At 34.9% G+C, this 72,089-nt stretch overlaps 3 protein-coding genes and 1 pseudogene across 3 annotated transcripts; all 4 read right to left on the bottom strand.

Annotated features, from left to right (window-relative positions):
• Positions 1–23,628: 23,628 nt before the first annotated feature.
• LOC116106599 lies at positions 23,629–25,121 on the bottom strand (annotated as a pseudogene).
• A 1,348-nt stretch (positions 25,122–26,469) lies between these two features.
• On the bottom strand, positions 26,470–27,078 carry LOC116106598 (rust resistance kinase Lr10-like). Its single transcript, XM_031392969.1, has one exon. It carries the CDS (start codon positions 27,076–27,078, stop codon positions 26,470–26,472), a length of 609 nt encoding a protein of 202 aa, XP_031248829.1.
• A 12,735-nt stretch (positions 27,079–39,813) lies between these two features.
• LOC116106575 (uncharacterized PKHD-type hydroxylase At1g22950-like) lies at positions 39,814–46,161 on the bottom strand. Its single transcript, XM_031392948.1, has 9 exons — positions 45,758–46,161; positions 44,853–44,900; positions 44,378–44,554; positions 44,141–44,291; positions 43,962–44,048; positions 43,689–43,813; positions 41,451–41,569; positions 40,231–40,342; positions 39,814–40,142 (listed from the first exon to the last, which is right to left on the bottom strand). Exons 1-9 carry the CDS (start codon positions 46,058–46,060, stop codon positions 40,107–40,109), a joined length of 1,158 nt encoding a protein of 385 aa, XP_031248808.1. The 5' UTR covers positions 46,061–46,161; the 3' UTR covers positions 39,814–40,106.
• A 1,102-nt stretch (positions 46,162–47,263) lies between these two features.
• On the bottom strand, positions 47,264–54,635 carry LOC116106597 (protein PHYTOCHROME-DEPENDENT LATE-FLOWERING-like). Its single transcript, XM_031392967.1, has 11 exons — positions 54,522–54,635; positions 52,643–52,724; positions 52,504–52,568; positions 52,316–52,378; positions 51,949–52,029; positions 51,170–51,325; positions 50,990–51,088; positions 49,503–50,620; positions 49,203–49,405; positions 48,970–49,118; positions 47,264–48,412 (listed from the first exon to the last, which is right to left on the bottom strand). Exons 1-11 carry the CDS (start codon positions 54,633–54,635, stop codon positions 47,264–47,266), a joined length of 3,279 nt encoding a protein of 1,092 aa, XP_031248827.1.
• Between the last annotated feature and the right edge of the window lie 17,454 nt (positions 54,636–72,089).

Here is a 72,089-nt window from a genome sequence, read left to right as displayed (position 1 = left end):
TGAAGCCAAACACTCATGCTTGGATACACAGTTTTCTTGTCTCTCGGGCTTGTATTTCAGTAAGAACTCGAAAGATCACCCAAGAAAAACGATAGTTGAGAAAGTTGATGAATTCTTTTCCCTTTTCATGTTTCCTTCGGGCCTAATGAGTGCACTTTTTAATTTTCAATAGAATGGTGCTAAAGGGCGACTACATCCATTTTGCGACCAGTGTTCCGCAGATGCACAGCAATACCGAACATGAATGCTATTTCATAAGGTACAATGGATGACACAGAGTTAGGCTGAGACTTTGACAAGATGTTGGAGGCTTGCAGGAAAACATAAGTAAATGACTACAGACGCCACTGCCTCTACTGAGGGGGGGTCCTTTCCACGATGGAAATTAACAGAAGTGTCCCTGTATCATACTTTCTGCGACGCAGCATCCTGCTGACCACAAGCAGGTGTTGTTTACTATGTCTCCTGAGAGGGTGCGCATCACTCGCGGGGTGTCACGCCAGCAGAATGCCACCCAACTAAGATGATTACTACGATTGACTCTACGTGCGTCAGTTTTAAAGGCTTTGCTGCAATTTGAATGTTGAATGAAGCTTTCTCCCATGCTTTAATGGATCATTAGCATATTTTTCTGTATTTCTCATGGATCTTTTCCAGTCCTGACATAAGCGCCCATACATCGGAATTGCGTCGCCCCTTCAAAACCCTGGTATCATATAACAAAGGTTTTTGCATTGGCAGTGTCTAGATGAGATTTCTCTAATGGCCCCCCTTAAGTTTTTGCGGTGAGGGATGAAATTGGTTTCTGACTCTTGAACTCCGACTTTATAGATAAGGGCCGTGCCCGATGACGTAAGTATAGCTGCCCAACTGATTATTAATGTGTACCGCTATGCAATTTTTTCCGTTTAGACCAACTCTCATGGAATTAACTATCTCGATCTATTAACTCCGAGAGAAAAATATATACATATAAAATTCTATTATATCCAAAAAAATAATATATGATTTCACTAAAAAAAATGAGGGATTAAAATCCGGTCCAACCATTATACTCCCAGTAGCCTCCCCAAAAAGGGCCTATTATCATTGACATACAGATAACCCCTCATCAGATATCGAAAACCCAAGATAGGTGAAGCGACTGGCTAATCTCTCTTTGGTTCGTTATGAAAAATGACAATGGTTTAGCGTTTAAGTTTTTCTCACTCTAAGACAATCGACTCCCTATATTATGACAGCCGTCAATCAAACGCGATTCGATCGTTGGAGTTCACGCCAAAAAACCCCCACTCGCCCTTTTCCTTCTATCGTGTCAATTCTCTCCTATTATACATAGGAGCCATGTGAGGACTAGTGTAGACAACCAAATACATTGGCCCGTTATCTCATATTTATAGCCTCATCATAACCAACTTTCTTCTTTCCTCATGTAACCACTGCTATCTAAGCGTCACCAACAACCAACTTTTATATTCAACTATACGTGAAAGACCTGCTTGAGACGCCAATACATCTACAAACATGGTGGCGCTAAATCTCAGAAATGAAAGCTTCGATATCCAAATGAGAATAAATTAAAAAAAAACAAATCTGATAATGGTCCGTTACTCACATTTATGTTATGTGGTACCATTGTGCCATGATTACTAATACATATTCTATACTACAGAATATGATATGAACAGCTATTATATTTAAATTGCTAAATGTGAGCTTTGATGTTATTATTTTGCTGACAGAATATAGAGATCACCTGCGGGCTATACAAGCTATGAAGCAGTATGGCCTTATTGCCTTCTTGGTGCTCCTCTATGTTTGCTGGGTGAACACTTAATGACCTTGTCCTGTCTTGAACAATCCTGGTACTAATTCTAACTGACTCATTTTCATGTCCAACTTAAATTTTTCGTTAAATCATCTCCTGTCATATTTGATCATGCATTTCCACAAAGCAAGGCCCGTATGCTTGAGAGAGAGCATTTATAGTTTCCGAGATGAACCATTCAAAGTGGCTTGGAAAAATATAAATTAGCAAGTTGGGTTCAGCCTTACGATGTAGGCTCTGGACTCGCACCTTTGACCAAGTCTGGGTTCTGGTATATTCGGGCTGTGAGGGCCCCATTTTTGTTCTAACTACTAGAGCTCATCTCCATGGAATGCCCCGGAAAGAAAACATAGTGTGGATGCTTTAATGTTCATACCCTATTGCTTCGCGCCATATGTAACACAAATAATAACCTCACTTGGAGCAAAGTTCGATTAAATCTCCCCATCTAACGAACTCTTTCTTCCATTTCGGCATATCCTATGGACTTATTTGGTAGTTGACACCATGGTGACCCGCCATGGTCACGGGGTTAATTAGTCTTCGTCGATCGTTGTAACGAATGAGTTATGGGGATATTTTTAAAAAAAATTCACAATAGTTGTAGGCGGGCCGTTACAATAGTCCATGGTCGTGTACACTTGATCTACATTCTAATTTCTTTCATCTCCATTTGGCGCATAACGCCGGATGCTTAGAAAATGCTTCATCTTAAATCGGTGTTCAATCAGGCGTAGCTTATACACTAGAAGATGAATACAAGGCTTGTGGGGTTAATGTCAAACCATTCCGTTATCCCGATGTCACTTTCAAATTAATCCTACTAGTCACATTAGTTACGGTAGACAAAACTTTTTTTAGCGTCCGATCCACAAGACTTGACAAGACTCAACATTCTAATGGAATATCTTTGCGTTCCCGAAAGAGAAATTGTCAAATTGAACTTGATTAAAACGAGTAGACACTATTCATTCCGAAATTAAAAGGCATGGCAAACTACAAGTGCTCTAAACTAAAGCACCATAGATCCTTCAAAGAGCACGTTCCACTACGGTTGCTTTATTGTGGACTCAAACCAACTCTAACTCTGGCAAACAGACAGGTAACAAGTGTCCGTTACAGCTCTCCTTTCGCGCTTTCATGTGTGCCTAGAGACGAAGAGCAAGGCTGACGGAAAATCAATAAAAAGGCAGTCCGATCGGACCGGCAATCTAGGGTAGCATCTATGTCGACGGTCTCTTTCTCTTTCCGCAGGTTTCTTTTTTCACCTGATCCTTGTCTTATAGGAATTACTCTGATTGCGCTTAGGTTAAAGTACCATCGCGATTGTCACGTACCCGACAAAATTTAAACCCGAGTTAATACCCACCACTATTTGGTTCAAACCCATTACGTTTCATTACAAATGTACTAACGCGATCACTTTTATCTATCCAACCAATTCTAATTACAACCAAGAACAAACAAATGCATTCCTATGGATCAGCAATGGAACTCGAAAGTATTACAAATGTCTCCTATTCTACATTAAACTTTGATTGCAACTCATTCTACCGATATGAGAGAACAGATAGGACGGTACCGTTTAAAGTAGTGAGCCTATTCAGAGACTGTCCTCACTAAGCTATCTCAATACCGCCTTCAATTATGCAAAAGTTATAAATCTAACCAAAAATTCTCAATTGGACCATTATCAATTTTTAACACGGCGATATTGTCCGCACATCGAATGATATAAAGCATCGCAAACAAACGAACGAAACAATATATCTGAATACAGAAACTTAACAAAATTATCCAAACATTTCGGAATGCCCATCACTAGTCGAGACCTACGAAAAAATCCATGACTGTTCGATGCTGATCTCCTTACAACCGTAACAGCAAACTGCAGCTCGAGCACTCCTGGAGGGGTGGGGCGGGGGTGGTGTCGACGAACTGCTCAACGTCGAGAACAGTAGCCTCTGGCCAAAGGACGTAACCGCCAATGAGATGATGAAAAGAAGACGAAAATGACCAACGTTGATAGGCTCGGAATACTAACAGTCGCACTGTCGGAATATGTTATTTTTCTGACGAGCTTCCCGGCAAAATGGTGGCAGAAATAGATCCAAAGGTCCGATGGAAAGCTCCCGCGTGATGGGGTAGTATTCGATAGACCCGGCTGACTCCTTGGATGAGTGAAAGACCGCAGAAGTGATGTCGAATATTTGTGCCAGGGTAATTTTGCAACAGAGGTCGCGACGGCTATCTGCGACTGAACGACGGGAACTGATTTGGTAAGATGGAGTAAGTCACATCGAGACATCGCTGTTGGAAGGGTGGCCTGTCCACCAAGATGAATCTCATGACAGGGAAATCGACGCCGAAGAAAGCTCAAAAGGATCATCGAAAAGAGAGAGGTAATGAGTGGGAGGCGTACCGACGGCCCCTCGAATTGGTCTTGGGTGGTCTCCTTGTTGCGACCATTAGGGTCCGCATTTCACTTTTATAAAAATGTGTTGGGCACATTCCCATTTTGGCTTGTCTTCACCTTACATTTCTGAAAAACTGCACCGAACATTCAGGATTTCACCACCCTAAAAAAAAAAAAGTTCTTATCGAACATAGTTTGAAACCCCTGAACTGGCCATAAATGATGAAACAACAGGTCCAAAAACCAACCTATAAAATAATCACTAACCCCTAGGATACCATCCTAATCAACTTACACATCCTCAATTTCAACGCCCAAACACTGTCAACATTATTAAGAAACACTCAAAATAGGAGTTTTAACATAAAGTTATAACTTTCCGAACTCTTACTTATCGAACATCAACTAATGAATTCATTTTAACACTTAGCAGTAGGATGCCGTTGTTTATCACCAAAATAGCGTCACTTTTATTCCTTTAACAGTAATAGGGTTTTGCAGAACTTAAGTACAAATAGACAGAGACAAAAAAAAAAAAAAAAAGTTACTTGCTTATTATCTATCCGTTTAAGCATGACGTTCAAATAGTAACTAAACCCCACTATGAATATCTGTAGGTTATACAAGAAAGGCTTCCGTATTGATCATGAAAGATTTGATATTTTTCTTTTGATCACAGATAACTCTACCTGCGGATTATCGGAAATAGGATACTTACTTTGGAAGATAAGGAAAGCACAAAATTTGTCAGGTCATAATCAAACAATGACAAAACGAGATGGGCGTATTATCTAGCTCGGTGAGGTGAACAATAAAATAAGTTGTATATCTAAATCCATTGAGTGTATGCCCCATTGGGAATCTACCATTGAAGGTAGAATGTCTACATCGTTTCATAGCAATATGGATGATGGTCAAAAAGTGTCAAAGTCCTAAGAAGGGACAACATATTTATTTGGTACAAGACTGAAAGTACTTGGTTACAATATTAAGCAAAGTTCTTATAAACTTAAGCCTGCATCAAACTTCGTCCTGAAAGCAACGACAGCAACACTCCTAAACCATAACCCATTTGTGTTTAGACTACACATTGGGCCAATGAAAATACACCTTTCTATTTCTTGGGTCACCCAAAAAAAAAAAAAAAAAAAATTTATTGACTAATCAAATTTTTTAAATAAAATAAGATTTGGAAATTACATATTTTCATGGTGCATCTAATGTACTACTTAACATGATTATAACTTTTTGCCACTGGTTTGCAGTTCTTAGGAAGGTCCAATTTTGGTAGAGCGGTTGGATAAACCCCCAAGAATGATTTATTGAGATAAGAAGGATCATTTAAACCTTTTTTTGCACTTTTTAACAAATATATATGATTTTATATTTCATCATTTTGGCACTTTTTAGGCTAAATATGGTATTTTGTAAGAAATAATAACAATAATAATTTAATTTCTCTTCTTCTAATTTAAAGTTTTTTACAACCTAAAAAAAGCATATATTATAATAACAAGAGTGTTTATACAAGAGAACCCCACTTATTATAAACACTAAAAAAGTGATAAATTTACAACAAAAACAAAAAAAAACAAAAAAAAAAACCAAAAGTACACAACTAAATTCCTAAAAAAGAAAGAAAAAAATACCCTCTAACAATTAAATTAAAATAGAAAGTTTTTATGGTCCAAACCGCCAGGCGGCCAGCAAACGCCTCTAACCAATTCGTTACTAAAAATTACGGAAAAGTCATTTTTCTTGGTAGGGCATTCATCATCCCCCATCAGCATCATTCCACCATGGATTCACTATGGGCACTTCTTTACCACAAAATCAATGCTAAGACGTCCCAAACCAGACGCACCATAGGGGGAAAGGGAGCCCACCTTTATACACGCACAAAAATTACCTCCACGTCACTTCTCCCCTGATGTCTTTGTAATGAAGGATTGTGGCGCTGGTCTCTTTGGTCCCCCACGAGCCGCATCCATCAAAATCGTACTTTTTACAGCCGCAGTATGCCGTCCATGAAACTTTAGCAAGCTCCGTCCCCAAGTTGCATCCACTGAGCTGGTACCAGATCAATGGTTCGAGGGATGCTGCAACCGACGCGGTTTGCACGATCTGCACTCTGCATAGACGGCAATTGAAATTTCGTCCGCAGCGGGGGAAGACCTTCTTTAGGCTCGTGTCGCTCACAAGTTTTTCAGACACCATTGGTCTTTTGAATGTTTTCTTGTAATATGGTTTGAAACGACGTCGGAAAACCCTTATGTCTCGCGCGGGTCTTGAAGTCGACGCAGGTTTGTTCCGGCATCCATATTACAACAAATTGCATCTCCACACCATTTTAGCGGCTGGATAGTCTTTCCTTTGCAGATCAAATTTCACTTTCGAAACATAATTTATATCAAATGAGACGACCCAAGGAACCAGGTTGGGTCCATCCCGATTTATGCCAGAAATCTACTTAACATAAACATAAAGTTTTCCACGAACTTACACACTCTAATCGTCCATAGCCGACTCAAAAAGGGAAGGCAAATTAGACGGTCGTAAATTAAGTGCCCTAAATGTTGCATCTAAAATTATAGTATACAAAACTGCACGGATTTAGAGTGAGTTCCTTTTCAAAGCCTTGGTTAAGACATAAATAAAGATCTCAATTAAGTCTTTTGTCGTTCATATATTCAATTCCTTTGTTTGTACTCATAAAACCTCCAACACACACCCATTTCTCCCATTTAGAATCTTTCTTAGACTACTAAATTAGTAACAGAGTTAAATAGTGAACTCTATTTTTTATTGTCTTCCTTCATAAAGGAGCGAAGTAAGGAATGGCAAAAAATTCTAAGTCTAACTGCACCCAAGTCGTGACCATCCCACCAAGGCCTATTCCTAAAGAATTTTCATGGATCGTTTCACCTGGCTAAAAAATTCTTCGACTTTCTTTCAAATGGATCTATCAGAGACCATTAACATATACTTCCAGATAACAGTGTATGCATGTTTAATCACTTACTCACAGAATTTATCACATCCCATTATCATTAGGAATCATCTGGATCAGTTAATAAGGCTTGAGTCCCTCTTTAACCACGTTTCTCTGGCGAACTAATGGTACATGTAAATAATTTCATTTCTTTCTTTTTGAGGCGTTCGACTTTTGGTTATGGTGAATCGATTACTCTTAAAGTAATACCTCTAAGTGACAGCTCTCCAAATTTCAGCAATTCATAAAAGATGAAGCCTATCAAATGGGAACTTGCAAAAATCATGACATACGACATGTTCACGCGTCTGATAACACCGACCATATCTCCGTTTGTACCTGTAATTAGATCACATTTGATCACCTAGAGTATACCACAACAGACATGCCTACGTATAGCTAACGTAACAAAAACAAAAGCTACTTTTATTTTACTTACACATTTCCATTGGCAAAATAAACATCGATGTTTTCCCCTCTCATATAATGAGCATCCCTCCCCGCCCCCCTCGGAAGCTTGTATATCCTCCAGTATTGATTTTCATCAGTTCCTATGCAGCCATTCTGTTGAAGCATGGTCCTTGTATTGAAGGGATAACCACTCCTAAATGTTAGATGTTTAGCTGAGAGATGAAATACTAAAGACTCTAGGCGGCATCTTGCAATTTTTAATGGTCCCCTCTAGACACATTTCCATAACGTTTGATCAGTGAGGCGATCTGAAACGCTTCTTCACGTGTATGTCACCATAATCCAATAGATGGCATAGTTTTTTCTTGCTATAAACACCTTGGCTTCAATTTCGTTCACACCTCCAAGCTCTAATCTCCTCCCTTTATTGATTTGGTCATATGCCCTGATGGGAAGTAGGCTTTGGCTTGAACGATCAGCAGATATTCAGAATTCCCTCCTTCCTCCAACCATTCCAACAACAACTCCCGAAACTATAAACATCTGACTTGTTAGAATGGCTCCCAAAACTCCTTGTGAAATCAACTCTCAGGAGCTATGTAACCTATTGTCCCTCTTGCCAACACTAATGGTTACAAATCTGTTCTTTGGGGTATACCGTTGCAAGACCTAAATCTCGATTTTTTGGGAGTGCAGTTGTGGTCTAGAGATATTGTGCTGCTTGATGTCAATGAAGATGCACACATCCATCATCCCCCATGAGATATTCTACCCACGACTATTCCTAATCTGCTATTTCATAAATTTTTTCTCCAAACTAATGATTCAGTTTTCATCTCCCTTTGAGAAGATATTTTTATCAAGTGATCATAGGCAATACTCAGTGACAAGTGCCCCGTTTAGAATCCTCAAAACCAAAAATCCCAGCCAACTGCACTACATTGCCATGTGAAATCTACCGATTGTAGGACTTCGTTAATGACTTCTTCAACACGTGAAACTTGGAATTTCAAGCAGTTGAACAGCACATTAAGAAACCATATAAAGTTGTCCTTTATACACTGATGGCCAAAACCCCCTTTTGGCTAGTTTGTCTTTGATAGTTGTGTTTGTCTCTTTCGCATTCCAGCTGCAGCATATAAGTTTACCCTTTTGGCAATCCAGGATTGTGTTTGATTTCTCTTCGCTGTCAGGCGTTTTTTTTCCAATTTAAGTCTTTCTTTTTTCTTCCACTTTGTCCTCTTCATCTTGTGAAGTAAAGTATCGATCCAATAACACTACAGCAGGATTCAATCTAGGTTATCATAATCGCTGTGCAAAGCTCAGGACGAAAAAGTTATTTCAAAATTTATTTACTCATATCAGAGTTAGATTCAAAACTATCGAATTCCACTATCGTAGAAACCACACAAGATAGAAAGATTTTGCAAGATATCTAAGTATTGTTCAATTTTAAAACTTGAAATTTTTGTTCTCTATTGTTTTTATTTTGATTCCCCTTCAAAAGATGGGTTGAAATGTATTCGTTTTTTTATCAGCTAAATTTCCAATAGTTCTTCGGCAACACCAATATTTGATGTGTCTGAGCAATTAGGAATAGAAGAGTCACCCAAAAAGCGGATTTGAAAATCTAAAACATTTATCAATTTTTTAGCAATCTTTAGTCAAAACGGGCCTGTTTGATTTCAATAGGTTAAGTTTCTGTTAATCTTATAAGGTTTTTTGTAAAGTTATCGTTCAAAGTGCAGATTACGGAAGATATATGGAAAGGGGCCTGCTTGATCTGAAATGCTCGACGCACCGCTGGAAGTAACGTACACCAGTGTCCAAGTATTACAATGTTCATTATGTTAAGTGAATGCGAAGCGTCGACATAATTAATAAAACTTTATTAACACATTCTATCTCAAGACATAGGTGAAAATAGACCGAGAATGTCCAGCTATGATAATGTTATAACCTACCGGATATGATCATCCCCAAGTATATTCCGCAACTGACAACTTAGCAATCAACACCAAATTATATCTGCGAAAAGGGTGAAAGGATAAAAATTATGATGTAGAGTTATATCAGTGTCCCTATGGAGAGCAGATTAAATCTTACATCAATCAAGAAGCTCATCACCAGGCATGGATCGGTCTCTGGCGCTATCCCCATGGCTTGTCATGTGATTGCCCCATCCAAATCATGTTGTAGAAAATATGAAAAAAGCTTCAATTACCAATAATTGTAGCAGTATTACCATCACTCGGAATCGCAAAAATTCCAGCTGCAATGCAATCCTGCGGCCACTTAACTGACCATGCTGAGATTTAAAGCCTGCCTTTCAGCAGCAACGTTGCAGGATGGCGTTCAGAAAGAAGGATTTTTCCGCCATCTCTTGCTTTCCCTTTTCAGTTATAGGCACCTTTGAAATGGGCGAGTTCATCCCTAGAAGACTTGGAAGATCAGAAATTCTTTAAAGTAACCACCATATTGACATAAAACATTATAAGACTTGATCACTAAAACAAGAAGTCTTCTATAGCCTGATCACTGATATCTGTATTATGCCAATTTTAAAGAATCTACATATATGACTGCTTATACGAAAAGGATTGAGAAAATAAAAGCTGTTACGATGGAATGCATACGTTTGACTCACATCCCGAGTTGTAAGGGATGCTGCAGCTGCCATTGGCGAAAGTTAATATCCCGACACTGATTTATACTTGGTATCATGATGAGAAATTCTCATCACATGGTCGCTTTACATAGTGTCTTTTCCTGAATGAAAATTCTACAGAGATAGTTTGTTGCTCTGGCAATAAAGTTCTCGAAGTCACGATCACCACATCCACTGGGACTCGGCGATCTTTAGCGAAAAGTGGGTAGCTTTGCTGACGGTATCTGTGACTTCAATCCACATGAAGAAAGCAGCATGCCTTGTGGGAAGTTTATCTGCTTGTATTCCCTATGAAGGAAAGATCAACACAGAAACGGAAGGTGAATAGAGCTGATGGTTCTTGTTCTGACCCTCCTCATGAGTCCCTCCTCTCTGAGATTTGAAAAAACCAAACATTATTGGAACTTGCGTGGCATTATGAGTTATACAAAACTAGATGGATTCCGACTCTAAAGACTTAGAATTATCTTTTCTATCCATTAGGTTTTCAAACGTTTAGTCATATCGGATAAGAAATTTTCTTCCCACAAAGACTTACTAAAATAATCGACCACAGATCACGGGGGGTCAGCCAATATACACAGTTAACTTTACCAAAAATAAATAAAAAAAAAAAAGGAATTTGATAATAATAAAGCTTAAATTAAACCATCACAAACGTCATGTGTATAATAAGTCATGTATCACAGATCCATCAACATCTTATTAAGTCAAGTCCAGCGTGCGCTGCGGTATGGAGTGAGGTTTAGCGAACGCTGATTTGGACATTAAATTATAGCTATGAGTCTTGGCGTCTATTCTTACTACTAGAGTCTATCAAAAGGCCATATGTGGGTCCTGAATACTAATCAAAAAGAATATTATTCCGCGTCAAGCTGGTGCCCCCTATGAAACGTTCCTCTCAAGCACACCAGATTGAACCTTACTTTAATTTGATAGGACCCCCCGATTCTTACTAGAAGTTAGCTTAGATTTCCAAAACCAAAACCCAAGACAGATGAAAAAACTTCTATACATTGTAATTGATCTAAGTCTTAGATGGAAATATCAATAGGTTCATCGAACAAGCAAGTAAATACTTAAATTTAAAGAACAAACTGATAACACTTTGAGCATTTCCGAGGTGCTAAGGAGCCTTTACCACATACAAATCTTCACTAGATATATCGAACAATGTATCCATTTCCAGCATCGGAAGAAAACAAAGGGCTTTTGTGGAGGCAGATTTTCTAAGCTTTCGTATATCACACCTTCAGGCATTTCGTCTACCATTAAGGCATTGAAGGCCGTTGATTCCTGTTGGATTCCATTGACTCGCATTGACCACAGTGCCAGGACAATTGAAAGCTTTCTTTGAGGTCAATGTGTCGTTATTCAGCTCATCCCTCCATTTTCTAAGCAAATTCTTTACCCTGACACACTTTTTCTATATCCCTCCTCGCGGGCAAATTAAATTGGCTTTGATTCTCCAACTTGAAAACAGATCAATATTTTTTCCAAGACAGTCCAAAAATCACCCTAACAACTCATATTCATAGCTAAATACTCTGACCTCCTTAGTTAAGTAACATATCTCCTTCTCCAGAAGTTCCTGGAATACAACTCGTGCTGTATATCCTGGAGTTCCTCGAGCCCGTCATTGGTGATATCGATACACTTTTGATCTTATGCATAGCTTCGAGTCCAAGTCCCAAAATCTGAAATTTCGCGTGCTCAAGAAACACTTATGGTCCTAGTAAATATTGTGGGCTTAAGTCAAAGTGAAGGATCCTCGTGGTTGCAGCCTTGGTGAAGGTATCTGCTTTCACTGCAACCAACACCGCAATCGGGTGAGCTTTTGTAGCTTCTCGGGAGCTATCAGTACAATAGACTGATGAGTTGATTGTGCACTTTAATCTTTTGTCAGAAGATCAACACTTTCTCAGAGATCCATTTGGCAAGAAACTCATAAATAAGCGCACGACGTGTCCCTTCTGAGGAGCAAAATCCCAAAAGACGAACCATGTTAAAATGGTGTATCTACCGATGGACCCTTCATTGATCAATTCTTCAACCATTTTCCTGTTGAAGTTATTCTAGAATGAGCAGGTCTTAACTAGCCAACTCGGGAATCTCCATTAGAAAGTTTTCCTCTACCAAAGATCACGAACTATCCTACCACCTTCGACCCACATTCATGTGCTTTAAATACACTTTACGTAGTTATTCTTCTTAAGCTGGCACTGTAGATATAATGAGGCTCGAGTTAGGATTGAGGGGCCTGATAGATCCCTCCAGGAACGCTGTCAAGTGGCCGGATCATCCTACCGTTCACGTGATTTTCCCTTTTCTTGCTCAGATTCTCTCGCGAGATCATAAAACAGAGAACTAATCACCAATGCAAAACAACAATCGCCCTTCCAATACACCGTGACTGTTGGATTACCTTACTGCAATTTTAACTCAGACCCCGGGTACCTGCAATTCAAAAGAAAAAAAATAAAAATAAAAAAAGAGTCGGTACTGCAGATTGAAACAATGATATCTAGGAAGGGGACCGCTCGTCTGTCGCCAAAACTATACAAATAAATGAATTCAAAGCACCTTTTTTCAGAGTGCCCTTTCCTTTTACAGTGGGAACAAGGTGGATATTCTTTCATCCCACCTGGTTTTCCCCATTGGCCATTACTCCTTTCTTTCCCTTTCTTTTCACCGACATACCTCCTGTTATTCCCTTGAACTGGTTTGGTTTTGTGAGTTGCCATCATTGCACCCTCACCAACATCTTCTTGCCTCAAGAGCCTTCTTTGCTCTTGTGCTTGCAATGCATGAACCAGCTCTGTGAGTGTAACCTGTCCCATGTCTCTTGAGTCCTCTAAAGATGAGATTTTGGACTCAAATCTTTCGGGTAGGCTGACCAGGACTTTCTCCACCACTCTCCTATCAGTCAACTCCACTCCCAGCAACCTTATCTTGTTTACAACACCCATTAACCTGTCAACATAGTCCTTGACCTTCTCTGATTCTTGCATCCTCTGCATCTCAAATTCTCTTCTTAAATTTAGCACCTGCATGTTCCTTATTGTGGTGCTGCCCATGTACTCCTCTCTTAGCTTATCCCATGCCTCTTTTGGAGTCTCATATGTCATGATCCTTGTGAATACAAGGTCTGTCACAGCAGCATGAATGTGGGAGAGAGCTCTTGGTGCTTTGGTTGTTTCTTCCTCATGCAATCTCATTTGGTTCAGGGTAGGATTCTATCCTAAAGGAGGTGGCTGCCTATTTTCTTCCACATACTGCCACAGCCCCTGACCCCGGAGGAAAGCCTTCATCTTAACAGCCCATATGTGGTAGTACTCCCCATTGAATACTGGAGGTGACATCAGGGTTGATTGAGCAGCCATTGTTTCAAGTTTTGTGTCTGACGCAGGGTAAACAAAGGTGCAGATGCAGGTTGTCTTGGGCTGAAAATGGGAGGTGTTCTTGAGTAGAGATTGATGACTGAGTGTAAGAGAGATTTCAGGTTGTTTTGGTGTTAAGCTCTGATACCATTTGATGGTATTTGGCCGGAGAACTCTAAGAAAGAAAAGGAGAAAAAAATGCAGAAAGTGAACTACTATTTTTTATTAGTGAACTTGCAATATATATACACAACAAGGCTTACTGTTTTACCAACTACAACAACCATTCAGACTTTTAAATTTCAAAAACAAAGTTGGTAACTTAATACATCCTTAGTCTAAGCTGATTATACCTAATCATGTCACAAAAAAATAACAACTACAACACAACTCCAGCAGCTTCAATTTCGGCAGAAGAGAGGGAATGTATCTGCTGCTTGTCACCAACCACTCATTCAAAAAAAACAAACTGACTTAACTGAATTTTCCAGCAAATTATCAATGCTTCAACAAAAATATAAATCAGTTTTACAAAGTCATCAAAAAAATTACCTTAATCAGGTTCATTGTTGCAAAGAAAAGTATATGGTGGATTTGATTTTTGATCACTATAGCATGCACCAAAATCGTCAAGACAATCCCCCATCTAAGATTGAAACCCGACTGTAGAATCTTGTGGATGGTTTCATAAGAAGGCATAGATGTAGTTGGTAATGGCATAGGAACAACTGAAATGACCGAGCAAGAAAATGTAAACATAAACATGAGACGTATTTCTACTCAAACAAGGAACCTCACTATTCAAAAATCTGGAAAGTTGAGCATCGACAAGATTAAATCGATTATAAGAATCAGGGTAAGCATTTCCTCTCGTCAGAGATTTGTATGGAAGGCTACAGCTCCCATTGGCTAAGTTAATATCAACGACATTGATGATATTTTAAGAAAATTTCCTTCACAATGTATTTTCCTGAATCGAATTCTAGGATTGTTTTGTTGGTCTCGCATGAAAGTTCAAAGCCAGAATCAACGCAATTTGCTGGATCGCCCCATAAGCCAAAAGGGTATTGAATGTTATTGATGTCTCCACATGAAGAAGAACATTGTTGAAGTTTTCTTGCTTGTATTTCACTGATGAAGAGAAAGAACAACAGAGAAATCAGAAATTTTGAAAAAGTTGATGATTCTTCCCTTCTCATTATTTTTCCTCTCCAGAGACGCCGTGAATTTGGAAAAACAATTTGATAAATGTTGGAAATATGCTCCATGGCCAGTAAAAATATATTTCATTCCAAAATCAATTATAAAATTACAAAAAAATAATAATAATAATTTTATTCCAAAATTACCCTTTTTCTAATCTTTTTTAACTTCTCCATTTCCCAACTTCTTTTTCTTTCTTAAAAACTCATGATTTACAAACAGTTATGGAAATCGCATAAATACAAACCAAAACAAGATTGGAAAGAATATTTCATGTCATGATTTTGCAAAATTATGACTGAAAATATTTTTTTCCAACCTTTGTTTTGTTTGTTTTTATGGGTTTCATTACTTTTTCTAAATCACAGTATATTGGATCAAAATTTCATTCACTTCCAAAAAAATTATTAATAAATTAAAAGGAAAAAAAAAATATTCAAGAAGGATTTGTGTTGTCTATTTTGTTGTTTATTAATCATGATTATATAACGGAGAAATTAAAAGGAGTAAGAAAGAAATTTAATTTAAAAAAAAAAAAATAGGAAAGTAAAAAAGCTAAACAGGATAAGGATAAGGTTAATTTTGGAATAAAAAAAAGTATTTAAATTTAATTGATTTTGAGACTTAAAAAGAGTTTAAGTGAGAAATAAAAGCATTCTAAATAATTTTTCCATCATGAGATAGGGTGAAATGGCCCTTTAATTTCTGGGGAAAAGCCTTCAAATCTAGAGGGTCTTCGGTGCCGGAGGATACCATGGGTATAATAAACCAATGCATTCATATGAAAACAATTATATACCAAAGAGTAAACTACTGTTCCCACCCAATGTTTAGCGTAGCGAAACCGCAAGTTTCTATCCTTATATTTCATTTATTCCAGATTCTCATCTTCGATTTTAACTTAAAACTGTCTCACGTTAGCATGTTAACGTGCGCCGGTGCTCCTTTGGGCTAAAAGTGGACTTATGTTAGCAAGAAAAGGCTCACGTTAACATTGTCCAAGCCGTCGGACTTTGGCTTTTTCCGACCGATCCCAAACTCTAAAATAACTTCCAAGACCATCGTTGGACTCCTCACGACCTCCTTTACAAAGCCCATAAACCCACTTGCCGTCATCACTCACTTTTCTGGCCACTCTCACACTTGCCACCTTGCGATTTTGGGTATATTCTTGGTCGTTTTCTGTTCGATCGGAGAGCAACCGGCGTCATCAAACTACACCAACAGACTCTCCTTGGGTTGTAGTTTGTGTGGGTATTTTTTTGGCCCTTTCTGACTTCCCGTTCGCCGGAAATCGAAGCCCAAAGTTATGGCTGCCACCTGCTCGATAAAAGGATCAAGTCAGTTTTTCATATTCCCACCCTTTGTTGAACAGTCACAGACGGTGTTTAATTAAGGGAGGAAATCTGGAATAAATGAAACAAGGGGGTGAGAACTTGCCATTTCGCTAAAAATCGTTTACCCTTTACCAAAAGATATCTCATATTTATAGATATTAACCCAAAACTGGCCATAAAGAGGCCCTTAGTTTAGTTTAAGTCCAGCATAAACTTATATAGACGTTAACCCAAAGAGTTAAAACTAGTATATAAAAGAGCAGAATTGGTTCTTTATAAGCATAATCAAATATCTCAAACTTATTACATTTGGTTTCAAATGTCATTACAATTGTGTCTTTAATATAGAAATTTTAATCCCTTTCATCGTCTGAAGAAACAAAGGCTTTGGAGGTATCCCCAAGCTTTGTGAATCACCTTCAAGCATTTGTATTACCATTGGCATTGAAGGTCGTTCTGCCGGATTCCATTGTATACACCAAAGTGCAACAATTGCAAGCTTCTTGGCAATTTCCTCATCTCCATCTACCTCAATCTCCAAATGGAGCTCTTCTCCTAGATTCATTTTGTTGTATATCCACTCAGGAAAGTAAATTTGGCTTTGATTTTCAATTGTCGAATCCATATTCTTTCGGCATCCAACCATCTCTAACAACATCATACCATAACTAAACACATCAGACTTGTAAGGCGGTCAGTTGGATATTGTGAGGTTATGTCAAAATGAAGAATGCAGATATCACAACCCACATGGAGATATTCAATCCACAAGCTGTTGTTAAAGCAATCTCATGGAGTTTCTCCTACTAAAGGTCGTTGTTACCTCTATCTCTTTTGAGATCAAGAAATCCATTAGCAGACACTTGTACACAAGGGCACGTTTAGATCCTCGGATGAAAGCCACTATTTGTACTATATGGATATGGTGAATCTACCGATTGTAGACACTCATTGATGAATTCTTCAGCATTGGAGTTTTCTAGCACCTTAACAGCAATTAAGTAACCACTATGAAGCTGTCCTTATAAACTGATCCAAAGCCACCTTGCCTAACTTTTCTTTGAAGTGTTTTGTCATTGCGATGATCTCAGCGAACGAGTACCTTTAGGCATCCTGGATTGTTGATTGTGTAGAAATTTATCAACAATTATCAGTTCTGTTAGATGTTTTATTAACATGTGAGGAATATACAGCAACAGAATTGTTGGATCCATGATAAATGGAAATAAGAGCCACTGAAAACCAAGAAGAAAGAGAAAATCAACAAATTCATGGTATTAAGTTGTAATTATCTAGAAGAACTTGAATTCAATCCGCAAATCATAACAAAGCAAAGAATTAGAAAGATTGCTTGGGACTAACTTTCCAGAAAGTATTCTTCATATTCGGCAGAACTATCGTGCATAAGCATACAGAAGTTAAAAGAGAACTTAAGCCTCTTATACACACAAATTGAGGAATTGAAAACGGGAATCCTGCCATATAAATGTACGACCTGAGTGAAAGGGTTTGAGGATTGCTTCTTTTATATAATCCGACAGGAAATAATATGTTTCAAGAAAAACTGGAAGGTATAAGCAAAGCCTTTTACAGACATGGAGAGGATTCACTAAATTTCTAGACAATACAAGATTGAAATATAGAATCAGTTTTACAAAGTCATCAAAAAAATTACTTAATCAGGTTCATTGTTGCAAACAAAAGTATATGGTGGATTTGATTTATGATCAATATAGCATGCACAAAATCGTCAAGACAATCCCATCTAAGATTGAAACCCGACTGCAGAATCTTGTGGATGGTTTCATAAGAAGGCATAGATGTAGTTGGTAACTGAAATGACCGAGACAGAAAGATCAACAAAGAAAACAGAATAGTTGAGAAAGTTGATGATTCTTCCCTTTCCATGATTCCTCCTAATACTTTTAATTTCAATAAATTGGAGAAATGCAATACACTTGTGCGACAGTGTACCGCACCGCCATGTTTGAATAGATAATGGAAGACACAGAGCAGGTAGAAAACTTTGGCTTTTGAGGTTGCAGAAAAAATAAGTAACACTAAAATAAATCAAAAGGTTATCTATAAATGAGACTACAATTATTGAGGGCCCCTTAGTCCTGGAAATTAGAATTCCTAACTGTGTCCAATGACAGTGTTTTATACAGAGGACAAAAAACAAAAAGGCCAAAAGAGAACAGAAAAATCAAATTTATCCTCTTTAGGAGTTCATTGGGACTAGTCCAGTCATTCATCCAAAATATCTCAATTTAGTTATGGGATCTCAACCCTTATAAACTAAATCCATGGTGCACTCGCCAGCGATATTAAATGGTCCACATCTTCTAGCGATATTAACTAGAAGATGTGGACTTTCTCCACGTCTTATCAGAAATAATGCAACTCCTAGCAAATAGAATTGAATTTGAAGGTCCATGCTGCCGACATTAAGGATTACACAGAAGTATTTTGAAAGGTGCTACAAACATTAAATTTGCAACAGTGGACTTTAGTTCAATTCTAACATAGAGTTATAAAAATTAACCAAAATAGATCAAACTAGTAAATAGAGGAGCAGAATTGGTACTTTATAGCATAATCAAGCATCTCACATTTAGTAGATTTGGTTTCAAAATTCACTACAATGATGTCTTGAATATATCAGTTTTAATCCATTTCAACATCTGAAGAAACAAAAGGCTCCGGAGGTATAACCTTCAAGCATTTGCATTACTATTGCCATGGAAGGCCGCTCTGTCGGATTCCATTGTATGCACCAAAGTGCAACAATAGCAAGCTTCTTGGCAATTTCATCATCTCCATCTACCTCAATCTCCAAACAGAGCTCTTCTCCTAAGCTCACTTTGTTGTATATCCACTCGGGAAAGTAAATTTGGCTTTGATTTTCAATTGTAAGAGAGAGATTCGTGGTTTTTGGTTTTTCTCTTCATTTTTCTTTTGTGAGATAATGGGAACATAAAAAAATAAAAATAAAAAACACCTGTGCTTTGGGCTTACCAAAACCCCCCCGATCTTTCGGAAATAACATTTATCCCCTTGTTGTTTGTTAGATTGTCGTTACAAAATTTCCGTTAAACTAAACCATTAAAAGGACATAAACGTATTTATACATAAGTTAGTAATTAAAATAAATAAAAAATAAATTATCTGATGTTTTTAGTAAATCCATTTCCTTTATTAACCTAAATACCCAATATTGCTGACCCCATTCCATCTCTCCCACCAGCCTCCGTCTTTATTTGCAGCAGCCAATCCCCATTCACCAGCCTCCGTTTTTTTTTTTTCATTAGTTTGGAATCTTCGAAAGTTGAGATGTGGTGTAATTTAATAACACGTGAAGGTGCTTATTTTGGTGTTCTCTGCAGTATGGTGTTGAGTTTGTGGGGTTTGTTTATTGGTTTTTGTTGGCCTTGCCTTGGAGATATGGTAGTTAATTAATTTAATTTTTAATGGTGATTTGGTTTGTGTGGCTGATGTGGTGATGGTTTAAGGGTGGGCCGTGGTGTGGGTGCGATGGAGATGGGTTTGGATCGGTGTACTACGGTGGTGGGAGGTGAAAAGATCCATGAAATTTCTTTAGGAATAGCTCGTGGAATTGGTAGAATTTTGTGAGTTCCTTCCTTTTGATGAATCTGATTCAATCTCTATCGCAGAGATATGTTGAGAAGAAGTAAAGAACGGCTTTGGAGGCATTTGTAGGTCGTCAATGCTCCCTTCCAACATTTCCATAACTTTAGTCATGGAGGGACGATATGCTGGCTTCACTTGAATGCACCATAACCCAATTATACACAGTTTTTTGCCATGACAACTTCAATTTCAGAAACATTTGGGAGCTGTAAATCTCCTCTACTATTTATCTGGTCATATACCCATGATGGAAAGTATGCTCTGCTTGAACCAAATGCCTGCATATTATAATTCCCTCTTCCTCCAACCATTTCCAACAACAACATCCCAAAGCTATAAACATCTGAATTGAAAGAAATTGTTCTGAAATTCCTTGAAATCAACTCAGGAGCTATGTATCCTATAGTTCCTCTTGTAGCACTAACCGAAACAAAATCATTTTCCTTGGCGTAAAATTTTGCTAGTCCGAAATCTGAGACTTTTTGAAGGGAAATGCGTCCAGTTGGATATTGTGAGGCTTAATGTCAAAATGAAGAATGCAGATATCACAACCCACATGGAGATATTCAATCCCACAAGCTGTTGTTAAAGCAATCTCAGGAGTTTCTCCCTACTAAAGGTCGTTGACCTCTATCTCCTTTTGAGATCAAGAAATCCATTAGCAGACACTTGTACACAAGGGCACGTTTAGATCCCTCGGATGAAAGCCACTATTTGTACATATGGATATGGTGAATCCTACCGATTGTAGACACTCATTGATGAATTCTTCAGCATTGGAGTTTCTAGCACCTTACAGCAATTAAGTAACCACTATGAAGCTGTCCTTTAAACTGATCAAAGCCACCTTTGCCTAACTTTTCTTTGAAGTGTTTTGTCATTGCGATGATCTCAGCGAACGAGTACCTTTTAGGCATCCGGATTGTTGATTGTGTAGAAATTTATCAACATATTCAGTTCTGTTAGATGTTTTATATATACATGTGGAGAATATACAGCAACAGAATTGTTGGATCATGATAAATCTGGAAATAAGAGCCACTGAAAACCAAGAAAGCAGAAAATCAAAAATTCATGGATTAAGTTGTAATTATCTAGAAAGAACTTGAATTCAATCCAGCAAATCAAAACAAAGCAAGAATTAGAAAGATTGCTTGGGACTAACTTTCCAGAAGTATTCTTCATATCGGCAGAACTATCCGTGCATAGCATACAGAAGTTAAAAGAGAACTTAAGTTTATAACACAAATTGAGGAATTGAAAACGGGAATCTTGCCATATAAATTGTACGACCTGAGTGAAAGGGTTTGAGGATTGCTTCTTTTATATAATCCGACCAGAGAAATATATATGTTTCAAGAAAAACTGGAAGGTATAAGCAAAGCCTTTTACAGACATTGGAGAGATGATTCACTAAATTTCTAGACAATACAAGATTGAAATATGAATCAGTTTTACAAAGTCATCAAAAAAATTACCTTAATCAGGTTCATTGTTGCAAACAAAAGTATATGGTGGATTTGATTTATGATCAATATAGCCTGCACCAAAATCGTCAAGACAATCCCCATCTAAGATTGAAACCCGACTGCAGAATCTTGTGGATGGTTTCATAAGAAGGCATAGATGTAGTTGGTAACTGAAATGACCGAGCAAGAAAATGTAAACATAAACATGAGACGTATTTCTACTCAAACAAGGAACCTCACTATTAAAAAATCTGGAAATTGAGCATCGACAAGATTAAATCGTTATAAGAATCAGGGTAGCATTTCCTCTCGTCAGAGATTTGTATGGAGCTACAGCTCCCATTGGCTAAGTTAACATCAACGACATTGATGATATTTTAAGAAAATTTCCTTCACAATGTACTTCCTGAATCGAATTCTAGGATTGTTTGTTGGTCTCGCATGAAAGTTCAAAGCCAGAATCAACGCAATTTGCTGGATCGCCCCATAAGCCAAAAGGGTATTGAATGTTATTGATGTCTCCACATGAAGAAGAACATTGTTGAAGTTTTCTTGCTTGTATTTCACTGAGAGAAAGAACAACAGAGAAATCAGAAATTTGAAAAAGTTGATGATTCTTCCCTTCTCATTATTTTTCCTCCCAGAGACGCCGTGAATTTGGAAAAACAATTTGATAAATGTTGGAAATATGCTCCATGGCCAGTAAAAATATATTTCATTCCAAAATCAATTATAAAATTACAAAAAAATAATAATAATTTTATTCCAAAATTACCCTTTTTCTAATCTTTTTTAACTTCTCCATTTCCCAACTCCTTTTTCTTTCTTAAAAACTCGTGATTTACAAACAGTTATGGAAATCGCATAAATACAAACCAAAACAAGATTGGAAAGAATATTTCATGTCATGATTTTGCAAAATTATGACTGAAAATATTTTTTCCAACCTTTGTTTTGTTTGTTTTTTAGGGTTTCATAACTTTTTCTAAATCACAGTATATTGGAGCAAAATTTCATTCACTTCCAAAAAATAATAAACAAATAAAAGGAAAAAAAAAATATTCAAGAAGGATTTGTGTTGTCTATTTGTTGTTTATTAATCATGATTATATAACTGAGAAATTAAAAGGAGTAAGAAAGAAGATAAATTAAAAAAAAAAAAATAGGAAAGTAAAAAGCTAAACAGGATAAGGATAAGGTTAATTTTGGAATAAAAAAAAGTATTTAAATTTAATTGATTTTGAGACTTAAAAAGAGTTTAAGTGAGAAATAAAAGCATTCTAAATAATTTTTCCATCATGAGATAGGGTGAAATGGCCCTTAATTTCTGGGGAAAAGCCTTCAAATCTAGAGGGTCTTCGGTGCCGAGGATACCATGGGTATAATAAACCAATGCATTCATATGAAAACAATTATATACCAAAGAGTAAAACTACTGTTCCCACCCAATGTTTAGCGTAGCGAAACCGCAAGTTTCTATCCTTATATTTCATTTATTCCAATTCTCATCTTTGATTTTAACTTAAAACTGTCTCACGTTAGCATGTCAACGTGCGCCGGTGCTCCTTTGGGCTAAAAGTGGACTTATGTTAGCAAGAAAGGCTACGTTAACATTGTCCAAGCCGTCGGACTTTGGCTTTTTCCGACCGATCCCAACTCTAAATAACTTCCAAGACCATCGTTGGACTCCTCACGACCTCCTTTACAAAGCCCATAACCCACTTGCCGTCATCACTCACTTTTCTGGCCACTCTCACACTTGCCACCTTGCGATTGGGTATATTCTCGGGTTTTCTGTTCGATCGGAGAGCAACCGGCGTCATCAAACTACACAACAGACTCTCCTTGGGTCTTAGTTTGTGTGGGGTATTTTTTTGGCCCTTTCTGACTTCCCGTTCGCCGGAATCGAAGCCCAAGTTATGGCTGCCCATGCTCGATAAAAGGATCAGTCAGTTTTCTATTCCCACCCTTTGTGAACAGTCACAGACGGGTTTTAATTAAGGGAGGAAATCTGGATAAATGAAACAAGGGGGTGAGAACTTGCCATTTCGCTAAAAACGTTTACCCTTTACCAAAAGATATCTCATATTTAAGATATTAACCCAAAACTGGCCATAAAGAGGCCCTTAGTTTAGTTTAAGTCCAGCATAAACTTATATAGACGTTAACCCAAAGAGTTAAAACTAGTATATAAAGAGCAGAATTGGTTCTTTAAGCATAATCAAATATCTCAAACTTATTACATTGGTTTCAAATGTCATTACATTGTGTCTTTAATATAGAAATTTTAATCCTTTCATCGTCTGAAGAAACAAAGGCTTTGGAGGTACCCCAAGCTTTGTGAATCACCTTCAAGCATTTGTATTACCATTGGCATTGAAGGTCGTTCTGGGATTCCATTGTATGCACCAAGTGCAACAATTGCAAGCTTCTTGACAATTTCCTCATCTCCATCTACCTCAATCTCCAAATGGAGCTCTTTTTCTAGATTCATTTTGGTTGTATATCCACTCAGGAAGAAGTAAATTTGGCTTTGATTTCAATTGTCGAATCCATATTCTTTCGCGATCCAACCATCTAACAACATCATACCATAACTAAACACATCAGACTTGTAAGAAATATCTCCAAAGTTCCTAGAGAAGAGCTCGGGGGCAATGTATCCAGTAGTTCCTCGAGCAACTGTCAATGAACAAATACTTTGTTCCTTTTAGCATAGCTTGGCAAGCCCAAAATCCGAAATTTTTGGTTGATAATTATGGTCTAGTAGTATATTATGTGTCTTGATATCAAAATGAAGGATCCTTTGGTTGCATCCTTGATGCAAGTATTCTATTCCACGTGCAACACCAATTGCAATGCTTTGCAATTTCTCAACTCAATGGGCGAGATTGGGTTGCTAATCTTTGAGAAGATGAGTTTCTCTAGAGATCCATTGGGCATGAACTCGTATATAAGAGCACGTTGTGTTCCTTCCGAGTAAAATCCTAAGAGGCGGACAATGTTAAAATAGTGAATTCTACCAATAGTAGATTTTCAGATGAACTCTTCACCATCTCCCTCTGAATGTTCCAACATCTTAACAGCAACCGGAACTCCATTAGAGATCTTCCCTCTAAAGACACTTCCGAAACCTCCTTGGCCAAGTCTATGCTTAAATTTACCGGTTATTTTCTTAAGTTCACGGTAAGCATATCTGGTTGGACTGATGTCTTGTAGTCTTCAAGAACTTCTCCACTTTAGTTGAGTCTTCTTTCATTTTCGGATTTCCGCATTCGTGAACGAGAAGTATCACCAATGCAAAGAACGCAATGGCTCCAATAACTGTGAACACCGAAATTAAAAGTATACGACCCAGCTGGGAATCTGCATATTGAAAGAAAAACATTTAGTGTCTGTTCCCCTTCTTTTGTTTCCTATACTCTGTTTGCCGGCATAAAAGTAATTTGAGAAGCAGATGCCATATTCAACTTCAAAAATAGAAAATTTTAAATAGAACTCTAAGAAAGAAGAGGGAAAATTTAAGGATCTTACATTTGTGTCTGATACAAATTGTGTTGCTTGTAGTGTTGAAACACAGTATTTCCCTGATTTTTCACAGCCATAGCATCCATCAATAGCATTCCATTCAATGTCGATGCTTCGTGTTGTAAAGGCCCTCACCTAGCGTCCTCATAAAATAAGTGTCAACCACATGCAGAATACTAAATGTTCCATATACGCTGTAAAATGAAGGCAGAGAGCTGCTGGACTCATGTTCATCCATTGCGTAAAAAAGATTTATTTCATCACTAACATAAAGGGTCCCACTGCAGCAAAAAAATCTGGAATAATTCTCAGTACAGTTCACTACAGAGTAATTGTTCTGTTGCATGTGGGTAATGAATCTGGACTCTGAGAAGTTAGGAGAGTGATAGACTTGCAGTGAGCATGGTGTCTCATTCACATCCATGATGGTTACAGTGTTTCGAAGATAGTCAACTTTTTGCACATAGTACTCGCCGGAGAAAGGAAGATGCAACAGAGTTTTGTTCCCAGAGCATGACAGTTCAAACCCTTCAAGTCCACAAAAATTTGATTGATTTATGAGTCTAAAGGGAAAACGGATTCGGGGGCCTTTTGGGCAGCAAGATGCGGGTTTACAGAATTCATAAGCATTCTGGTCGTTGTTTCCAGAAGTGTTATTTCTGGCTTCTGAGTAAGGTAAGAGAAGAAAGAAGATTATACTTATAGCAGAAGGGTCATGGAGACAGTCGAACAGAGAGAAAAGTAGAGCTTGAGAGAGGAAGAGGGATAGAGGAATTGTCTAAGTTTGGCCTTTATGTGGCAAATAGCAAATTTCCGATAAGGAACAGACAAGCAAGAGTTAAAAAGTTTTCCAACATTAAATCTTCCATCGCGAGTCTTCTTGGAAACAAGTGGAAATGAATAAATTTTAGGAGGTTTAATTGACCAGACTTCTCACTTTTGTTCATTTTTGTTTTTTTCCCGTATCAATTATCAAGTCCAAAATAAAATATTATTAGTGGTAACAGAGGCGGAACCAAAAAATAATTTTCAGGAAGACCAACAATTTTGAGCATAGATAAAATATAAAAAAATATATATATATACTGTTGTTGTTGTTGTGAGGAAATTGCATTGATAAGAATGTCATAGTTAGTATAAGTTTTAGAATACTTTTCTGAATTGGTTCTAATCAGTCTTCCAGTTCAGTTCGATCTAGAAGGTTTGCTTCAATATTGTTTCAGGTTTTCCATTATCACCATCAGAGTGTGGTTTTTTTACCAGTCAAATGTGAAAAAGCATCATAAGGTTCACTGTTAACCTTTTATTTAACAGTCAAATAATCATTTTTCATTAACAATAGAGGTTTTTACTTCTTTCAGAAAACAAAGGGGGTGATTTCATTACAAGATAACTTCAAATCGTTTAAAGCAATTAGCCCTAAAATAGAAACAGTACAATACACTATAAAAAGCCCTTATTCTACAAGAATTGATTGTTCTATTGATTCAGATAATTGCCACTCAGTTGAAGAATAGGATTCAGTCCCTCTGATGGAGGTATGTTGAGTAGAAGAAAAGAAAGGCTTAGGAGGCATCTGCAATTCATCAACGCTTCCTTCTAACATTTCCGTAACTTTGGTCATTGAAGGACGATCTACTGGCTTCACTTAGAATGCACCGTAACCTAATTATACAAAGTTTTTTCGCTATGACAACTTCAATTTCAGAAACATTTGGGAGCTCTAAATCTTCTCCTAAATTTATTCCGTCATATACCCACGACGGGAAGTATGCTCTGCTCGAACGAGCTGTCCTCTTATCAGAGTCCCTTCTTCCTCCGACCATTTCCTGTAACAACATCCCAAAACTATAAACATCGGACTTGCATGAGATGGGTCCAAAATTCCTTGAAACTAACTGAGGAGCTATGTACCCTATAGTTCCTCTTGTAGCACTAACAGACACAAAATCATTTTCCTTTGGATAAAATTTTGCAAGTCCGAAATCCGAGACTTTTGGGTGAAAATTGTGGTCTAGTAATATATTATGAGGCTTGATGTCGAAATGAAGAATGCACACATCACAGCCCGCAAGAAGATACTCAATCCTACAAGCTGTTGCTAAAGCAATCTCATGAAGTTTTGTCCAACTGAATGACGTCGTACCTCTATCTACTTTTGAGAAGATATGTCTATCAAGAGGCCCATTAGGCATTTACTCATATACAAGGGGACGTTTAGATCCCTCTGCACAAAAATCGACCAATTGCACCACATTAACATGATGAATTCTACCTATCGTAGACACCTCATTGATGAATACCTATCGTAGACATCTCATTGATGAATTCTTCAGCACTGAACTTGGAGTTTTCTAGCACTTTAACAGCAATTAAGCAGCCCCTGCGAAGTTGGCCTCAAAAAAGGGAAGGCACGCCAGCCACGTGAATAAAAATTAAAGGTTTAGGGTTTAGGGTTTGTTCATCAACCGATAATGACATTAACTTGATCGTTGGAGTCTACGCCAATAAAACCCCCACTAACTATTCCTCTATTTTATAGGTATTGTAGTGTAAACAAATACATTGCCTTATCTCATATTTGAATATCATCATAAACTTTCTCCAAAACAATCCTCAAAAGTCAAAACCAACTTTTATATTCAATATATGAAAGAAACTGGAGCCAAATCTTAAAACGAAGTTGAATGAAACTTAGCCAATGAAAGAAAAAAAAAATTGTCCACATTTATGTTATGTGTACATTGTGCCATTATTAACTAATAAATATTATATTAATACAGAATTACTCATGTTTCATGTTCTTAATTACTTTACCATGATATGAACAGATGATTAATATTTAAATTGGTAGCCAGCATTGGAATAGTAATCTCATTTAAAATGCTCTATAATCTTTAATAAAATAATTAAAAACCTATAGTGAAAGGAATAAAAATGAGAAAAGCAATGTAAAAACAATCTGTTGAACATCACTTTAAATCCTAACCCAGTAGTTTAAAAGGGAAGTATTTCATAATAATTATTCAAGCTCCCAACTATTTCATAAGAAAACAAATTAAAGGAATTTCCTTTGTCGTGTCAATCGACCACAAGGTTATCTCAGTATCAAAACACGTGAGTATTTATCCTACTTCTATTAAACTACTGTAATAAAAATTCAAATAAATACGCTCTAAAACAGAGGTGAAGATTTAGCCCTCAAGTAACACGGCTGTGTGGTAGGGAGCTAAAGGGGGGGCTTGATGTTATGATTTTGCTGACAGAAGATAGAGAGCACACAGATAAAATGCGATGAAGCAATATTGCATTTTAAGCCTTTGTGCTCTCTGTGTTCTGTCAACATAATTAGCCTCTCAAAAATCCTGGTACTATTTCTCTGACTCATTTCATTTCAACTTTAAATTTGATCATGTAAATCATTCTCTGAATATTTTATCATTTCATTTCACAAAGCAACTCTTATGGCTTGAGAGAAGCATTTATAGTTTCCAACTCAAGGGATTTCAAAAAAATGTTGGGCTTGATGTTGATGACTGACCAAAAGTCGTTGGTTTTGGCTGTGAGCCCATTTTGTTTTTTAATAGAGCTCAACCTGAATCCCGAAAGAAAAATTCGTGTTAGGTTCAAGTCATTGCGATGATAAATAATTTTTCATTCCATTAGCCTACAAGGTGATAAATCGTCATTTAATCCTCAACGCTACAACAGAGGATGAAATACAAGGCTTGTGGGGTATTAGGGTTGCAGAAATTAAAGGCAACCAGACAAAGACAAAAAAAAAAAAAAATTGCCACCTGATTATCAAACCCAAATATGTAATTAAAGTTAAAAAAAAAAAAAAGTTCGTTTTTTATAAGATTGAATTTTTTTGTCAAAAACCGTAATCGAAATAGAGACTTTGGAAGATAAAGGAAAGCACAATTTCAAGTTATGAATCAACAAGACAAACAATAGATAGGAGTTATCTTGCTCTGGTAGGTGAACAATAAAATATCTATTGTTGCCAATATCACAAGGTAGAGTGACATGTTAAGATGATGATGATAAAAGTGTCAAAGTCTAAGAAGGGACAACATATTTAATTTGGTAAGATGAAATTACTTGTACATATTAACAAAGTTTATAATTAGCTGCATCAAAACTGTCCTGAAAGCAACTGACAGCAACACTCTCAATCAATGAACCCATTTTGTGTTTAAACTACATGTGCCAATGAAAATACACCTTTCTATTTCTTGGGTCACCCAAAAAAAAAAAAAAAAAAAAATTTATTAATCAAAATTTTTAAATAAAATAAGATTTAGAATTACATTTATGGTCTGGAATGTTATTAACATATGATACTTTTGCACTTTTCCAGTTTTAGGGAAGGCCAATTTTGGTAGATTTGGATAACCCGAATGATTTATTGAGATAGGATTACTTTTGCACTTTTTACAAATATATTATGAGTTTATTTCATCACTTTTGGCACTTTTATGTAAATATTTATTTTGTAATAATAATAACAATAATAATTAATGTCTGTTATCCTAATATTTTAAATTTTTAAACCTAAATAAAAAGCATATAATTATTATAAACGAGTGTTTATACAAGAGAACCCACTTTTATAAACACTAAAAAGTGATAAATTTACAACAAAAACAAAAAAAGAACCCATATGATATAGCGGCCCTCAAAAAAAAAAAAAAAAAACCCAAAATTAAAACTAAAATTCCTAAAAAAGAAAGAAAAAAAAAATACCTCTAAAAATTAAAAATTAAAAGAGAAAGTTTATGCTCAAAACAGCCAGGCGCCAGCAACCCTCTAAAAATTACTTCTAAAAATTACAGAAAATATATTCGTCGATCATCACCATCAGCATCATCCATGATGCACATGCACACCACAAAATCAATCTAATCTCACCGACGCAAGGGAGAGGAGAGCCACTCAACAAAATCCTCCGTCACGTGCGTGCGCGTGCCGCACACGCTTTGGTTCGAGGGAGCGGAACCGAGCGGCGATCTGCACTCTGCAGAGAGGGCAATTGAAATTCCGGTGATTCAGCCACCCATCAAAGCAATCCTTATGGAACACGTGGCAGCAATCCAGCTTCCTCACCCGTTCCCCATCTCTAAACTTGCACAAACACACCACACACTCTTTCTTCCCGCCGCCCCCGCCGCTGTCGCAAGAATACTCGTAAGAAAACCGACCGTTTATCTTCAACTGCTCCTTCAGAATGATCAGCCCCGACAGACCCACGTCGATGTCGTCAGGGTAGAGGCGGGTCAGCCCCAGGGAGTGGAGAAAGCCGTTCAAGAGGGACCAAACGGTCGCGACGCAGTTGGCGAAGAGTGCGAGCACCAAGACGGGGAAGGAATCGGCGGCGAGGTCGTTCAAGTCCTGATGCAAACCCATGATGATGATGATGATGATGATGATAAAAAGAAGTTTGAGTTATATAATTTATGTTGTTGAAGAGAGAGTGAAATATATAAGGGGAGAAAGAGAAGGAGAAAAGAGGAGGGAGAATTAAGAAGAAGCTAAGGCCATGTGTGTTGGGACAAGGAGAGAGGGATTAGTTTAATAGAGAGAGATTATGAGCTTGTTATTGGATCGTCAATATTTGCCTATTCGGCTTCTTAGATAAGGTTTTGGTTTTTGTTATAATTAATTAATTAATTTTTTTCAATATATATAAATTTACAAACTTGAAAATTCTTAAGTGCCGATTAAAGGTGAGTCTCGATAGGTGGTTTTGATTTTAGGGTTTGTGAAGTTAGAAATCGAATGCTTATTTTTAGTTCGCACTTTAAAATTTCAAATCATCCACATTAGAGATCAAATTTATATCAATCATCTCTGAACGTCCTAAATTTGTTAACATTTGTTACACATATTAAAAACTTTAAGACTTTCACATTTAATATATATATATTAAATTATTATTATATAAAACTAAAAGTAATGGTTGGTTGTAGTTATTGAGTCTAATATTATAAAAAAATAAAGTTATTTATATAAAAAGGTTTGTACAGACATTATGTGAGTCTCACATGATGTAAGGGTCCATATAACATTAATGTAATATTAAGTCACATGGACCCCAATGTCATATGACATGTTTTGTGACACGTCACGTCAATTTTTACAAACTCACTTTATATAAGAGTTTAAGAGTTTGTACAAATAACATTACCTATTATAAAATGATTGAATGAAAGAACTTTTGAATAATACGAAATAAAAGAGTAAAACATTTTAAGGAGAAAATTAACTAATATCATCTAACTTAACACAACATTTTCCTACTAACTTACCTATTATGTGAATAACAAAAAAGAATAATGTAGAGTGAAACAATATTTTTGTAACGCAAATAAGAAAAGAAAAATGAATGTGAAAAAAATTTCGTCATGTATGAGATATCATTTTGGAAGATCATACAACAATATCAAGTCTAATAACATTATTAGTTTACTCTGAGTCGGTATTTTTGTTTCGAGTAATGATAAATTTATACATATAGTTGTTAATTAAGATGATGTTTTGGGTTTTTTTTATTTTTTCTAAATAATTATAAAGAGTCGGCAGGATATTTGTGGAAATCTCAATCTATAATTTAAGTTAGGTTCATGGTGGCAATCAGTGATAAGAGCTATTGTTGAGTGAAGAAATTCAAGTTTGGTATTGGTGGATTTCAATGGAATAATCATTCATCAATTTCGTAGTACTTTCCCACCTAATTGAAGTCTTTTCTATGGACACATTGTAAAAGTAAACCAATTAGAGAAAAAAGAAGAAGAAAATAAGTATGTGGTTCATCATCTTTGCCTATCCTATTCACTAATCACTATACAAATCCATTAAAATCCTCCTTTATCCTATTAAGGAAATAATGAATCTTATACTATTTAGTTACTAAATAAGTTTAAAATAATGTTTTATTTTAAGAATTTATCGTTAACTTGACTTAAACGGTATGTTGAAGCTTTTTTTTAAGTCTTTCTGATCACTTTATATTCTTTATATTACACGTGATGTCATACGTGTCAATAAGGAAATATACAGTTGTAGCATCTTCAACACAATGTGTGAGTTGAACACAGTAACATATTATGTTGTATCAAGTTAGTACTCAGATTGGGTTTCATATTGTTACCATCCCACTGGAACTTACATTTTTAGTTAAAATTTAATTTTGTCCTCTACCAATTATTACCAAGCGTTGGTACAAAATAATGTTATTGATTTATCTAGTGAGTGTGGGTACTCTCTCCATGAAAGGATTGTAAGAGAAAGGGACACTTACCCCACACCATATGGGCATGTTCACTATTGTACATGGAGTCATGTGAAGAAGAGAGTACACTTTTGCTCTTTTATGTGAAAGAACATCCCGATGAGGAAAAAATGTCAATTAAAAGAAAAGTTTCATTTGTTAAAACGACAGTATATAGCGGCGTTCAGGTTTACTCGTCGTACTTTAATCATCAGCTTTATCAGTTTAATAATGTTATCGAATTTAGACATATCTCCAAGGGCTTACAAATGAAAATAAAACATGGAAAATAAAATGAAACCGTATTTTACTTGAATCAAATGCTTGCATTAAAAAAAGAAAAAAAAAACTGATATTATTATTCATTTTAGACTTATAACAAATTATTTATTTGATAAATAAATAAATACCATGACATGTCTATATGTATTATCATGATTTAGGTTAGAATAAATGGAGAACGATTACACATACCTAAGGTTTACCGAAACGATAAGTTGATACCCAAAAGGTTTTGAATCGACAAATAAGTACCTTCCGTCATGTTCTGTTAATGATTTTTGTTTGATAATAGTGAAAAGACTAAAATGCCCTTGAAAGTTTAATATTTTAGGGTTTATAAATTTAAAAATTTCTCAAAAAACCCCTTAGGTTTGCTAATTTGACTAAATACCTCAATATATAAAAATTTTATAAAATAACAAAAACACCTCTGCCACCCGCAGTGCCAAATTCTGGCCACCACCGCCGGAATCTAGCCAGAAAATTGTGTTACGACACAAACCCGTTAGATCTGTGTCGTAACGCATCGATCTGGCATTTTTCGGCCTCGACGGCCATATCTGGCCGAAAAATGTCATATCGACATGTTACGACACAGATCCGAAGGGTCTGTGTTGTAACACAATTTCTCGGCAGATTCCGGCCTCGACGGCCAGATCTAGCCGTAGATCTGGCCTTTTCTGGCCAGATCAGCCACGGATGTTGCTAGAAAATGCCAAATCTACACGTTACAACACAGATCCGATGGGTCTGTGTCGTAACGCAATTTTCCGGCCATATTCCGGCGGTGGTGGCCGGAATCTGGCACTGCGGGTGGTGGGAGTGTTTTTGTTATTTTATAAAAAATTTATATATTGGGGTATTTAGTCAAATTAACAAACCTATGGGGTTTTTTAGAAAATTTTAAATTTATAAAAAACTAAAATATTAAACTTTCAAGGGCATTTTAGTCTTTTCACTATTATCAAATGAAAATCACTAACAGAGCATGACGGAAGGTACCTATTTGTCGTTTCAAAACCTTTTAGGTACCAACTTATCGTTTCAACAAACCTTGGGTATGCTTAAGTCATTGGGCCTAGAATAAAAAGATAAACTCAAGTTGATTCTCTAATTTCCTCTCACTTCCACTTGTTTCTATTATCTTCTATTTCTTGGTAAACCACTTGATCCCTTCCATTAAATTAAAAATAAATATAGATTATGTGTTTCTTAGGGATGCTGCACCATAGGTGGTAACTAATTTTAATTTAAAATTAATAAACAGGTTTAACTTACATTCTTTAACATTTATATGATTAATTAATTAAACTTAAGATAAGCTATTGATTTGAGCACCCCTAATTAATTTTTAACAAAGCAGAATATGATCATCTCTTTCCGATTACAATATGTAAATACCGTGATATAATAAATTATTTACCTCTACCCATGATTTATCTAGGGACCACGGTAGTGCATTGCTGTAAGATAAGCACAAGTTGGCTAGACACCAATAAAAAAAATGAAAAAATGTAACATTATGTATGTGTACAAATGTCTGAAAAAAAAAATTAATGTATAGACCAATAATTAAAAAAAAATGTTTATTTTAATTATACATTCCATAAATTAGTAATTAACACACTTCCATGTTGTCGAACACAATATTGCGTTAAAATAACCATCATAAATAATTTTTCTTAAGTTATTACCCACCACGAATAAATCGTTGAACTTATTTTAAACAATTAGATTGAAAAATATATAAAATACAAAGAAGAAATTTCCTTTTAATTTTTCTAAAATTCCTAGAAACCTTAGAAAAAAATTTCATCAATGTTTTAAATTATGGATAATTTGTATAAAAATCAAACCTTATTAAACAGCAAAAAAAAAAAAAAAAAAAAAAAAAACCCATGGTGGGTTGCCTTGATAGTTAGAGGTGCATTAGAGATGTCGAGTCCCCATCTGGGTACCAACATCTTACTTGGGGACTTGGCAATGGGGTCCTACGGATCTCTCTGAAGATTAGGCGGATTCAACTTGCAAGTGGATCGGATACTTCGGTTAAAACAAGAAAAAAAGCCAAAAAAAAAAAAAAAAAAAAAAAGAGATTGACTGAAGAGAAGTGCCCATGAATAAAAAAGGAGTGCTAAAAAATCAATGAGAAGGAGAAGAAGAAGACGAGAAAAACTGTCACCAGAATCTCCAGCATACATCTGAATTAACAAAATAACTAATTAAAATTAATTAAAGTTAATAATGACAAGGAAAAGTCATGGTGGGCGGTGGAAGATTAGACAAAAATAGGGACCATTTCTGACGAAGAGAGATTTTGTCCATGATCTTCGGTGACTAATATTCTAATTAATTTAACAATTTGATTAAAATAATTAATTAAAACAACAGAGAAAACTTAAATTTGGAATATCATGATGCAATCTGGATCGTCCAAAAAGATCTTCGTATCACCGACAATGTTCTTGATTACTATTAGAAAATTTTTCCTTTTTGCAACTTGTGTGTATTAAACTATATAATTAACCAAGTTTAATGCAAGCATGCATGGCTTATGGTTTTTATTATCTCTATTATTGTTTAAAAAATTCATCATATATACCTCTCCGACAGACTTTCTAGGTTTTTTTTTTTTTTTTCTTTTTTTTTTTAAATTCAAACTTCAATTATGTGGACATCCTTTTTTTTTTTTTTTTAAATTCAAACTTCAATTATGCGGACATCCTAATTATTTTTAAAACTTATACTTGAACTCCTATCAACTCTTGTATATAAGAAGTGATCGAGAATTGAAGTTTAGAATTTTCAGAGAGAATCTTATATAAACATGTTTAATCTATGATTTATTAAGAGGGTCTTATATTAGTGTGTTTTTTATATGATCTTTAAGAGCGTAAATAAATTTCATTGATCTCTTTTAAAATTTATTCAAAACTCGAGCAAAGTCGATGAAATTTTTCTTTATAGAAAGGTGAAATATATATATATACACTTCAAAATAATTTTTTTATCATAATTTTGCAAATTAAAAAAATCTCTCAGCTTTATTTTTCTTATCAATTGATTATTCTTCAAAAGAAAATTATTTTCATAATTATTTTGATTATAACTTTACTGCCAATTAAAACCCTTAGCTTTAACCATACAAAAGATCCCAATTAGGTATAACCACCAATATTTTAACTACTTTTTTTAATATTTTCTTTAGGCATGATTATTCTATATATAGAAAGCATGAAACTAAGATATAATCATTTAGATGGATGACTCATATATACATATTTTATGAAAGTTAATTCTAATACGTGTCACGGTGAATACTACCCTATTGAATATATTAATATGATATTAAAAAAAAAATCGAAGCCCATGGTATTAGATGGTTGTAATAAACAGTTATGCATCTGAAAAAGAACCGTAACAGATATTTCAATTATAAAATTTGTGTTAGATAAGTTAAATGAAAAATATAAAACAGTAAAGGTGTATTATTAATCAAATTAACATTTAAAATTAGTAATATAGGACAGTTATAATATATATAATATAGTTACGCGTCATAAGAAGAACGATGGTGTTAGATAAGTGAAAGAAAGAGTAAAAAATTGAAAAGATGCTAAAAGAAGCAAGCCTGTCCCAACAAGGAAAGATAAAGAATGTTGAAAAAACACAAAGTGGTCCAAAGGGCTGTGAGCATCATAGTTCACACTTTTATAAAATATTCTTCATTGTGACTAGTCACCATCCCTTTTATCATATTTCCTTCATTCCAATATGAATAAATTAATACACAATAGAAATGTGAAGAAAATTTAAATTTCTTGGAAGTGTCCAGAGATAGATTTTGGTCCATGATATAATTGTGATAAAGATAGTGACTAAGACAACCACAATGAGAGGGGTTAATTCAATTTCCCCCCTTGAGGTTTCCTTCAATAAATTTCCTCCCCTGATATTTGAAATAATAATATACCTACACCCTTTGCTGTTCAATTATGGTTTTGTCAACTAACTAACTCATGGATACTTCCGTTGATCCGTTAAAGTAACACCAATACCCTAACAGAAAACTAGTGATAAAGGGTAAATAGTTGTTTCAGATAATTGAAAAGAAAAACTCAATTCGAAGAAAACTTAGGGGGTAAATTGTATTAAACCATAACATTGATTATAGATTAATTAATTAAGATTTGATAAGAGCACATGAATAATTTAATATAAAGTTGGGAAATGTATCAAAGCTTTATGGGTAGAGTCAAAGGAGGTTTAGCAAGTAAACCCCTTTAGGTGCATTGTTAAAGAATTTATCTTATTTTATAAGTGTAGAAGATTCCTAAACAATAAGGATTAGAAGACTTTGGAAAACCATGCACATTCATTGCACTAAGATGCCCTTTTTTATAGAGAAAACAATAATATATACCTAAAAGCAACAATGAAAGTGGCAATCTTGACTTAAAAATTAGGCCTAATCAATGAAAAAAAAATAGATAACTATTATAGATATTTTTGTTGAAGTCTAAGCTAGGAGAAACCTAGCTATTTTGACCTTTAGAAGATGCACTAATATTGGAAGATCTTGGTCTTGAATTTTTTTTTTTTTAGTAGCTGAGGTATCAGGTACAATTCTTAGTCAATCCCACCTAATCTTCAAAGCTACGAAACACCCTATAAGTCTAATAGACCAAGGTAATTTACACAAATATGGTAGGTACCTCTCATGCAACTCGAACACAAAACTCTTAGATATAATTAACCTCAATAACTAAGGATCCGTTTGTTTTATTATTTTGGATAGGATTTTTGATATTTTTAGAGTTAGATGAGAATAAAGAGGTAGAATTTAAAAATTAACAAAACCATCTATCTAGATTTGCTAATTTATTAAACACCCCAATATATATATAAATTTTATAAAATAACAAAAACACCCTCCACCCACAGTTGCCAGATTCCAGCCATCACCACCTGAATCTAGAGTTACGGCGCACGACCGGTCGGATCTGACCGTTCGTGTGCCGATATGGCTTTTTCCGGCCAGATCCACCGACCATTTCTGGCCGTCATTGACGACCAGCTACAGCCAAAGATCTGGCCATCAACGACCATATCTTTGGCAATGGATCTAGCCGAAAAATGATAGATCGGCACACTACCGGCCAGATCCAGCTGGTAGTGTGCTATTATACCAGATTCCAGTCATTTTCCAGCGGTGGTGGCCGGAATCTGACAAATGTGGGTGAGTGGGGATGTTTTTATTAATTTTTAAACTCTTTTTGTTAGTGTTTAATTAAATTAATAAATTTAAGGGATTTAAAAATAGTTAAAGAAAATATAATAGTATTTTGAGGATAATAAAACAAACAGTTATTTTAAGGATAGGATTGGAAATATAATATGAAATATGGAAACAAACGGACCCTAAAGGGCTTGCCACCTGAGTCCTGACCACAAGCAGAGAGGTCTATGGCCTTGAATTTGATTGATTAGAAATTTAATTTTTGGCACTTGAGAATGGACAAGTAGTGGATAGTGGAAACCCATTCAACTAATTAGCAAGTTGAAGATTGACATACCCTTTTCTTTTTTTCTCAAGTTAAAAGGGTATTTTAGTCTCCTTATAAAATAATATTAAGATTTATTATGTGACATGTTTTCTACGAGTATACAACGATACATACCAATAACCCTTGTATCATTTTTCTTTTATAAATCACTTTTAAACAATTGGGTTCCTCGTTATAAAGGGTTATTTGTTATATACCCACATATGATCGATTAATTTAAAAACATACCAACAATTCATCAGGAAGGTGGGTTTTTGACACTCGTACAGGAGATTCGAACAATCCCATAATTTTTAATAATTGTATAGGAGATAACCGTGGGTACATTTCAAATTAATCAATTATACAAGGATAACATGACAAATACCTGTAATAAAGAAATGGGACCCATTGCTTCAAGCTCCATGAATGAAACAGTCCAAACTCTGAACACAGTAGCAACCCTGACAGACTGTCAAGTCTAGTCCAGTCTCGTAATAAAGAGACTCTTCACCATCACCACCTTTTCAATAAGCAGAAGTAGAAAGTGGAAAGCAGAAAGCAAAAGTTGAAGAAGTACTTGCAATTGCAAACACATTCATTGCACAGTTCCACTATCTTCTCTTCAGGTTCAGGATAAGAAAGGATTATTCAATTTCACATGCCCCCTTTTACTTGCTTCTGCTTCCAACAATCGATTGCACCAGAAGTACTAAACTCACAACAATAAAAGCAAAAGCAAAAGCAAAAGCAACAAAAACACTCTCTCTTTCTTTTCATTTCAGTTGCTTTTGTTTTGTTGTTTTGTTGCATGTGCTTTTGCTCAGGCAGCAAAAGCTGGTTACAAACAAATACAAAAAGCCTTGAGATGGGGCTTTTTGCTTCTGATATTTTTTCTTCTCAACCATTTCATAATCTATAGAGAATTCCATTTTTATCCTTCTGATTTCGAAAAAGGGAATTGTCTCCTATACAAACAAGAGATGGTGAATGTAATTGATTGATTGAGGCTCATTTGTTAGGTATTGTTTTGGTGTAAGCTTGGTACCATGGGGCATACAAATTTCAGGAGCAAAATTGACCGGTTCATGCACTAACTTTGTGCAAAATTGACAGTTGGGTTGTGGCCAGATGACAAACTGGATTACCAAAGGTCTTGTGTTCAAGTCACACAAAATGACCACCTATCATATTTGTAACTTACTTAATCCATTGGACTTATAAAACATTCAATAGATCTCAAAATTAATTGAGATATGTACAAACTGACTCGAACACTCCAATTACCAAAAAAAAAAAAAATTATAATAACATCAAACTTATACCCATTTAAAAAAAATAAACAAAAAAAGCCCTAAATTAGTGAAATATTGCTAGATTTAAGCTAGTTTTTATTTTTTAAATGTTTTTTTTATTAAGTGAATGAACGTAGTTTAGTTGAAAAAAATATGGGATGTGGAATGGTTTCTTGGGGTTTCGTCTAAGGTATTATAAGATAGTGGAGGCAGATGGGGCCAGTGCCCCACTGGGAGATGCCTCCACTTCAGTCCACTAACGACTCAAATCAACTCCTCTATATTGTATTTTTCTGGGCAGGCAAAGTTAATAGTAATACTACAGTACCATACTTTGTTCATCTGAAAATTACGTAGTCCAGTAAGGCTACCGAACCAGTATTTAAATTATGTCGTTTTAAAAAATTCACCTGCCAACCCATTTTATTTTCTGAAAAATACTGAGTTTGATTTGTTGTTTCTCTTGGATAGTACAAAAGGCTTTGAAGAAGATCTACTGCAATTTTCTTAAGTTTCAGAAAAATTATAAACAAGTTAAGAGTAATTAAAACATTTTCATTAGCTGAAAAATCATCTTACATTTTTATGATACAGTAAGAAAGAACAAAACGACCATGGCGGCACAAAAGATGTTCCATTTGTTATCAAAATAGCTAACAATGTAAGATGATAATCAACTTGACCGGATTTTACTGTACAGCTAACCTGGAAAAGAAACACAGCGACAGATATTGCGTCACCATTCACTCCTCTGATTCCACAAACGAGGCCCAGCAGAATGATTACCGAGAAGAATTTGGTATTATACAAGTTCACAAGAAACATGCTCAAGAAGTGGAAGTTCCTTCCCTCTTCAGAAGTTCCTGAATGTAGTAATGAAATGATATTATATCTAAGGCGAAGAATAAGATTTTAATTATTTTTCTCCATTTCACAAACAATGTTATATACCTGTTTGGTTGCGGCAATTGACAGACGCTGCCTTTCTTTCTTCTCGCGTTGGCATTCTGCACACCAGCTTGAACAATCTTTCTGATATTTCCTTAGCTCACGAAAGACAGAACTGATAGAAGATTGTGATGCATTTCAAAAAACCAAAAACAGATTAGATAATAATTTTAGTCCCAGCTATTAAAATATATGAATGTGCATTAACGTATAAACAACAGAATTACATGAACCATTCCAAGCCAACATCACCATCCTTCATAACAGCACACAAGAAAACATTCACAAATCTAAGCATATATCATATTTCTGTACCACTTATAACCTTGTCAACATGATTACATTCATACCGACAAGATGTTGTTGCAAATTTTCAGGCTTACTACAGCAAAGGGACCAACTAAGAATTTTATACTCCAAAAGCTTTACATTTATTGTTCTATCCATACAAATTGAGGGGGACACATCACAATTTTTTTCCTATTAGTAAAGAAGAAGGGTGATAAATAAGCGTTATAACGCACATCTCACAAGACTCCCTACAAGTTTCAAACCATTTAAACATAAAATACCACAAAATTAGCGAAGCACTGCTGTGATTGAGAAAACCAGGACTTACAATCCAATAAGAGAAAACAAAAAAACATAAGGATATGTAATGACAAGCCCCCACCTTTTGTAAAATATCTTCCAGACTTTTGAAAAACAGAATATTAGTTTAGTTGATACTAGTGGAAAATTGTCAGCAGATCACATGTTCAGATGAGACCAGCCGGTATCCATCATTTCCTATTACTAAGGGATTTTCTACTTTGGCTTTCTAAAATTTTTTGTTGTACTTCCTGGCTAGACCATGTGTTTGGATTTTTGTGCCTAAAATGTGATCCTGGCAAGCGATTTTGAGTCTTGTACCATGCAGGGCCAGTATGGCCCAATTTTCGCCTCTAAGCACGAGCTTAATGCATTACATAAAGTACAGTCACCCTTTTATGAGCATACAAAACCAAAGTTGAATTCTCTTCTTTCCACTAAGCAGCTGATTTAAACAAGAAAGCAATCAAAATTTCTATTGCCCCAATCTAATTTTATGCTATTTAATTCCATAAAATCAGCAACTGAACTGATCTATGTATTTTTGACCAAGAGGAACTGACACCTACAAAAAGCAAAACCCTAGATCTCTAGTACTTTTTTTTGAGAGACATGAACTATTAGAGAGATACCTTCTGCACCATAATAGTAAGTTGACCCGCCAACCAGATGTTGTGGCTCTAGCACCATGCCGGTGGCGACCACGATGAAGAACTGCACGTCCTGGAACATGAGAATAATCTAAAATTTCCTGTAATATATCATAGGGAAAAAGAAAATTTTTCATTAAATAAATACTCGTTAAATTGAAAATATGCCAAAAAAAAGAAAATGACAACAATTTTCTTTATGGCCTCCAAGGTTGTATTAAGTCTATACATTTGACATCTATTAGAATCACAGGAAAGACTGGACACTCATGGTTCAATCTTTTATCTATCTGTTCTTAATGTTTTCAGTTAGGTGGCACTGTAGCCATGAAATGGCTCAAAAGTGAAAATATGACTAAGAAACAACAGTTGAGTGTTGACAGATATCGATACCCCATAAGCGCAGGACCAGAAAGAGAGAAAACCGTGTGTTTACATATGATCACAGGGTCAGTAAATATATATATATATATATATATGATCTACTTCAGTCAAAAGGAATCTGTCTTAAATTTAGCATACCTCTGGCTGAGTTTCTGAATTCACGTGGTGATCACATCGAACGCCTCGAAAGAACAATTCACCACCAGTAAATTCCTTGCCCAAGCAAACATTTAGGCTGACTTCTGAGTCATCTACATGGAAACCTGCAAAAATAAAGCTATTGATATCTCACCAAAGCTTATGAAGGTATAAATGTATTTCACCCAGAGTTTTGAGAAAACCGACAGACAAGGAAAAACATATCAAGTTAAGAAAATAGGAGAAGCTAAGAAGGTTGAAGTAAGCACCTACCAAGTTCAACATCCCTATCCATTCCATATTCAACAACAAAACCATGATGGGAATCCAGCGTTGATCCACCAACTTCAGGAAAGAGTACTACAAAGCATTTTTAAAGAACAAAAATGAGTGTGTTCCATTCTATGTACTAATGCATAGTCATTATCTCAAAATGAATAGAGTTGTATTACCCTTGGACATAGGACGTATGAAGTCATTCATCAACTTGTCAAGCATGGTTTCTAGGCCAAAGTCATCAAGAACAGCCCCAAATTTGTTCATTGTGTTTGGTCGCATGATTTTGAATTTTGTCTCATGTACCCATCTTTCAAAGCTTTCTACCTATGCAATCAGAACCTAATAAGACAATATAAAAACCAAAAGAAGGAAAAAATAATACAGCCTACATAAAAAGAAAGAGATGATACCTCAGATAACAACATTTCACAGAAACGTGGCTGAACCATTTCAAACGTATAAATTCCCGGAGTGGGTTCAGAAATTATTCTTCTAAAACCCTCCTCAGTATTCTCGTTAATTGCCTGGAGAAAAGAGGGTACAAAAAAATTTACAGCTTGCATAGTATACAGCTGCCGGTGGCGAGGCTGCAAAGAGAAAGGGAGCAGTTAGAAAGAGGAAAAAAAGGCATATGTAAGCTGAGAATAGTAATTTGCATTTATAGGCTAATGCCAAGAGAAAAGAACTGTGCAATTCATGGGGCATCAGGATCTCATCCTTCTACAAGTACCAAAGAGGCACACTCGCAACTTTTCACCATGACACCTCAAGGAGATAATTACCAACATATCAAATCCAGTAATAAAGATGGGAACCTCTATAACACATATGATTGCACAACTTCAGGGTATGAGACGTCCAAGACAAAAAATCAGGTAAATCTACCTGATAGTTTGATATGATCTTCTGCCTGTATTCTCTATGCCTTTGAACCTATTCAAAGAAATGAAAAAAAATAATAATAATAAATAAGTAATAAAAAGTTTGAACAAGCTAAAATAGACACCATAAATGCGATTGGTACACCAATCTGAGCATACTACAAGCAATAAGAAACATTGACAAAGTTTAACTAAAACAAAAGTAGCTGAAATTAATACTTATTAGGACAACAAAAACAAATTTGATCTTGCAATTCTTACCCAAGTATATTCCGCCTTAGTTATTCTTAAACTAACACAAGAANTGTTCTTAATGTTTTCAGTTAGGTGGCACTGTAGCCATGAAATGGCTCAAAAGTGAAAATATGACTAAGAAACAACAGTTGAGTGTTGACAGATATCGATACCCCATAAGCGCAGGACCAGAAAGAGAGAAAACCGTGTGTTTACATATGATCACAGGGTCAGTAAATATATATATATATATATATATATGATCTACTTCAGTCAAAAGGAATCTGTCTTAAATTTAGCATACCTCTGGCTGAGTTTCTGAATTCACGTGGTGATCACATCGAACGCCTCGAAAGAACAATTCACCACCAGTAAATTCCTTGCCCAAGCAAACATTTAGGCTGACTTCTGAGTCATCTACATGGAAACCTGCAAAAATAAAGCTATTGATATCTCACCAAAGCTTATGAAGGTATAAATGTATTTCACCCAGAGTTTTGAGAAAACCGACAGACAAGGAAAAACATATCAAGTTAAGAAAATAGGAGAAGCTAAGAAGGTTGAAGTAAGCACCTACCAAGTTCAACATCCCTATCCATTCCATATTCAACAACAAAACCATGATGGGAATCCAGCGTTGATCCACCAACTTCAGGAAAGAGTACTACAAAGCATTTTTAAAGAACAAAAATGAGTGTGTTCCATTCTATGTACTAATGCATAGTCATTATCTCAAAATGAATAGAGTTGTATTACCCTTGGACATAGGACGTATGAAGTCATTCATCAACTTGTCAAGCATGGTTTCTAGGCCAAAGTCATCAAGAACAGCCCCAAATTTGTTCATTGTGTTTGGTCGCATGATTTTGAATTTTGTCTCATGTACCCATCTTTCAAAGCTTTCTACCTATGCAATCAGAACCTAATAAGACAATATAAAAACCAAAAGAAGGAAAAAATAATACAGCCTACATAAAAAGAAAGAGATGATACCTCAGATAACAACATTTCACAGAAACGTGGCTGAACCATTTCAAACGTATAAATTCCCGGAGTGGGTTCAGAAATTATTCTTCTAAAACCCTCCTCAGTATTCTCGTTAATTGCCTGGAGAAAAGAGGGTACAAAAAAATTTACAGCTTGCATAGTATACAGCTGCCGGTGGCGAGGCTGCAAAGAGAAAGGGAGCAGTTAGAAAGAGGAAAAAAAGGCATATGTAAGCTGAGAATAGTAATTTGCATTTATAGGCTAATGCCAAGAGAAAAGAACTGTGCAATTCATGGGGCATCAGGATCTCATCCTTCTACAAGTACCAAAGAGGCACACTCGCAACTTTTCACCATGACACCTCAAGGAGATAATTACCAACATATCAAATCCAGTAATAAAGATGGGAACCTCTATAACACATATGATTGCACAACTTCAGGGTATGAGACGTCCAAGACAAAAAATCAGGTAAATCTACCTGATAGTTTGATATGATCTTCTGCCTGTATTCTCTATGCCTTTGAACCTATTCAAAGAAATGAAAAAAAATAATAATAATAAATAAGTAATAAAAAGTTTGAACAAGCTAAAATAGACACCATAAATGCGATTGGTACACCAATCTGAGCATACTACAAGCAATAAGAAACATTGACAAAGTTTAGCTAAAACAAAAGTAGCCGAAATTAATACTTATTAGGACAACAAAAACAAATTTGATCTTGCAATTCTCACTCAAGTATATTCCGCCATAGTTATTCTTAAACTAACACAAGAATGCAGATACAAAATCCTCCTCCTACACCAAAATTAGCACCAAGTGAAACATACCACACCCAAACTTCTTCATCTTGACTCATAAATCATAACCTAAGGGGGCAGTACTATTACATGTATAACATTACCGGTCAAATTTTTCACAAATTGTAACACATTATTATTTTAAAAACATACAACACGTGATTAATAAGCGTTCACTTTCACCTTGCAGCAGCTCCGTAACATTCCACCAAATGCAGGATTCCAAACTCTTCTTTCTACACATTTTCTCAGCAACCAAACAAACCCTAATCAAACTAATCAAAAACACATTTCCACTCCCAAACAAATCACAACACAACAAAATAACATCTCATCCCTAATACACACAATCCAATTATTCAAACAAGCAAACAACTCACACACGTTCCATACAAACACCAAACTTAAGATTCAAATATTCCAAACCAAACTCTTCCTTCTCCACATTTTCTCAGCAACCAAAAAATCGCTAACTAACCAAAACCTCAAAAAAAAAAACAACATAACACGAGAAATCTCATATCTTAAAACACGCAATCCAATAATTCAAACGAAAAAACACAAATGCGATAAGAATTTTACACGTGTCCGTTCGCCGTCAGGCGAGTATCTGAGGAGAATATCGCGCATGTACTGGAGCTTGAAGTCACGTGACATGGAGAGCATAGTAGGAGGCAAGTATCGTTCAAGCGAGCTAAAGAGGTGAGGACTGAACTCCAAGGGGAGGTCATCGTAGCTATCGGGATTGTGGTCAGAGCTGGGGTTGAGCCTGAGCCGGTGCGTGGCCAAGCCCCTAGTTGGAGGCAAGACCACGGCGGTGGTAGCACCGTTGGCCGTGGACGGCGGCGCGTGGTTGCGACGGTCTATGGAAGCTTCTAGAGCCATAGGGTGACGGAAATTTGGTGGAGAGAGAGAGTTGAGAAGAGTGTTGAGTTTTGAGTTGTTCGGCGTGGGATTGATGATTGTGAAAGCTTTGTTGGCAGTGGGGCCCTTGATGACGTGGACTGTTGTGAGATTTTTTCTATATTTTAATATTTTTATCTTAGAATTAAGAGATTTTAGTAGAATTTTTTTTTTTTTTTTAATTGTCAAGAAAGAAAAAGAAAATTATTATCTAGCAATCGAGATGTATATATATTAACCAACCAATATTGTCGTGTCATCTTATGTATAAATGTCATGCATATCATGATTAAATATTCGTTGAAAACTTTCTTTTTCTTAAATTCAAAGATGACTTATTAATATCAAAGAGGGTTAATGATTTTTTTTTGGGTAGGGTTTATATCGACTAAACACGTTCAAGCCTATTGAATTATAAGAGAGGGTAATACTCTTATTCAACAAGGTCTTATTAAGTAAAAAGTTACACCCACCTCAAATTATATCATGGTATCAAAGTTCAAGTTCAGTAAAACTAAATGTTTGATCAACGGGTGAAGAGTTAGAGCCAACAACTACTTTTATTAATATACATGACCTAACATATGGGCTTGGCTGTAAGAGATAGTGTTAAAGTCCTACACCGACTAGACACGCTCAAGTCTGGGTTATAAAAAAAAGTAATCCTCCCATTTAACAAGGCCTTATTACATAAAAAATCAGACTCAGTTCAAATTCTATCGATATGTATAGTATGAAGCTAAATATATGCATGGTTCGACAATACTGATAGAATCTATATATCGATACTATTAAATAAGATCCAACAATAATGTCAAAATAAGATTATCGTTTCCAACCAAACCATTAGATCTCTCCAAAGATTCAACAATTTCAGATTTCATTCTAAATAGTTTGTACTCTGTTTCAATTTGAGAACCCAACTATGTGGATGCCAAGAAGTTAAGCTACAGAAAATTTAAGCTATTTTCCAATGGCCATTGTTTCCATTGTAAAATACATAGAAATGCAAATGCAACACACAAATAGTAACCAATTTTTCATAGTTTGGATTACAGAAAATGGGTGATCACAATAACACACATACATGTATCTGGATATCTCCCCTCTATCTGGGTATTCACAGTAGACTACCTTCCGTATACACAACAACCTGGTGAGACACGAAATGCGTCCTCTTCGCGATTAGAGTCTGTGAGGTCTGTATATGCCCTTGTCCTTTGAAAAACTAGACAAATTCCTTGAAGTGCCACCGCTGCTGTCGGCCATAGAGCCGTTGTGAGTCCTCGTGGCCAGCTCTGAGCTTTCAGGAGCAAACATCATATTCCTGTTCATCTGCCTCAGTGGCGATCCTGAGCTCATCGAGTGAGGTTGAGTTTGAGGCAAACCCATGTACTCATCCACTAAGCTATTTACTTCTGTCGGCTGGAGAACTGATCTCAGTTCTTGCTGCTGCTGCTGCTGATGCTGCGGTTGCTGCCAGAACTGCTGGTTGGTTAAGAGATATGCCATGTCTTGAACATTTGGTGGCTGGCTTGAAATTCCATCAGTGTTTCTCAGATATTGATATCCACCCATCAAAGTTTGCCCTTGGTGATCTGCTGCCCTGCGCTTTGCCAAAGCTGTAGCTGTAGCTGCAGCTGCATTTGCATTATCAGAAACACCACCAAAATGCGGCTTAATATCAGGTGGACTAGGTACACTGCTGCCAATATTGTTAAACTGACCCACATTGCCAATCCAAGGGAGTTGTCCTCCCATTGGAACACGATAGGAGCCTCCAACGTCCATAACATTATTCAAGGAACCACGACCGATATTTCTAAGGCCCTGGATGCCTCCACCCAAGTCTGGGATATTCAGGCCAGCCACAACTGCTCCTAAGTCTTCCTCCATTTTGATTTTATGAATGAGTTGTTGTTGCACCTGTCTATGCAACAGCTGGGACTGAGAACGATTCTGTTTATTCTGGTGCCATTGCTGCCGCACAGGGTTCAATTGAGCAGAAATGTTGGGCAGCAATCTCGATGAATTACTTCCAGACGGTTGTTGAGTTGACTGAACATTTCCAGGGTGAAGCAGATGGTCTCCAGTGTGAAGAGTCTTTGAAGGTAGTTGTCCGAAGTTACTGGTTAAAGCACCGTCATTCATGGGAGGGAGCATGGAAGCCGATAGCTGTGATGTCAAAGAGTGGGGTAAAAGCTGCTCAGGTGCTCCACCTGCTTGAGTAACTCCACCAGTAACAGTAGGATGTTGAGCTCTTGAGCAACCTTCAGTACTTGAGAGTTGAGGCTCCATGCTTTTACTGACTAGGCAGTAACCTTCACGTTCCATCTATAGAAAAGAAATGTGATCCAGTGCTGTGAATAAACATAATATTATTTCATGAAGGATATCCAAGGCAGTAAACCCACCAAGTAACTGAATTGTTTGGCAAACCGGTCCGCATAACGCTGCAAATGCATATACAATAAATGTCAGCATGATCAATCAATCTGTCCCGATATAGGTGTTTTATATACATGGATCAAGCATCGATGAAAAAGAAGTCATACAGAAATACAAATTTGAAAAAAAAAAAAATTCCTTAAAAGCTATTTCAACATAAAATTTGACCACTTATCAAAAAAGAAAACGATGTCATTTTCTCTTATGCAACTAATTTGATCCCAGTCAGAAAAGAAAAAATAAATAAATAAGAAAAAAGATGGAAGTTTATTATCACACTGACATTCCAATCTTAAAGTCGTCATCAAACAAACATTAGTAGGCAAACTTTTACATGTTTCCATAATTAGAAGACAATCGAAAACTATGAAGTACATAATCTCATGAAAAAACTTTGAGTTACAAAAGAAAGAAAGAACATTAAGTGATTGCATTAGGATTACCCCAGTGCAAGGAAAAGACGTTAGAAGAGGAATAACAGTTCCTTCTTGCTGTCCACAAATAATGCTGGCTTCCACAAATCCTTCATTTTGTCTTTTAAGCATAAACAACTTCAAGCAAGCTTTGCTGTCGATCACAGAAATATTGTTCCCTGAAATAATTGAAAAGTACTAATCACGAGAAGAATCAATCACTAAGTTTGAAATAAACTAAAAAAGAAAACAAAGTGACTTACCTTCATGGATTTGAGATTTGTGCCCAAATCTCAATGTTCGAGTCTTCGCCAAATTAACAACTGTGTCTGCAAAATTCTCTGATAGAAGAATTTCTTCAGTCCCATTGACTTTAGAAAATTCGCTACCGAATTTGCTAATGGAGAATGATCGTTTCTCCTGCAAAGTTTCTTCCACATTGCACTTTTTCTTATTCAATCCATTCCTGAAATATACGAAACAACACTTTTTACTCTTCAAAACGAAGCAGATAACAGAAGAAAGTCTTAACAGAATAAGTGGTACTATAATTTGGAATTTACCTTCGAGTAATCTCACTGATCATCAAAAACCTCTTGAGATCACCTTTAACTCCTGAGGCTTCGGGTAACTTAGGATTTCTAAATTGAAGTCTAATTGCACTGATTGCATTTGGATTGTTGGATATAGGTATATTATTACTCACATCCTTAGGGCATGAATTCTTTTTTCGCTTTGCAGATATAGAAGCCTCTCTTTGCACAGCCTCATTCTGATGAGAACTTACTGGTGCGATGCTCACACCAGCTGTAACCCGAGGATTTTGCAAAGCTTTCCTCTTTTGAATGGCAACATCCTTTTCAGAATTTTGGTCATGGGTAATCTGATTCCAAGATGAGTTGGAAGGAGGGATATTCGTTCCAAATACTGGTGATGGATGCTGCTTTAGTTGTAGAAGATTAGATCTATTACTTCTCGCATCCATACCAATGCAGCTATCCCTGATCCTTCTAACATCTAAACCAGTGAAGTTACTTGTTTCAACAGGTTCTTGTTTCACAGTAGTAGGCATTCCAGCACGCAGCTTCGGTATACCTTCAAGAACTGCCTGTTGACCACTATTTTTCGATAGTGAGGGGCTTCTCCTGCCATGAATTCTTTCATGTGGAACTATTCCAGCTTCAGGTTTCCAATGTGAGAAAGTATTATTTTGCTTCTGCAGCCGCCCGGCTGCGAACATGATTTCAGATTGACTCCAAGTAGGTTGCTGTGGAGAGAAATCCAAGGGCTCTTGCTTGGGAATCCTAAAGATAGGTCTTTGAATGGCTTGTGTTTCAAATGTGCCCTGCTCAGGAAGAACCGATGGAGTGGTTTCTTTCCTAAGAATGTTATGTCCACTAAAGCATTGCATTGGGACAGGAGAAAGATCCAATGGTGTCAGATCTACCATAGCAGATAGGTTGAAACCATCCACCATTTGATGGTTAGATCCCATTGTCAAAGGACTGGGCTGCAGTGTGGTCTCCAAAGTACCACTATCCTTTTGTAAATTCAGAACTGAGCTAGAAACAGTTGGCTGTGAACATGGAACACCTTTGTTATTTTGGCTGCTAATTGGGTTAGTAGCTGGAGCATCAGCTAACTTTCTCTTTTTCCTACCCCAGGTGATTCCCAAATCAAGCTGCAAAATTGCCAAATTTTAGTAAACATCCAATGGCATTTCATTATCATGTCTACTTTAAGAAACAATCCATATCGCCTTTATCCTAAATCATCTTGTAAGAGGAGAAATGTAGTCTTGGAAATTAGCAGGAAATTTTGAAAAAGTAATAACACTGTAAAACAATTATCAGATGAGTATAAACCAAGAAATATAATCAAATGCTGTCAACCCAGAAACAATTACTAATAAGTCGAGAATTTAGCAAAAGCTTGTGCAATTTTTTGGTCATATTGCATAATTTTTAAAAGTAAACCACATATGATAAAATCAGATTAAGGGGCCTTGAAAATTTAATCACACTTATAAGAGTTCAGCATGCCTCTGTACCTTCTTAGTCCAGGGTTCTATGCACAATCTGTCTCCATGCGCCTCTGGGTTCAGATGAAGATCAGGTTGCAAAGCCTTCCAAATGAGGGACTCAACTGTCTGAAATAAGAACAACGCTATATAAGATCATTGCAAAATGCTTAAAGTGCACATGAATGCTTACTAATCAAGATCACTGACCAATAGATCTTCATAGGACCAAGAATCATTTGACATTAAACATATGTCCTTTATTACATTTTCCATGCACATTTTTAGGAGCACTTTATGAACAACTGGAGATTTATCTACAGATGCAATACCCCTTCTGTGCAAACAATTGCGATAATCTTGAATCTGCAAAGAAAGCATCTCATTTAATTTAAAGGAAAGAAAAGTAAACAAATTCAAACAAAAAGAAACATTTATTCTCCAAAATTTCAAAAGGCAAACATCAAACCACCATTAGAAAATTGCAATACAGAAAACTCAAAGATTAGGAATCCACCGTCTACCATCCTTTATTCACATTCTCAAGCTAGATGCTATAAGAAGGACCTGTGCAGAAATCAGGTCATTGATCAACTAAATATTGTTTCAACTATCCAAGTTCCCCAACAATTCTCCATTTCAGATGGCTATGCACCAAGAGGTGGAAATACATGATGATGGCAGCATATAATTGAGACCACGAGGACACCCACACACATGTATCATTAAATCTATCAAGACATGAATATAGTAATACATCCAGAACTAGCCTGCATAATATAGTGGTCAAATATAAGTTCAATTAAATAAAAGCAACTGAAAAAGCATGAATAAGTTAAGTCCATATCAATTAATCTGGAAGTTATATAGTTACTTTCATACAAAACCAAAATTCCAGCACCAAATCTCAAGCAACACTTAACGAGAACATAGACTTTTGGACCAGTAGAAAAAGTCAGTGTTAGATTGGACTCTAGTTTTTAACCCACCTCACAAAGAATTGCGCCATCACTGTACTTGCAGGGTAACTTGTCAAAGAGATCTCCAGGCAACAGACCATACTCAATTGCCTAATGCGGACAAATACAAGGAATAAGACACAAGGAAAGCAAATAGATTCAGAAACCATGCATGTGACAGACATAAATTGATTCAGAAACCATGATATAAAACATCTAGAACTAATTCTACTGTGTGGGAAAGAAATGAGCACCTACATCATTCAATAAGGAGTGAGTTCAACAATTTTACATCTATGATACTTTCATATTTGGGCAAACCATATGGAGGGAAAAAAAGTAACTGCAGCTTACCGAACACAAATGTGAAAATTATCAAGTTCAAGAAAAAACTTACAGTGAAAATCGTTTCTGTTTCTTTACTATAAGGACACAACTTTTCCGGTACATAGTTGAAGAACTGCAATGGTATTAGAATACATAATGGCAGTTAATGGAAGAATCCTATAAAACAAATGAATTGAGGGGAAGAGAGAGAAAAGAAAAAAAAAAAGCTTTGAAGCTTCTGTTCATTTTAATGCTAACCTTAGAGGGTTCTCCAATGCAACAGCCATCCGTGAATAAATTCAGAGAAAAGGATAGCTCCATATCTGCACCAAAAGAAACTATCAAACATGAAGGACTTCTCAGAGCATCATTACATCATAGAAGTGGCTCATATTACCTTCTGTAACCAAATGCCTTCCGGACTTGGCCGGTACATTTGCATGATCAGAAGACTTCTCTCCTTTTCCAGTAAAATTACCCTACATTGGAACCACAGTGCTTAAATTACACTTATAGAGACAAAACTAAAAGCAAAAATTCTCGTGCCTAATTTTCTCAGGTTTATCAATACTAAATTACACAAACAGATTAGAAAGAAAAATTGTTAAAAAAATAAGGAAACATATTCACATTTTGATGGACTCCCAGTTGGAAAAAACCGTACGCCACAATAGAGATCTACTGAACCAGAAAACAAATAATTGCACGATTTATACTGAAGCAGAAAAAAAAAAAAGTACCACAGAAACTGATTTCATCAATAATTAATTAAACGGTTGGATCAAAGGAAATAAAAAAGCAAGAAAAGGTCTTGACAAGGTAGAAATAAACCTAAAGAAACGATCCATTAGCCTTTTACACTGCATATGATAGCACAGGCTTGACATACTTTAGAAAGGAATCAAATGGCTCCTTTTTAAGGGCGAAACAATTGCTTCAGTTGATGAAACAAAAGATCAAAAATAAGAGATCTTTCACAAATACAAGGTGTGTGATTATGAAAATTAGAAACCAAAAGAGAATACAAAGAATTTTGATGATCAAGACAAGAATGCTTTATCGGAGCATCACCCTTTAAAAACATACAAAAGGGTGTAAAAATATCAAAAGCACATCATTCTTCGAGGAAATCTTGGAAGCAATTAAGAGAGGACTTGTTAAACATTTCTTAAACCATGATGAGAATACAAGAACCAAAGGGCATTTCGAACATGCTTAAATCTAATATAGTGTTATCATTCATCAACCTAGAACAAAAACTCTTCAAATGAACTCATAATTAACATTAAAAGAAAAAAGAAGCCAAGCCAAGAAAAGTATATTGCATGTTTATCTTGTTTCTTCAAATCTAAGTAGCAAAAGAAATATATGAAAAACTACCATGAATCCCTAATTATTTGGCCTGAACAGATAATAATCACGGTTTAAAATTCTCAGCAAAAACTCCCTTCAAAGAAACTCAAGAAAACCAAGTTCTAAAACATGATTAGGGGAAATTTTTACAGATCAAAAACACACTCTTTCAAGTACATAAACCACAAAGATCAACATAAAATTATGGGGCTATTGTTCATCAAGTTAAAAAAACACATCCTACTTACACTACACTTTTAACTAAACCAATAAAAAACCACCACCACAAAACACAAATGACAAAACCCCAAAACACCATCCAAGTTTCTTAACTCACAGACTCAAAAGAACACAAAAACAAACTCAACCCACTTCACAAAAACCAAAACAATCTCAACTCAAACAAAACCAAGTTCAAAAACATGATTAGGGAAAATTTTAACAGATCAAAACACTCTTTCCAGTACATAAACCACAAAAATCAACATAAAATCACGGGGCTTTTGTTCATGAAGTTGAAAACCACTTGGTTCTTGTGCATTTAAACCAATCATTTGGTTCCATCATGATCACCCAAACCAGTTAGTTACCTTTTACCCCCAAAACAAACTACAATCTGCAACCCAAAAATGAACACACACTACTAACAATTGACTTTTTAAGTTTTAACCAAAAAAAAAAAAAAATACCACCAACACAAAAAACCCCCAAAACACTATCCAAGTTTCTCAAAAAAAACACACAAACAAACTCAACCCACTTCCCAAAATAAAAAACCCATCTCAACTCAAACAAAACCAGAACCAAAAACCCACTTCCACAACAAAAGACACCACGTTCCACACAAAAATGATCCCAAAACCCAAAAAAAAAAGAAAAAAAAACACACCACAACTCCACCAAACCAAAACAAAACCATATACCTCACCAAACCCAACCTCAGGCTCAATATCCCAGACTCCATTTCCGTCCACGGTGTCTACCACCTCCTGGCGGTACCTCTTACGAACCTTACCAAGCTTAAACGACACACCCATGACTTTCAGTGAGTGATTTCAACAAACACTTTGGATTTGTGAGTGAGTGAATAAGTGAAGCGAGAGAGAAAGAAGACACAGTGGCCTAGCCAGCCAGAACTGTGTTAACTCGTCTTTTTAAACTTTCAAAGTTTTACGTTCTTGCTTCGATTAGTCCGTGTTTTATAGGCTCTGCCAACATTGCCATGAACGCTAACGTGTTTGTGTCCTTTCCTACTTCGGACCCCCTCAACTTTGCGTTTTTTATTTTTAGTACCTCAAGAGTTTTGAATTTACATTCTTTTATCAAAAAAAATATTGAGAGATACAAAATTGAAAATTTTGTGTGAAGGTTCAAGCTTTATAGTCAATTTTTTACAGCATTAATTTTTTAGTAAATGGGAATTCAGATTATTTACAAAAAAAAAAAAAAAAAAAATAGTAACCTTTATATACATTATTGGTTCATTGTCCTTTTACGATTTGGTTAATAAGTTGTGTCTAAATTTACTTTACATACCTTTTAAATTTTTAATTTGCCCATAATTTATCAAAAACACTTAAAATGGGAATTTTTAAGGATCCTATACTTCACTAAGTATAACATTCGTGGGTGGTTTATTAACCTATAGGCTCCCTTTCTTTACAAACTGGTATTAAGGGGAGTTTTGTAAGTCCGTAACAGAATTTACCATTTAGAAGAATAACACAAGTTAAGAGATAAAAAAATTTAAAAATTTTGTATAAAGTTTCAAATAAACTTTATAGTTATTTTTTGACAAAAACAACTAAATGCAAGTTTGGATAATTAAAAAAGAAAAAGAAATTTATAGTAACCTTTTTTAATTGATAGTGTCCTTTTGGGGGGTAATTTATTAATTTTCCTTTTTGGGCTTAATTGCCAATAATTTAATTTAAAAAGATAGCAATAGTGTAAATTGAGAAATAAAATCTGGAAATTGAAACTTTAATAAATTTTAAAAAAAAAAGTTATCTTTTTTTAGTAAAAAGACAAAAACTTTCTTTATTACCATTGAATTTTCTTAACCATTTTAAGTTTAAGTATTTACACATATCCTAGTGGGTGCAGTGTACTATTTGCATTTTGAGTCATTGAACTATTAAAAATTACAAGAAGGCCCTTTAGGGTTTGGAAATTGCCCAATTGGGGCTTGAGTTGACCAAGAATTGAAAAAAGGGGGTTTGTTTGTTTGTTTGTTTGTTTAATGTTTGTTTGTGTACTTTATGGATTTGGTGGGTCTATTTGTGAGAAAAGTCTAAAGCCATTTTGGCATATTTATTGTGCATGAATGAAATGTGTTGGGGATTCGTAAATAAGGAGATTTTGTGTTATCTTGGGATTAATTATTAATTATTTAATTAAGTTAGAATTTGATTTGGTGTGGTGGAGGTCCATTGTCTTTATAGATGTTTGCCATTGTGATTTTCAGTTTTTACATTTACCCTTTTTGCAAAGCATTTCCCCATCCTGACCGACGTGGAGTGCGATATCCCTTACGTCGCACTTCACATTAGTTAGGATGGAGAGTCGGTTTCCAGAATTGATAAGTGTAGTATTTTTTTTATATATTTAATAATAATTATTAAAAAAATTAAAAATAAAAGAAAGCAAAAAAGTGGAGATTTGAAATCCGTACGGTGATGATGATGCAATGGATTAAAACCTAGAGCTATAGCTTTCCTTTTCTCAATGTCTTTCGCTTAATTATTGCAAAATGGCAGCCTTTGCTATTCTATGCTTCCCACAAGCAGAACCTGTCAAATAAAAAAAATCAAAAATAATTATTAAATATTATATTAAACACATTTTTAAATATTAAATTATTAATTATTATAATTTTTTTAATAATGAAAAGAAGGATGAAAAGGGTAATAAGTTTATTATGATTTGAGAGCAGTAGTAAGCAATTTGGTACTATACCATATTAAAATTTGTAATGAACGAGAAAATTATCTATGTGACAAATGCACATATGAGCATCTAATTAATGTACATCACTTAAGTATAAAAAACTTGTACGAGAGAGTTTCACCATATCATTATCGTTCTATTAACATGGTAATATCTAGGGGTGTTCAAAAGCGGTTAACCGAATCGGTTAACCGTTTTTTTAAATCGAACCGGTTTTTTGGTTCGGAAAAATTTTTTAACCGAAACCAAACCGGTTTGGAGGAAAAACGGGTTTTTCGGTTAATTAGTTTTTCCTTTTTTTATAAAACTTTTTTTTTTCCTAAATTCAATTGTAAATATAAATAATACATACCCAAATAAAAATTAGACATTCATATATATCCATTGACCACTACTAACGAAACATTAAAAATATTATTATTTTTTATTTAATATATAATATTATTATTTTTCATTTAATATATAATATTTATTTTTATTTAATATATAATATATATATTTTTTTTTTTTTTGGTAAAACCGATTCAAAAAACCGGTTTCGATTAACTGTTTTTTATTTTTTCCCGAACCGGTAACCGAACCAAAAATTTGGTTTTTTGAATTTTTCGAACCGTTTTTTCAGTTAACCAGTTTTTCAGTTCGGTTTGGTTTTTGTATTTTTTTGAACACCCCTAGTAGTATCCATTATCTAATAAAATACGTAATTTTCAATATCACCTATCATATGAATACTTATTGATGAATGATAAAGAATATTAACTGATCAGACATAGTGATAAGTATTGCTCATTGCATTTATAAAGTAAGATAATAAGACTATATCATATAAGTATTCTTTTATCAATACGTACAGATAACATATATGCATTCATCTATTCATAGATAGTCTAAATGATTACAATGAATTAAATTAGAGGTCGCGGCTTGAATACAATATAAGACAAACTTTATAACCCATAAAAGAGAAAACGTGTACTTAAAAAATTAGCGTTATTTTAAGTATTTGGGGAAAACTTTTGGCATCATTCAAGCAAACAAATCGCCCGCATCATTACAACCTTCCACTCTTTTCTCTCTTTCACCCTCCACTATTGTTCTCCCCATTATTCTTATCCATTGGACTTGCATAATATATCAAGCATTCAAGCCCCTGATTTTTAAGGTTTCGGACGTGTCATTGTATGTTGCGTTCGATCGGAATCTTGAATAGTTATCGAGTTGAGAAGAATATAACTTTTAGGGTTTGATTGGGTACACATTTCCTATCCGTTGGATCCGCATAATATATCAAGCCTTTTATTTTTAGGGTTTTAGTTGTTCTTCGGTTCAATCAGAATCTTGAATAGTTGTTGAGTTAATGAATGTCGTTGGATTGAAAACTTGAGAAGTAGGGTTTTGGCTGTGTTTTCGATTTTGTATGTTCAATCGGAATATTGAATCGTTAATGAGTTGATGAATGTTGTTGGATTGAAAACTTGAGAAAGAATATATCATTTAGGGTTTGATTATTGTATACACTTTGGAGTATTGTGATCCCACATCTTGGATTTATAAGGGTGGTAAACAGCATCACCTAATAGGTTATGCTAATCTTTTGGATAGTTAATAAGCGTTTGGTTTACTATAATAGTTTCAGTTTAGTTGAATCTTGAATAATATTCACGTTTGATTTGTTATTGAAAATCTAATGATAGAAAACTTAATTAGTATAGAATTTGATCATGGTATCCATTTCTTTTCGCTTGATTGAAATGTAAAATAGATAACATCTTGATAAATTAATAACCTCTATTATATAATAATTTTCTCACGGTCCTTGGGTTAATAGGTTAAATTAATAATTTTAATAAAATAATCTTTTTCTAGAAAACCTTACTGTAGTCTTATTTATATTATAAATAAATAATTTGCTAATTGTCTATAATATTTTATTAAAGATAATTTTTAATCTAACTCATTGAATATATTTAATACAATTAAAGATATAAAGTACAATGAATACATTTAATTTAATTCAATTCAATTATACACGCATATTTTTTTGTTGAATACTTTTAATTAAATTAATGCAATTATATATCATGAATATTATTTAGTTAAGTACTGTAAGTACAATAAATATTTTTAATTAGGTACATAAATATAATGAAATTTAATTAATGCTTTAATGTATATTTAGTGGATTAATTCATATTCAATTGATCACGTTGGTAAAACATAATATTTTTTTAGTTAATAAAATTTTAATTTATCGATTAATTAATACCTATTTTAATTAACAATTTATATAGTCTCAAATCTCAATGTTATTAATTTACAGAGGTTTTACTATACATGATTTAATTTGCTATTGAAAATTGTTCGAGAATAATATACTCTTTTAAGATAGTGGGGCTCAAAGTGCATACCTTTCAATTCAAACCCATTAATTCGTAATATTGATAATTATTCTCTAATCAAAATTTATAATAGTATTTGCATTTGAATCTTTTTTATACCAATTTTGATTGGGATCGATCTTTAATATTATTTAAGAGTAATATTACATTAACAATTTTTTCTTATAACCCTGACATGACAACTCGTAATTAATTAATTAGACCCATATAGGACCCATGCGAAACTCATTGTGAACTGACCAATTATGAGTTGTTGCGTTAGGATTGTAAAAGAAAATTTATGAGAGTAGGTTATTGGTGTAGTATTATTCATTATCTAATTGTCCAAATTCAATTTAATATTTATGGATTGATAAATTTTGTTAATACTTTTCTTTCTGAACAATAATTTTCTTATTATAAATCTATTTACTACAAGAAACAAATGAAATGCAGATTCACGTTTCACTTTCTACATTTCATGTGCATTTGAATCGTTCTGACTTTGTGTTACCGTTACCACAATATTTCATAAGTCACATGTTTTAAACATCAATTATTTTATGAAATTTTCGTAGTACCTTCTCAAATTATATTTTTATAGAGTTTAATTTACTCCCCTGAGGTATGATACAATAACCAAAATCCCTTTAAGGTTTTTGAAATAACATTAATCCCCTTCCCGTTAAGTTTCAGATGTTGAAATAAACGATATAAAGACAATTTAGTAATATTTACTAACTCATAATAGTATAAATTTTAATAGTACAATATTGTATTATTATCATTCTTATTTATCCGAACTAACTTATAATTTTACAAATGATAATTAATAAAAATTATAAAAAAGAGGAAACAAATTTTGATCATACGAGAAGGCTTGCCCTTAGGTCCCTCCCAAAAAAAATAAAAAAATTAAAAAAAGAAAAAAAAAAAAAAAAAATATATTATATATATATGATCTATATATAAACAATTATAGATTAAAAAAATAAAGTAGTTAGAAATTTTTTTCATGAATTTTATTATTTATGATTTCTTAATGATCCTTATTTTCAGGTTTATGAATTACTATTCTATTTGATAATTTTTTTATAGTAGAGTAATTCCAGACTTTTCAAATAATATCTCAAATTTTTTATCAGTAAATGAAGAGTTGATGCGATAACGATATGTCGACACCACATAAGATAATACATTACTTGGGAAAAAAATTTAGGATATCTTTATAGTCCTCATTACTCATATCATAATTATATATTAATCGAAAATTTACTCATATCATAATTATATATTAGTCGAAAATTTTGCACCTTTTTAATTTGCGGGATCAGAGATAAGCGTCCGATCATTAACTTTTATTTCAAGGTCTATGAAATTAGCAACTAGACACTTACTTCCATTTTGTAATTTAAAAAGTTTAGGATTTCTTCACTAAAAAATGACTAATATGTTAACACGGTTAATCACTTGGCTTGTGGCCGGATGGTAAGACCTTAGGTTATACAGAAGTTTTGTGTTTGAATCCTACCAAATAATCACCTATCATATTTGTGACTTACTTGACTCGTTGTGCTTGTAAAACGTTTAATGAATTCCGAGATTAGTTTGTAAGGTGTTCAATTGACTTCGAAGATAAATAAGTTTGAAGGTTATTCAATAGAATTGAAAATCAGTTTATGAGATGTTTAATGTACTCTGATGATTAATTGAGGTCTAAATAGGGTAGAGCCAACCCGAACAGGTCGATTACCCAAAAAAAAAAAAAAAAATGTTAACATGATTAACCCATAATCAACTTCACACATTTACAGGCATGCCTTAAATTTCAGTTTTTTTTTTTTTTTTAAACAAGATGAAAATATATTGTGGCTCAAATATTGCAACAAATAATATAAATATAATGTAAATTATATTTTATTTTAGAGTAAACGACATATTCCCACCCAAGGTTTAGCTAATTCGTACGTTAATACTATTAGTTTCATTTATTCCAAATATCCACCCTTAAATTAACACAGTTAGTGACGGTTGGGTTTTGATGGATGCTATTACCAAACTGCCCTTTACCCCATTTCAAACCACCACAGCACCACCCGAGCTAGCCATACCACCACCACAACCCATTCCAAACCAACCCATCCCAAACCACTACCATAGCCATCCAAACTATACCCATTCCAAATCCCACAGCCGGCCAAACCACCACCACCACCAATACCATTCCAAACCACCCATCCCATCCAACAACAACCCCATCCCAAAACACCACAGCGTCCAAAACCACCACAGTCAGCCAAATACCCCATTCCAAACCCAATAGCAACCACCAAAAATCACCATTTCAATAAGAAAAACAAAAAAACATAAAACAAAATAAAAACAAAAACACAAAAAAATAGAAACCCTAGGGAGAGGGGCTTAAATCGGTGTTGAAAGGTGAGAAATCGGGGACGGAAAGCATGGGGTTATTGGAGAGGGCTCTTGATGAGTTAAATGGTGGGCTCGATTAAGATTTTGGTGATGAGGCTGCCGGAAAGTGGTTGGCGGAGTGCGACAGTTGAGGTGAAGGGTGACGGCGAAAAGGAGTCAAGGTGGTCGGAGGGTGTGGGTTGGGATGGTGAGGCGCCAGGGGGAGGAGGTGTAGAGGGAAAAAGAAGAAAGTGGAGGAGGATGCAGATATAAGGAAGAAGTGAAAGGGAAAAGGAAGAAGATGGGAGGAGGAGGGTAATGGGGAAAGAAATGGGAAGGGAAGAGGAGAAAAGAAAAAAAAAAAAAAAAAAAAAAAAAAGAGAAAGACCAATCTGCCCCTTTACTGTTAAAATAAAGGAAATTGTGTTAATTTAAGGGTGGGTGTTAGGAATAAATTAAACCAAGCGTATTAGCTTAGGATTTCGCTCAACCTTGGTGGGAATATGTTGTTTAGTCTTTATTTTAAAACTTAAATTTAAGTTACTATGGATCCTAAAACCTAGTGAATATTTTTAGGCCAACTCCCAAGATAAATTCCGCTTAACCATTGGTTCTTCAGTCTGACTATGAGCTGGAAATTTCATCCTATGACCAAACTTTTCACACATTTCTGACACCCACCTAGAATACATAAATAATTTCTTATCATCCCTCAAGTTTTACAATTTACTAAATGAGGGCGAATATGAGATTTCTAATGAATCCCCCCCTCTCTTAAAGTTTAAGAAATTTATAAAAGAAACCACTTTTTTTTCGCGTATTCCATTAATTGACCGTTAAAGAAGTTAAGAAGTCTATTTTACCCTTCCTATAATACATTTGTGAAAATATCTATCACTAGAATCCATAACTTCATATACTAATGAGTAAAATGTCTTATAAATAAAAAATAATATTACATCAACAACCTTCTTTTATTAACTTTCTCTCGTAACTTTGATGTGGCAGTTCACAATTAATCAGTTTACAACGAATCTCATATGAGTCCTGCATAGGTCTCACTAATTAATTGCAAGTTAATCAATTATGAACTGTCACGTCATGGTTGTGAATGAAAATTTGTAAAAAAAGGTTATTGATGTAATATTAGTAATAAATAAATGACTAACAACCTTTTTCGTTTTTACATCTAAGACTTCAAAAAGTGAATCTTTTATATTCAGATATTTATTGGTTATTTGATTTCACTCATGTTTTTCTTAATAAAAAAAATTAAAACATTTTTGTTATATTTTTATCAATAAAATTTGTAATACAAACTATAAATACAACATACTTAATATTGAAGATGATATTTATGTAAAAATATTAGTTTTCATATATTTAAAATTTACAAGAACAAACACTTAATACTTATAATCAGATATTCAGAAATTACAAACAAAAACATTGTATGTGTTTGTTTTATTATTTTGAGTAGTATTTTTAAAAAATTCGAGTTGAGTTATTATTACTTGAATTTGAAAATGTGTTTGGTAAGATTATTTTTTAATCTCCTATCTTTGTTAATTTAGTTAAACAACTCCTACAATAAAAGTTTTAAAATTAACAAAAATACCCACACCCATCCATTAAATGCCGATGGTGGTGGCTGACTCTACCGGAAATATGTGAGTGAGTGGGAGTGTTTTTTGTAAGTGGCACATTAAGTGTCACTTAGTTATGGGCAATTACAATCCACTTCCATTGGAAAATGTATGTAACTTGAGGTAACCACCTCAGTAACCACTTGGGGTCCTGGGTGGTGATTATATAATTAGGGATTTGTTTCCCTAATTGTGAGTATGAGAAAACACCCAGAAATCCTGAAGTGAATTGAGCCCTTTGTGGAAATGAACAACAATGACAAGAATTACACCGGGCCCCAATAGAGATATGTAAATAATTATTATGTATTTTACTGAATAATGATGACGATGATTTATAAATTTAGTCTTTAATCTTACAATTGGTATAAGAGCAGGTTTTGAGTATTTACATGTCTAATTATCACATGTTTCATGTTCATTAATGTGATAATTGATTATTAAGATGCTTTGTGTGGGAATTGAATGAAAATAACTTCTTCTCTTTTTTTTGTTAATGGTAGTTTATGTTTTAAATATCGAATTTCCATGATTTCTTAATATGTTATGTGTTGCCATATTTTTCTAGAATTTTATGAACATGTTAAGTATTTATTATATATTTTTGAGATATTCTGGAATTTCATACTCTCTAGAGTACTTGGTTTTTAAACATGTTTTGATGATGTTATTTACATTTCTGGAATGCTGGTTGATGGATCTAATTATCAGTATATGATTTGTAATTTTCCAGAATGTGTGGGTTTTTATAATTATTTTTGGGTGTTTAAAAATTTCTAAATAATTATGAAAATGATTGAACATGTTATTTTGGTATTCTGGAATTTATTGTGATGTTATACATGTCATTTGGCTGAAATTAATATACTTTATGTGGTGCATTATAATATATATTATGTTATTTTCTTAATTGAGAAATGCATAATATATATTTGGAAAATTTACAGTTATGCCACTGTTACAATTTATGTTTTGGGCCCATTTTTCATTTCTACCCAGCCCACTAAAATGGGCTTAAGGAAGTAGAAATGCGGTCTAGTTTATATTTCTAGCAGCCCACTAAAATGGGCTTTAGAAGCAGTTTTGGGCTTACTTTTCCAGCCCACTGGAAATGGGTTTCAAGAAGCAGAAATGGGTTTTTCAGATTTCAAGCCCAGTTTTCTTCTCTTGTAGAAAAATTAAATTGGGTTTTTTTTTTTAAGTTTTAAGGCCCAAAATTCTTTTACTGAATTTCAGCGACATGAATTAATTAAATTTATTATTTATAAATTATAAATTGATATAATGATATATGTATGACATTATTATAATTTGCAACTAGTGCATTTAAATAAATAATGTCCTTACAAAGATTATTTATTTTTTATGTACGATATTGGAATAAGATAAAATGTGAAATAATAAAATAGTGGAAGTTTTTTTTCTTTAGCCACAGGCAAGAAAATTTTTCATTATTTTATTGTGTAATATTTTAGTCTCATTGTTAAGTATAATGATTATTATGCATTATAGATTTTGCCTACAGCTAATCTATAAAGTATAATTAATAAAGTATATCTAGTCAAATGTTTAGTGTTATGTTTAGCATACTAGAATGGTTATGATTTTTGCCTACAGGTAAATTGTAATTTATTTTAATTTGTAACTGATTATTAGCATGAGTTGATACAGTATAAAAATAATTTTACGTCAATGTATCTTGACATTTATTATTCAAATTTACAGTTATGTTAGATAACCAATTTCGTCTCCCTTTACTAAATGGGGATAACTATACTGAATGGAAAGAAAAAATCTTTCTGACTTTGGGGTGTATGGATTTGGTTTTGGCCCTTCGCGTTTGCAAACCAGATGCCATTACGAAATTAAGTAAGCTAGCTGAAAAAGTCCATTTTGAGAATTGGGAACGCTCGAACCGTTTGAGTCTAATGCTCATTAAAGCAAACATTTCTAAGAGTATTAGAGGTTTTATCCTTGAATGCACTAAGGCCACTAATAATCTGACAGCGGTGGATGCCCAATGCATCAAATCTGGAAAGCAAATGGCAAGCACCCTTATGGAAAAGCTGAGTTCCATGAAACATCATGGATTAAAGGGATTGCGTGATCATATCATACATATGAGGGATTTTGCAGCACAATTAAAGGAGTTAGAAATTGACATATCTGAATCATTTCTTGTGACTTTCATTCTTAACTATCTCGCCAAGTAGTATAGTACCTTTAAGGTAACTTACAACACAATAGTTTAAATGGTCAGCAAATGAATTGTTGGCCATGTGTGTTCAAGAGGAGGAAAGACTGAAAGGTGAGGGTATAGAAAGTTTGCACCTCACAGCCAGCAGCTGTAAGGGCAAGTCTTTTAAAAATTATAAGGGGAAGATGCCAATGAAGTCATCAGGCATTAAAGGTTCTCCTAAATGTTTTTTCTGCAAGAAGAAATGACATCTGAAGAAAGATTGCTCAAAGTTCAAGCAATGGCTAGTGAAGAAAGGGATTGACAAGAAAGATACAGGTAATCTTTTGTCTATGGTATGTTATGAATCTAATTTATTAGATACTCATTCTAATAACTGGTGGATTGATTATGGTTTTACTATTCATGTTGCCACCATTTTGCAGGGTTTCCTGCAGACAAGAACTCCAGGCAAAATGAGAAATAAATTTATGCTAAAAGAAGACTATTTCTCAAGTTGAAGCCATAGGAGTTTATAGATCAGTGCTTGATTATGGACATGTGTTAGATTCAAAGAACACTTTTTATGTTCCTACTTTTGCAAAGAGCTTAATTTCTGTATCTAAATTTTTTTAGTTACTCTAATTTTCGTATTTGCAAAAATGATCTAATTGTAAGTCGTGGTTCTTTATTAAATGATTTGTTTGTCTTAAATTTAGATCCAACATTTGAAAGTAATTTACTTTCTACTGACACTAAAAGATTATATTTGAATGAGAAATCTAGAAATTTATGGCACCGACATTTGAGACATATATCAGTTGAAAGAATTAAACGGTTGGAAAATGATGGTGTATTTGAGACTCTTGATTACACCGATTTTAATTCTTGTATCAACTGTATAAAGGGAAAAATGACCAAACAAACAAAAAGGGGCACCAAAAGATCGAATGAGAACTTAGAAATCATACATACTGATATTTGTGGACTATTCACACCTTGTCTAAATGGTCAAAAATATTTTATCTCTCTTATTGATGACCATTCAAGATTTATGTATCTCTACCTTTTACATCATAAAGACGAAACATTAAATGCTTTTAAGATAGACAAGACAAAAGTAGAGAAACAAAGGGGAAAAATGATCAAAATAGTAAGATCAGATAGAGGTGGAGAATATTATGGTAGAACCACAGAATACGGTTAATCACCTAGTCCATTTGCACGATATCTTTAAGAACAAGGTATTCAAGCACAATATACCATGCCTGGATTGCCAAATCAAAATGGCGTTGTTGAAAGAAGGAATCGTACTCTCATGGACATGGTCAGAAGTATGATATGTAACTCTAATTTACCTTCAAACATATGGAGTGAAGCTCTTAAAACAGTTGTATACATTTTGAACAGGGTACTATCTAAAGTAGTTCCTAAAACTCCTTTTGAGTTATGGAAACGATGGAAACCTAGTTTGAGACACACTCGAGTGTGCGATTGTCCAATTGAAACAAGAATATATAATCCACATCTTCGAAAATTAGACTCAAGGATAGTCAGTGGATACTTCATTGGTTATTCTGAAAAGTCGAAGGGTTACAAGTTCTATTGTCCCTCAAATTCCTTAACAATTGTGAAATCAAAGGTTGCTAAGTTTCTAGAAAATGATAATAACAGTGGGAGTGTTCAATCTTGAAACATTAATCTCAATGGTTGAGAGGAAATTGAAATTTCTCCTACAAGTGAAGGTGAAAGATTAATTCTTTTACCTATGACTCGTGAAAAACAAATTCACGATATAGTACCACATCAAGAACAAGTTGTTGTCGAACTGGTTGTTCAAATTCAAGAAAATGAAAATTTGGAACAAGGTCTAAAGAGATCCTCAAGAACAAGAAAGTCAGCAATTTCTTTAGATTACCAAGCATATCTCCAAAAATCAGAAATAGATGTGGGTGTTAATGAAGATCCAACATCTTTTTCAAAAGCAATGGAATGTAAAGATTTCATTTCATGGTATAATGTCATGAATGATGAAATGGAATCTATGGCAAAGAACCAGGTTAGAGATGGCAATGGGCCCGAGATTTTTGGGTACCCGACCCGAAAAGCCTGGGCTTTACCCGTGGGTGACGGGCTTGGGCCTAGGCTTGATTTTAAGGGCCGACCACGGGTACAGGCCGGGTATGGGTATATCTTCAGTCCCGGCCCGACCCGAAAATGTTAGTGTCAATTTTACTAATTTACCCTCATACTATATATTTAATTACAATATTATCCTAAGTATATATATCCATTTTTCCCAAACCCTAACCTCTTTCTCATCCCATTCCCTAAACTCTCTCCACCTGCTGCCCTTCCTAACATATCTCTCTGTCCATTTGCAATTCTGCAATTTGCATCTCCGTCGCCGCCCCCTGCTTAGATAAGTAAAACTCTTGACTCTTTTTTTTTTTTTTTTTTTTTTGGTGCTTTTCATTTGTCGTCCAAAATCTGTGGGTTTCGTTTCTGAGATGGTTTTTTATTTTTGAAGTTCTGAATCTTTTGGGTTCTGGAGTGGAAGAAATTGAATGATTGAATGTTTTGTTTGGGATGAGAGATTTGAAATGTTAACGTTTTGAGCTATTCTGGTTGTTTACGTGGGGGGTTTTATTTTTTTTACTGTATAGAGATGGACTCCCTTAAGACTTGTTTTAATGGGTTTGGGTTAATTTAATTTCAGGAGTTGTAGCTTTTCTTTTGCAGTTTCCAGCAGAGTTGCAGTCTGTGCAGAGTTGGTGTACTGTAATGGAAGCTCGAGGACTGTTAATGTGTTCTGTTTTGGAAATTGCAGTTTCCATCAGATGTGGCTTATGTAGAGTTTCAATCTAGGGGAAAATATTGAAATATGACTGCTTTTATTTACATATAAATGGTGGAAGAGAAATTGCAGTACTGTTAATGCATTTCTTTTGGAAATTGCAGTTTCTGGTTGTCTATTTGTTAATTTGTTATTTCTTTCTAGAGAACATTTTTACTATAATATTTTATGTGAGCTTCAGTGGTCCCAAACCTTTTCGTTGGTTCCTAACCTTTGTAGATCACACTTGGTTTTTACTTTTTACTAGACATACACACATATTAAAACAAACAAACGAAGCATACAGGGGGGAGAGAGAGAGAGAGAGGAAGTTAAAATACTCACACAAGTTCTTGCAAGCAATTACAAGTCCCAAAAAACAGACTTACATACTCTATAAAACATCAGGCTAATCCATTTCCCCACAGTTCAAAACCAAAGCCACATATCCCAAATTTTCACTTGAAGGAGCTGTGCTGAATGCTTACTTCTTAGCTTTGGAGTTGTTTCATAAAGTTGTTCTTGTCAGTGATAGGCAGATTTTTCTTCAAAAATAATCGTGTCTGCTTCCATATCATAAGTAAATCTCTGTGCAGTCGTAGAGATTGGCAAAGGGGTAAAGTGAAATACGAACGTCACAGACTAGTGGTCTTATAAAAGTGGATTCTCTTTTCTTCTTTCATAATTTCCTTGAACCCTTGAATAGATTAAAATATTGCTGTTAAAATATAATGCATTCTTTCGGCGGACAAGGTTATGTAATTCTTTGATTCAGCTTATGATGTAGACTTTTTAGTTGGTTGTCACTAATATGAACAACATCTATTAACCGGACTTGGTCTAACTGGTAAATGAAATTTTTGTGAAATTTCCAGTATAGCAAAAGTATCGAGTTTTTTTGTACATCAAGTAAGGATTATATGACAAAATTATAATAATCAATTTACATAAGTATATATATTAAAGTATGAGGGTGCAGTTGAAAAAAAATAGGGAAGTCATTATCCGACTTATATAAATTCCAATGTTATTTGATTATTTAAATTTTGGCCATACTTTAAATAATTGACAATTGGGACATTGTAGGCCAGCAATTCGTTAAAGTCTAAAGGCTAACCACTTTAATGATAAATATTATTTTTAACAAATTAATATGACATATCAACTCTTTTAATTTTATTTTGTAATGTATTTGATATTTCAATCTTTTTGGTTCATTTTTTTAGGTTTTCAACAGTGTCAATCAAACTTCTTTACTTGGTAAACGAAAAGCTTAGAGGAGGAGATGAATCTACCTTCTGACTCATCGAAAAAAAATTGTCGACTCCAGAATCTGATTGGAAGTAATCAAATTCAATCCCCAATTGCTATACTGAGGAAGAAGAAACACATGAAGAAAAATGGCCCCCTTAATGATGTTGACAGTTTGCAGCAATAATTGTAAGGACAAAATCAATTGTATGGCAAATATTTCAAGAAAGTTAAGTTGATGGCAAGATAAAGCAGAGTGTAATATTGTCGTAAACAACTTGCTGGTGGTTCCAAAACAGGACAAGGCCACTTGCATTCACATATTAAAATTTGTCCAAGGGCGAAAGTATGGAGATGTATCACCAGAAGATTTGTCGATGACCCCGAGGAGAGGTATTCAGTTCAAAGTCACAAATGACTTAACTTCGCATCAGCTTGATCAAGAGCGGTGAGGAAGGCCTAGCAATGATGATTGTTCTACATGAATATCCTTTGGCATGGTTGTAATTAGGGTTTATAAAATTTTGTACAACATGCAACCGTTGTTTAAAAGTTGTAGTAGAAAACACTTTAAGAAAGACAATTAAGATGTATTGATGTAGAAAAAGAGACGACAATGAAATTGTTAAACAAAAATCGGAGTAGATGACTATCACTCGGATTTGTGGATTGCCAGCAATCAAAACAACAAAGGAATATTGACGATCACAGCGCACCTTATCGTTAACAACTGGTCTTACAAAGTCGACTCATAAGGTATATCTTTTTAAGGTTTTCTCATCTTATTTTTTAATATAGCTATATTTAAAATATTTTATGTATATTAATGTTGCAGATTTGTATATATGCCTTGCCCCATACTAGAGATGTACTTGCTACAGCAGTGTGAATGCTTTTATGATGTGGAATATTGATAGAAAGTTGGTCGACATTGACCTTGATAACTGCTCCACCATGAGCAGTTGTTTGAAGTATCTTGAACGAACTTCCAAGTGCCTCACTTTGTTACGGGTTCCTTGTTTTCATATGCGTTGTTGTGCGCATATCTGAATCTAATTGTTCGAGATGGATATCGGTGATTGGACAAGCAATTGCAAGAATCCGTGCGGAATGTTGCTTATGGTCAGCATCTCTAAAGAGAGCAAAAATTTGTTGAAGCAGCAGTCAAGAGGCATTGAAAGTACAAAGAAGTTGGCTTCTGACTGTAAGAACTCGCTGGAACTTACTATTAATTGCTTGAAACTGCTTTCATTTCACAAAGATGTGTTTTTTCGTTTAAAGCTTAGTGAGCCACCATATAGATGCTTGCCAACTAAGGAGGAATGGGAGTTGGCAGAACAAGTTTGTTCAAAGTTGAAATATTTTATGTTGCCAAAACTTGTTCTCTGGAACAAATATCGACATCTAAATTTTATTTCCCAAAAGTTTGTGAATTAGAACGGCGAGTTATCATTGGCTAGAGTGGGAATGATTTGATAAGGATATGACAGCAAAAGGTTGGAAAATTAAAAGTATTGGATGTGATTCACGGTGTCTGGGGGTAGTACGAGTCTTTTAGATCCTAGACAAAATGAAATCGTTAGTTAGATTATTTTTCTCGGATCTATGGAGTTGATGGTAAATATCATATCTGGAGAATTCAAGGATATATAAGATTTATTTAATCAGTACAATCGAAGCAGGAAGTAGTCAACCTCCTCCCAATGCAGCACCTATCTTGTAGACTAATATTCCTTTTGTGGAGGACGAGAGCCGTTAGTGGCTTGAGATGTATATTGCATAAGAATCAAATGTTTGTGAAGGAAAGTCAGAATTAGATTTTATTTAGAGGAGAAACTTTGCTTGGCTCCTAATCTTTGACATCTTGGTTGTGTGAGAAACACCTGGGCCTAAATATCAATCCTTTCTTCTATTGCTCGAGACATCCTTGCTATTCCTGTCTCCACAGTGGCTTCTGAGTCTATATTTAGCACGGGTGGGAAGGTAGTAAGCCCACATCGCAACAAACTTCATTAAGATACATTAGAAGCATTGATGTGTTTTCAAAATTGGTTACGGGCGGATATAAAAGGTGATTATATCAAAATTTTATTTTTTTAACATATTTGTCTTATTGTCGTTAATATATATTTTTTATTTCTTTAACGTATTTGTCTTATTGTCTTTAATGTATATTTTGCATTCTTATTAGGTCAACAATCATGCTCGACATTTTTTGATGACACTGATGAGGGAGAAGAGGAATTATGATGATAAAGAATAGGTATACAATTGGTTAGATATTTAGTCTTTCATGTGTTACATGCTTCTTATGTATTTTATAATTGCAAAGAGGTGCTTCTTATGTATTTTATAATTGCAAAGAGGTGGACTTACCCGACTGGAGCTTGCAAAACTTAAGGAGACAACAACTTAGAAATTTGTGATAGAGTTTCTTGTTTTGTATTTGTTCAAATTTTACTGTCTCAATTTGCTTGTTGCTCTTATAGTTATGTTATACTCTAAAAATGGATGAATGCACTTTGTCGAATGTTATTTATATATTTTGTAAGTATTCAAAAATAAATTAATATTTAAAAACAGTTTCTCAAATTAAAAATATAAAAATAATTTTGAAATTTATTAATATTTAAAAATTGACATTATAAAAAAATGCGGGCTTGGGCCGGGCCTGAGGTCACAAAAAGCCCGTCGGGCCGGGCCTGGGCTTTGCCTATCATACCCGTGATGGGCTCGGGCTGAGCTTGGGCTTGTGTCATCAGATCGGGCTTGGGCCGGGGCCAAGGGTTACCTAGTCCCAGCCTGGCCCATTGCCATCACTAAACCAAGTTTGGGATCTTGTT

This window comes from Pistacia vera, unplaced genomic scaffold (genome assembly GCF_008641045.1).
Source record: "Pistacia vera cultivar Batoury unplaced genomic scaffold, PisVer_v2 Contig52, whole genome shotgun sequence".
Taxonomy (NCBI): Eukaryota; Viridiplantae; Streptophyta; class Magnoliopsida; order Sapindales; family Anacardiaceae; genus Pistacia; species Pistacia vera.
Note: the sequence above shows the minus strand (reverse complement) of the source record. Positions and strands in the feature narration are given on the sequence as shown.

What these genes read in the sequence shown, in the direction of transcription:
- LOC116106597 (XM_031392967.1), bottom strand. Translation starts at nt 54,635, where the DNA reads ATGGGTGTGTCGTTTAAGCTTGGTAAGGTTCGTAAGAGGTACCGCCAG. An exon ending in GCATTGGAGAACCCTCTAAG is followed by an intron (nt 52,379 to 52,503) that starts GTTAGCATTAAA and finishes ATACCATTGCAG; the next exon opens with TTCTTCAACTATGTACCGGA. An exon ending in ATGGCGCAATTCTTTGTGAG is followed by an intron (nt 51,326 to 51,948) that starts GTGGGTTAAAAA and finishes CTTTCTTTGCAG; the next exon opens with ATTCAAGATTATCGCAATTG.
- LOC116106575 (XM_031392948.1), bottom strand. Translation starts at nt 46,060, where the DNA reads ATGGCTCTAGAAGCTTCCATAGACCGTCGCAACCACGCGCCGCCGTCC. An exon ending in GGATAGGGATGTTGAACTTG is followed by an intron (nt 43,814 to 43,961) that starts GTAGGTGCTTAC and finishes TTATTTTTGCAG; the next exon opens with GTTTCCATGTAGATGACTCA. An exon ending in TTACTATTATGGTGCAGAAG is followed by an intron (nt 40,343 to 41,450) that starts GTATCTCTCTAA and finishes ATCTTCTATCAG; the next exon opens with TTCTGTCTTTCGTGAGCTAA.
- LOC116106598 (XM_031392969.1), bottom strand. Translation starts at nt 27,078, where the DNA reads ATGCCTAATGGGCCTCTTGATAGACATATCTTCTCAAAAGTAGATAGA.